The following is a 72089-nucleotide window of genomic DNA, read 5'->3' on the forward strand; positions in this document are numbered from 1 at the left end:
ATAATTATTGATGCTTGCTATATTATATATGCTGTGTTATCAAATTACAGGATACCAGGTTTTATTCACCAACTTGTGATTATTTTATATATATATATATATATATATATATATATATATATTTTTAATAAACTGTATAATACTTTCAATGACAGCGCTTCTTTGTGTTTTTCACCATTGTCTTTGATTTTTTGAGGTTCAGCACCTCAAATTGAGAAGCTGCAGTCAATGTAAAGTATATTTGTCTCATAGCCAATTTTACTAGCGCTCACTTGTTTTATTTATTTTTTCTTGTGTATTTTGGAACTTTTTGCTGATTAGTGAGCAGCTCAGTAGTTACCATGTCAGGATTGAAATGTATTTCTGAACGTCTAGAGAGACGAAGTAAATACACTGTTAATTTTGTGGATAATGTTGATAGATCTGATTTTGAAGGGAATAATGATATGTTCAAATTATTTAACAAAATGGAGTCATTGTGTTTAGCTGAAACCCGTCACTGGTGGGATCAGATCACCCTCCAAAAATATTTGGATAGGGATCTGATTCCAAGAGGTTTGAGAATATTTAAAAACTCCTCATTTAAAGATGATGAACTATTTATGGAGAAATGGAATAATGCTTTAGATGATTGCTCTAAAAACCTTATGAAATTATTAATTAAACACAGGGCGGAAAGGGTCTTAGAAATACAGAAAGAAATTGAACAAGTCCATGGAGATCTAAAGAAATTTTCACAACACCCAAGTTTTGAGATGAGAGATAATAGGATCAACTGCAGAGTGGAAGAATTTGAAAAAGAACTAATTAATAGAAAGGATGAGAAAATGTACCGAGATAAAGAAGACTATGATAGGGATCAGATTCGCACATATAATAGAAAAACAATAGAACCGAACCATGAGATGCCCCATAGGGATTTTTCTGGAACTAGAAATAACAAGAGAGGCCGTTTTAATTCCATAAATAGGGGTTACCGGAAATACAATACTAGTCCATATAGACAACAACAATATAGACAAAGAGACTCATCACAAAGAGGTCATAGACAATATAATAATAGAAGAGACCTCCCACCCAGAGAGATCTCTACACATAACAGATTTGAACCACTTAGTGATAAGATATCTCAAGATTCTGGATCCTCTTCCTCCTTTAGAAGTGATAATAGGAAGTTTTCACCCACTCGACAACAATCACGTTTTTTAGAGAAGTGTCACTACACCAATCACCAAAGATCTCCACAATTGCGAGGAAGGGAGGACTACGAACTAAATTGGAATGGAAAAAGGGGAAGGGAGGAGGTAGAAGAAGAAAGAGAGGATGTAGAGGAGGGAGGTTCAACAAGAATTCCAAACAAGAACGCCAGGAGGAGATGAGCCCCACTGGGGTATTCAATCTTTCTGATAAACCTATATCTGTGGATGAGATGACATTGCTCAAAAAGGGCCTTAAATTTGCCCCATCCGCTAAACCGGATTTGTTTGGTTTGTTTGTTGACCTCAATAGGTTTGTGAGGTCCTTGAGCCGTAAGAGGTATTTTGCCATTAAGGAATTAAATAAAAAAGAACTCACAGGGAACCCCATTGTACTAGATTCCAATGATCAAATCCCTTTGGAAATGTTAGAATCTTTGCTCTCTGAAAATGTGGAAGGTTCTGAAGTACCTCCAACATCAATAAAGATATATGATGTTAATAATAAAGGAATATCTTTTAAAAAACCATCAGAGTTCTATCCTCTCCAATATCAGGGACCATTCGTGGAAAGCTTTTACTCTTCCACCATGGAGGACTTTAGGAAATTATGCCAGAAAGCAGAGTCCAGAGGAACTAAGAGCAAATTTCGTGGGGATAATCTTACCAGGAAGGAGAGATTAGCCCTTAAAAAACTAACAGCAGATACTGATTTGGTGTTTAGACAAGCCGATAAAGGCGGAGGTCTAGTGATACAAAGTAGAAAGGATTATCTTTTTGAAGCTAATAGACAGCTGAATAATATATCCTTTTATAAGAAACTATCATCTGACCCTACCTTGGGTTACCAGAAAGAGTTAAAAACCCTTTTAGATACAGCTCTTGTTGATGGCACTATATCAAAAGATACATGGCACTTTTTATTTTCTCTGCACCCGGTTATCCCCATATATTATCATTTACCCAAGATTCACAAACACATCACAACCCCACCCGGTCGACCTATAATTTCTGGTGTAGGTTCCCTAACCACTAATTTATCTTCTTTTGTTGATGCACATCTCCAAGGTTACGTAACGTCTCTTCAATCCTATCTAAGAGATTCTTCCGACTTTTTGAATAAAATAAATCAAATTGTCTGGAAAGATACTTATAAAATTATAACATGCGATGTGGAAGCACTTTACACCAATATCCCACATGAGAAGGGGATATTGGCTGTGCAACATTATTTACAAAAAGATCCGAATGTTTCTGAGTCATTATGTAATTTTTTATTATCATCTATACAATTCATATTATCACATAATTATTTTTTGTTTGAATCACAATTTTTCCAGCAGTCACTGGGGACAGCCATGGGGACCAAGTTCGCCCCGAGCTTTGCCAACCTCTACATGGGGCGTTTTGAGGAGCGCCACATTTGGGGTGGCGGACACGGGGCGAACTTGGTCTTCTTTGGGCGCTATATAGATGATTTATTTATTATTTGGGATGGGGATTTTACCACAGTCACGGATTTGGTTCAGAATCTTAATAATAATGAATTTAATTTAAAATTCACACACAATGTGAGCGATATCACTCTTAATTTTTTGGACATCACGGTGAAGGTGATTGATAATCAGCTTCATACTGTCACTTTTATTAAGGATGTGGATTGTAATAAGTATCTTCATTTTGATAGTTGCCCTCACAGGAGCTGGAAGGCTAACATACCCAAGGGCCAATTTATGCGAGTTCGCAGGAATTGTTCCAATAATGCGGATTATGCTGTTCAAGCAGAGGCTATGTTTACATCCTTTTTGAAACAAGGGTACCCAAAAGAACTGCTAGAAAAAACATTTACAGAAGTCAGTTTAATGGATAGAAAAGGGCTTCTTGTGTCTAAGAAAGATAAGTCCTCCAATTCTACAACACATAGGAAAACTAATGCTAAACATCCCCTGACCTTTGTGACAAAATACAATTCATCAGCTATGGAGATTAAATGTATCATTAATAGAAATTATAGTCTTTTGAAGTTTGATAAATATTTGAAGAATGATATACAAGAATCTCGGAAAATTGTTTTTAGGAAAGCAGATAGCCTAAAACTTAAATTAGCACCAAGTATGCTGAGACCAGATTCCACTAAAGAGGCGATTACGGGGAATTGGTTGGGGTCAAACCCGAAACCAAAAGGGTTTTTCAGGTGTGGCAAGCCCAGGTGCCATACATGTGATCATGCAGCACATCGATGTAATACCGTCACATCATTTAGCAATAATGAATCATATAAGTTAGAATCTTTTCTCAACTGTCAATCATGTTATGTTATTTATGTCATCTCATGTGGGTGTGGGGTTCAATATGTGGGCCGTACCACGAGAACACTTAATGTTCGGTTTCTGGAACATAGGAGGCTTCTTATTAAAGATAATAGAACACATAGTTTACCTTGTCATTTTGAATTGTGTCCTAAGGGGATTCTCAAGGACATTAAAGTACAAGCTATTGAACAGATCCCCCCATCGACCAGAGGGGGAGATAGATATAATAAGTTGTGCCGCAAGGAGGCCTTTTGGATCTATAAACTTGGAACTATGGTTCCTGTGGGCCTGAACGATACTATCGAGCTCAACAATATTTAATTGTGTAAATAGAGGCTATAGGTAGGCATCCCTGGTGCACTGCTCTTCTCCTTCCTTTTCCACCATTTCCAGAAAAAATTCCTTATCTCTCCCCCATAGTAGACTTCCAAACATAGTTTCGGTTCCATCTCTCCTTTTATTTTCAGGTTATAATATTTAGTAAGTTTAGAACATTGAGGAAGTTCTGAAAAGGACTGGCGAAGACCCAAATATCACCTAGACCCCCCAACATTATACTGGGTTAGGTAGCTCCGCAGTAATTTAATCAGTAGTTCTAATTGGGTGTAGTCTTTATATGTTTTTTCAAGAAAAAATAAATAAAAAATATAAAATAAAAAATTTATGATACTATATACATATGTTTACATATAGGCGTGATATGATTTAATTGGATATTTATATCTAAGGGTTCTTGAAAAATCAATGCAATAATGTTTTTCTACTTTGCTGTTTTTCCTGAAGTTTTAAAAAATCCTTAAAGAATTGTTAGAGGAGCATATTGGCCTTTGAAAGTGTGTCTAAGTTTTAGAATTTATATTATCAGGAATATACATATATATATTCTTTATTATTATAATGACTATTGACACTACCATTCTAATAGAACAAATATATGGTAATTATTTGGCTATGAGACATCTATAGGTATATTTGTGTATTTATATGTTAATTAAATTTTAAGAATTGTTTTGTTATAATTCTCCTGCCTCACTGTCTAGTTTTATTTATTCTAAATATTGTATAATGATTTAAATGGCGAGGTATAAAAACCTTTTATTATTTATATTTTTCTAGATTGTCTTGCTATATGAATAGAAGCTTGCGAACACTCATTATATCAGTTTTTAATTGCTTAATTGTTTATAGACAGCTGTATCAATGATTAGTGAGGCTATGAGTATAAAAATGCCCAAGGATCTGGAGGCGGTACTTCTGATGAAACAGCCCCAGGATTGAGGCTGAGAAACGCGTCAAGCATTCCTCCTAGTATCCCGTCTGGTATCCTGCTTCTTTTAATCACCAGAGACTACAAGCGCGTCTTCGAACGGCTCCAGCTACAGGCACGTCTCTGACGGCTCCCGCTATATCACTGCAAGTGAGCGGTCCTGAGCGTTCAGTTCACCAATACATTCTGCTTTATTTTCACCCCTTCGGTGCCGCAGTAAGCGGTGTGGGCAGCCGGCGCCCACCATTTCAAAGGAATTACCGAATAATTGCAATCAGCAGAGGTTGGGGTAAGCACAATACGAGACTGTCAAAATAGCGTTCCATGCTTAAATGTCATTGTGCTGTGCACGGAATTGTGCTAATTAAAACCGCCTGCTAAAAGCCTTTTCCAAAATACGGAATAAGTATTGGGAGCAGATATTATAAAGTGGACAAAACAAATGTGAACTGTTTATATTCACACCACGGATGGACTTTTAAATCCATAAAATCATCTTATGAGCCTATACGTCTAATTAACCCACATGTGGAGCTCCCAGCAAGGAGCCTTTTATAATTACAAGTGCTATATTACCATCTGAAGCACAGGTGGTTATATCGTTTTAGGGGAATTTGTTAATATGTCCATCATTTGCTGCTACTGATAATTATTGATGCTTGCTATATTATATATGCTGTGTTATCAAATTACAGGATAGCAAGTTTTATTCACCAACTTGTGATTATTATATATATATATATATATTTTTTTAATAAACTGTATAATACTTTCAATGACAGCGCTTCTTTGTGTTTTTCACCATTGAACATAGGTAAGTATGTGTGTATGTAGGTGTGCATGTATGTAATAAAGTTTTACTGTCACGGTGTGTGTGTCCTGTTTTTTTGGGGGTATTTTTTTGTAGTAGTACTACAGGTACCAGCGGGCCCGTTTGTCCACCGCATGCTGGTACTTCTGGTTCTCCAAGTACCAGCTTGCGGGGGAGGCTTGCTGGGACTTTTAGTACAGCTACAAAAAACAGTATTCTTATTTTTTCACATGGCTATCAGCCCCCCATCCGCCGCCCTTGGGTGGCTGGAGGGGGGGTACCCCTTGATTTAAGGGGTCCCCACTCCTCCAGGGTACCCCGGCCAGGGGTGACTAGTTAGTGATTTAAAGCCAGGGCCGCAGGGACCTATATAAAAGTGTCACCCGGCTGTGGCATTGTCTCTCTGACCAGTGGAGCCCGGTGCTGGTACAAAAAATACGGGGGACCCCTACGCTTTTTGTCCTCTGTATTTTTTGCACCAGGACCAGGCGCAGAGCCCGGTGCTGGTTGATCAAATATGGGGGAACCCCTGTCATTTTTTTCCCCATATTTTTTCAACCAGGACCAGCTCAAAGAGCCCGAGGCTGGTTTTGCTTAGGAGGGGAGACCCCACGCATTTTTTTTCTTAAATTTAACCCTTTCACACCCATTCCCACTGATAAACATGCACGGATCTCAGGGATCCGTGCATGCCTATCAGAACACGGTAAAAAAAAGCAGGTATTTTAAAACTGCTTTTTTTTGTGATTTGTATTTTTTCACGGCAGTGTTTGGCTATTGCCGGCAGTGTTTGTGAAATAGAATTTTTAGTAAATTACCAAGTTGTATCAAATAACAGCCGTATTTGAACGATGGTGTATTCATTCATATATTTTTTTCTTTGACTTCAAAAAAAATACGAATGCCCTCATTACTGCCGAGATTTGAGTTTAGTAAATTCCCGAGATGACACTGAAGAAAAAACACAATTTCGGTCAAAATCAGGAGCTTAGTAAATATACCCCTATGTGTCCCTGTGTTCTAGTTTTAAGAGCCTGAAGGGAGAAGTTGTTTATTTGCTGACAATGCCTATTCTATACCTTGAATAAAACACTCTAAAAGGCTAAAGAACACAGTACGCAATTGGCGTATGGAATACCGTATGAGTACGCCCTTAGCGTAGCGGACGCTGTGTCGGGAGCGAGCCGCTCGAGCGACACAAACGCTCGCGAGAATACGCTGTTGGCATCGGGCACACTATAGGTGGGCGACTACCGTAATGCTACGCTATCAGTGCAGCGGACGCTCGAGACCACGAGGAGATCACAAGCGGCGCTGACGCTCACAGTGTTAAACCTTTATAACTATACCATAAACAATGTACTTATACTGTAAACCCTTGTGCAGTGATAAGGTGTAAATGCAACACAGTGTAACCTTGTTAGTTTAAAAGCTGTATGAGCGTATGTGACGCTCAGAGAACCCCTTAGCAATATAATAAACAGTCAAATACCGGTCTAAGGGTCTAATGCCTTTTAAGGAATATGAATGAACGTTCAATTGCAAAAGAATAATACAATACAAGTTATACACTACCAAGATAACATAAAATACCTAACCGGATAACTACACATAAAGTACAATACAGATACAATTACATTTAATGGGGAAGGAGAGAGAGAATGGCTTATAACATTAAAATAAGAGACAATATGGTTGCAGAGAACTTACGCACCAGGGGAAACAATCGCATGCACCTTTCTGGATATCCAGCTCCCGATTATCAGCAATGAGAACCGTTGAAGAGAGTAGAGAGCTGGCCCAGATCGGCTTGTCTTTATATACACTTACACACAGTACAGTACAATGGTCCCTACATTCTTATTGTTCATTGGACACAGGAATTCGTCTTCGCATTATAACAAAAGGTCATAGGTTGGTTCATACAGGTGGGCTGTGACTATTTCAAACTGCTCAGGTGGGAGGGAAACTGGGTTTCCCGCCGCATGGGTAATAAAGTGCAAATATAGTAAATGTCCATAAACTTCTTATGTCCATAACTATACGCACGAGCGAGTAATCCGCTTCAAACCAACACCGGAATATTGCTAATTATATTCTCTTCCGATGGATACTAAACACCACTGTGTAACCCCTGTCTGACCCTTCATATCAAACAAAGAGGAATCTCTCTGTCCCCGAACATGCTATATTAACTAAACTTTCAGATTCTATCAAAGGGACCATAATCTACAAAATACATTATATGATTAAAATATGTTACGATTGAGTCGCCCGCTAGACGAACATAAACCCTACCGTAAATGCGCATGCGGGTGCACGCAACTGAGACTATGCGCACGCACGGGAGGGCTCATGCACACGCAGCAGGCACTCGCATGAGGTGCATATATGGCAGTGTGTAGCGTGATATTTTTCTGACTTTGACATTGCACTACCAGTGTAAGGTATTTGTGACCACTATGTACGTGCTACCTTTCAGTGCTTTGCTAAAAACTTAATCTGTGCTAAAAAAAAAGGGGGGAAATTTTTATTTTCCATTTCACTTACAGTTTTCAAAGGTAACAGGGTGAATAAAGATTTTCAGATATACAGCCTATTCTGAAGTGTCTCAAATGGGTAACAAAAACAGAATTCATGCTAAAAAAAACAAAAGGGGTGATAGCTCTAACACCTCAGGTCAGGAACTTATGTGACCATAGTAAAGCCCCACAGTTGGAGAGTGAAGTGGAGAGCTTATTGAGGAGTAATCCAGATCTTGGGGAAGATTTTACCATGGAAACTTTTTTTTTGGTGTCCCATGATAAGTGATCTTGAAAGCAATGTCCAATTAAAGAACCAGGAGCTAGAAAAGCTTAAGGAAAAATGTGATTTTCTTCAAGAGCAGGTGAACACCTTAATGCAAAAGCTGGAGGAGAAGGAATCTTTTCTGTCTGACTCTCTGACCAGTTTGGGAAGGAGTAGAGAAGAGATTGCCAAGCTCTCAGGCTAGGTGTCAGAGTTGCAGAAAACCTTTGCAAAGGCTAAACCCAGATCTAAAAACTTTGTAGTACATAGCCAATGACTATTAGAGGAAATCTCCTATGACCAGACATGATATGGGAGTCTGGTGCTGGCCAATAAGGCTCGGTCGCAAGACTTGGTGGAGCTTCAGGAGGAGGTTTCTAAGCTAAAACCGTTGGCTATGCCTAGTTTCAGTTCAGGGACAGGTATAGTTACAACAATTGCTGAAGACGTTGTGCCGAATGTTGAGTCAGAGATATTATCAGCCGAAATGGAGATGCCATCTTCGGGGCAATTGACGCCGATGGTGGTGCAGGCTGCGGAGGAATGGTATCATACTGTAGTGGTACCCGGCTATACTGGATTCCCTTTTCCAGCCAGAAGGAACAGGAAAGTGGAGCCAGAGCTGCCAGTGCCTAAGGCCCAGAAGGCTCTCTGCTATGCCTCTAGTAAGGCCATCTGCCTGGAAAGTGGAAATGAGGGCCCTTCCTCAGAGGTAGAGCATTTACAGGCACTAATGTCCATTAAGTTGGAATTGCCATTCCAGAGCATGGAGGAAGCTGCAGCCATTATTGCGCAGCGCACAGAAAACCCACAGGAATTTTTCAAGCCGCAAGAGAGAGCCACATCAGATGGCAGTGTTTTAATGTTAACCCCTAGGACAGCAGTGAGAAGTTCCTCCGAAGCAGGACCACCTCATTCTCTGGAAAAAGAACATTGTAGTATCTTGGGTAGAGTGGAACAAAACCCTGAGTTCAGTAGAACCTGTTCAAGATGGAGCATGGCAGCCACAGTGGCTCACAGAAGATGTGTTTATGGAGACACGAGATGAGAATGTGGAATTCCCGGCTGCTCCTCAGTTGACAGGGAGTGAGGAGGAAGCTGTAATGAAGCTGGGAGAGGTTGACTTGATGTCAAGTGATCATCCACCTCCAAAACAAGAATCCTCTAATCTGCTGGATCTGCGGCAGAATGATGAACCCCAGGAATCTACCTGGACAGATGGCAATTTGATGACTACTCAAGAGCCCATCCTAGAACAGGAAGACTTATCTGAGCTGGAGATTGCTTCTGTTGAGGTGTTGGAAACCCAGGATCCTTCTCCTGTTGATGCAATGTACGTTCAGAAGTTAATCCCTGATGGGACATCACAGGATCAGAAGCCCCCGGTTCTGGACATCCAGTGAACATGTGAGACTTTCTTTGTTGAATCACAGACAAAGACCTTACTTTTGAAGGTGTCTCGCCTATGTGAGCTAGTCATGGCTAAGCTAGTTGCAATACAGGAGTCCACTTCCGAAGTCGTCCAGGAACCTGCTTCTGAAGGAGTGCCCCTCATATATGAGGAGGATAAGGTACAAGATTTCGATCTTGGGGCTGTTGCGCCCCGGCATGATCAACCACGGGAGGCTCAAGATCCAATTGCTGAACTGGGACAGTTCATAAAGAACACACTAAGTAAGGAGCAAGAACCTGTCTCAGAGGAATCAGTGCAGAGTCCCATTTCTGAGGCTGCTCTATCCAGGGAGAGTTCTCTATATGAGACACGAGAGCTGGAAAATTTGAGGGGAGAGTTCCAAAAGCTGGCCCTAAGTAATAGCCAGCTAAAAGAAGTAGTGAAGGAGATTCCTGAACTACGGAGTCGAATAAGAGACCTGGACAAGAGAATCAAAATGGGTTATGTGCCGGTCATAGAACAGCAGGAGTCTGTGACTAGAGTCAAAGATGGGAAATCGGAGGCCGAAGCAGTCACGTTAATGAAGGAAATGTTATCAAAGCTGGAAAGATTGAAGGAAGCACTAAAAGTTCAACAAATGAAAGGACTCTCTGAAACTCGGGACCAATGCATCACTCTGAGGGAAAGGCTGTGGGCAAAATTGGATCATGACCTCAGATAAAATAAAGTCAGGGCAGAGACTATGAGTTACCGGTGCCAAGAGCTTGGCCATAAAAGGTGGAATTGTCCATGTAGGCCATGACCAGTGAGGGCCGGGGTGACTACTAGGACCAGAGTGAACTTAAAAACCTTCCCCAGTCCAGAGTTGGTTAATGACAGGAGTCACAAACACCCAGAAAAGAATGAAGCGACATCTTCAGTAGCCAGTAAATCCAAGCCCGATAAGGGACACATCCCTACAGGTGGAAAGGTGAAGAGAAGAGGAAGTTTAGTGGGCAACAGGAAGTTGTCCATTAAAACAACCATTTTGGCCACTATGCTAAAGTGGAGAGAAAGGGAAGGTGGCACAGTGGAGTCGGTTCCACCAACCTTTAATGGAAATAGATTCCAAGGCCAGCTAAAAGGGCCTCAGACGTGTACTTGGGAGAGGAACTTGGGACCCAGGTGTATGGGCCCAAGTTATGTCCCAAAGATTTGTAAGCCCAAAATAAAAATAAAAGCTGAGGGAAAGGGTATGTGGCAGGAGAGGTACTTTGCCACCTTGAAGCTACACACAGGGTTTTGGGGGTAGGTGGGAAGTGTGGATGGACCAGGTTCCCATCCATTTGGCCCAGACCAGGTCTTATAGGCTTCTTAGCTCAAGAAGCTGCTTCATCAGCCAGCACCTGGGTGCTGGGTTTAAAGCAGAGTCTCTCCCATGAGGCAGGGCTCCTGAAGGCAGATAGTGTCCAGGTGATAGGCCTGCTAAGGACAGTGGGATCCAGAGTGCTGGGCCACTAGTGTCAAGATGCTGGGACCTGAAGGGTTCCTTATTAAGTAAGAGGGAGTGAGGCAGAGCCTAAACTCCCTGGTAGTTTATAGTAAAGACAGTGATCTTTGTTTTATTTATATCTTTGTTTTTGAGCTACCTGAATAAAAGGTATATGTTGTTTTTGCACAAGCCTGGAGTCGGTCGTTGGTGGAATTTTTGTAGCAGAGCACATTCTAGCAAGACTCCTGTTTTATATATATATATATATATATATATATATATGTATATATATAAATGAACAATGAAGGTGGCACGATACACAGTGCTGGGGCTCACTCCTGTAGTGGTCATAAGTTATCACAGTAAGTGATTGGTTTAAAGCTGTCCTTGTGCGTGAAATATTCACTTCTGGACTGAAAGTCTCAAAAAAAACATGCATTATGTCAACAGTACAGTATAACACATCAGAATGTGTTGTCAAAAAATATTGGTAGTATATCTCAGATGGAAACAAAGTACAAAAGTAGCATATATGTTGCCTATTAATGGCTTTTACTATGGGTCGTCTATTCATACAGAAATTGGATGGCCAATGAGAAGGCCTTTGATAATCACAGCAACATATAAGATTAGATAAGCTGTATCTGGTTCTGGCAGTTGTCAAACCAACAGAACTTGGTATTCCCCAATTGGCCTACAGTCCCAGAACTAAAAAGTACCTAATACTGTAACGTTTCCAAGCTGAAATGGGATTGGGCATTTGATAGTGTGGCCTAACCATGGCCCTCATTCTGAGTTGTTCGCTCGCAAGCGGATTTTAGCAGATTTGCTCATGCTAAGCCGCCGCCTACTGGGAGTGAATCTTAGCATCTTAAAATTGCGAACGATGTATTCGCAATATTGCGATTACACACCTCGTAGCAGTTTCTGAGTAGCTTCAGACTTACTCGGCATCTGCGATCAGTTCGGTGCTTGTCGTTCCTGTTTTGACGTCACAAACACACCCAGCGTTCGCCCAGACAATCCTCCGTTTCTCCAGCCACTCCTGCGTTTTTTCCGGAAACGGTAGCGTTTTTTCCCACACGCCCATAAAACGGCCTGTTTCCGCCCAGTAACACCCATTTCCTGTCAATCACATTACGATCACCAGAACAATGAAAAAGCCGTGAGTAAAATTCCTAACTGCATAGCAAATTTACTTGGCGCAGTCGCAGTGCGAACATTGCGCATGCGCATTAAGCGGAAAATCGCTGCGATGCGAAGATTTTTACCGAGCGAACAACTCGGAATGAGGGCCCATATGCAGTGTCAAATGCAGGATTTCTAGAGGGGGTTTCCAAATGCAATCCACAATTTCCCACTCTGTGGAACATTCGAGCAAGTGCAGGAGTCTGTGGTAGAGGTAGGAAAGTCTAGTAACAACCCTGGACATTAATGTAAACATTGGTATTTTTATACACTGGATACTGTATGGAATGCAGTATTAATATTTAATACTATAGATAGTCTATAGTATAGGCTGTATCAAACATTTTTAAATAATATAAATAAGTCGTCAGGAAAAGGTTTACACCTACCATAATACATAAATTAACAAAGAAAATAGAACCAGTACTGCACTTTCTAAGTACACATTCTCCCATGTCATGGTAAGACTCCTGTCTCATCTATTTGGTAGCTAGTCTCTCGTCCAGTGCACAGACTGAGGACTCAAATCCACATACAGTATACCGCACACTTGCTAGAAGAAGCTACTACTACTGGGCATGTGCAGCAGTATTACACTGTCCCTTAAACTGCATGATGTGGCAGCAGCTCTAGGAATCATATTATATACCATTACTGTTGTTCATATAATTTGAGTCACTTGTCAAGAGAAGAGGGGTTTCTGGGCAAACAGACCCCCCCCCCCCCCTCCAGAGTTTGCCTATGGTGGGTACAATGAACATTTTACCAGTGAGAGTACTGAGAAAAAAAGTGTTTTGTAAAGAAACATTTTCAATTATAAATATGTGCAGGAGTACTGAGATTTAATTATTGAGAGTAAATACTAACTAAACAATAATAAAAAAAACAATTCTAGATACTTATATATTTGACTACTACCTCCACAAATTTATGTCACCCTTGGTTCTTGACAAATAAATCACTATCCCAATGTATCCATGCCAACTGCTATGGATCTGTAGCTACAAAGACCCCTTTTAACATCATTAGCCATCGTCCTTATGATAATTAAGATCTCACTACAACATAAGTTTAGAGTGAAGATCACCTCCATGCACAATGGGCAATACTGCTAACATGAATGTCAGGAACCAGCCAATAGAATACTAGTATGTTCTTTATGTATATATAAAATACTGTCACTGACATTGTGTCTCTCTCTCTCCCCCTCTCTCCCTGACACTGTCTCTCTCTCCCTGACACACTCTCTCTCTCTTCCTGACACTGTCTCTTTTCGCTCTCCCTTACACTGTCTCTCTTTCCCTGACACTCTCTCTTTCCCTGACACTGGGGGTCATTCCGAGTTGATCGCTCGCTAGCAGTTTTTAGCAGCCGTGCAAACGCATTGCCGCCGCCCACCGGAGAGTGTATTTTCGCTTTGCAGAAGTGCAAACGCCTGTGCAGCAGAGCGCCTGCAAAAACATTTTGTGCAGAACAAGACCAGCCCTGGACTTACTCGTCGTGTGCATTGATTCTAGCGTTGGTGGGTTGGCTTTTGATGTCACACACCCGCCCAGCGTTCGCCCAGCCATGCCTGCGTTTTCCCTGGCATGCCAGCGTTTTTCCAAACACTCCCTGAAAACGGTCAGTTGACACCCAGAAACACCCCCTTGCTGTCAATCTTCTTGCATTGTGCCATGCGACTGAAAGCTTCGCTAGAACCTGTGCAAAACCACAAAGTACTTTGTACCCGTACGTCGCGCGTGCGCATTGCAGTACATACGCATGCACAGAAATGCCAATTTTTAGCCTGATCGCTGCGCTGCGAACAACGGCAGCTAGCGATCAACTCGGAATGACTCCCACTATCTTTCTCCCCCTGACACAATCTCTCTCCCTGACACTCTCTCTCTCCCTCTCTGTCAGACTCTCTCTCTCCATGATTCTGTCACTATCTCTCTCCCTCTCTCTCACTGACTATGTCTTCTCTCTCTGACACACTCTTTCCCTGACACACACTCTCTTTCTCCCTGACACTGTATCTCTTTATCTCTCTCTTCCTGACCCTGTATCTCTCTCTCCCTGACACTGTCTCTCTCTCCCTACAAAATCTCTCTCTCTGACACTGTGGCTCTCTCTCCCTCCCTCCCTTTCCCCCCCCTTGCACTGCCTCTCTCTCCCTGACTCTCTCTCTCTCTCTCTCTGACACTCTTTTGCTGTCTCCCTGAAACTCTCTCTCTCTCTCCTTGACAATCCCTCTCTCTAACTCCACAATCTTTCACTCTCACTCTCACTCCCTGATATTTTATCTCTCTCAGTCCTTCTTGATTCCTTCCCTCTCTGGCTCCTCCCCTGCCTTTCTGACGCCATCTCTCTTTATTCCCTCTCAACGCTTTTCTCTTTTTGGCATACTCTCTCTTGCGTCTCTGTCTCTTTCTCTCATTCCCTCTTTCTCCATGAACCCCCCTCTCTCACTCTCTCTCTCTCTCTCTCTCTTTCTCTCTCTCCCTGTCCTCTCCTCTCTCACACACACTCTCTGCTTGCTCTTCTATCTCTCTTCCCCTGACACCCTTCTTGTCTATCACTCCCCTCATGCTCTCTCTCCTGTTTCCCTAAGGGGCACTTTAGTGACAATGGCAGGAGGGGGGCTCTCAAGATTTTGCTATGGGTCCCACAAAATTCTAGTTGCACTCCTAGATATTGAAAAAAAGCATACATGGTGTATGACAGGAGAACAGTGTATTATGGCAATAACTAATATTTTCTATATGTGACTATTCCATACTATATTATATGAATGAGCCTTTTAAATGTACTGTAGTTATTTTGCGATTTTGGAAGAAATGCCATAAACCTATTAAAAACCTGTATAATCCTCAGCGTTGGACTGGTTTGTCATTTTGAGTACTACAGTGTATTACACAGTACGCATGTGAGGCACATGCCTAGGGGTAACACTTGCTGGGAGGGCACAGCCGATCCACATGTTTTTCGACAAGTGCCGGTTTTTCTGACAGTCAGTAAAACATCACTGTCATTGAATAGGTCGATTGCAAATTTGACCTATTTCTGTTGAAAAGTGCCGGTTTTTCCAACTGTTGGAAAAACCGGCACCAATTGAATAGACCCCTATGGGGCATATTTAACAATAACAGCAATCTTGGCCAATTAAATACCATTTCTTATTGCAACATATTGGGACATTCTTTGCAGGTGATTTCTTGCACATGACTTTCATTACTACCTTTCTTGTCAATACAGGAGGGCTGGCACATCATGCCAACCCTAGTCACCTCATTCCCATCCCCAGGACCACCATGCTCTATTCAACCACAGTAGAAGTGTCCCACAAACCTTTACTTTAAAGAAATGTGTTAGTGTGGTATGCCTATTCATCTCCCCCCCTTCATCCTCCATCCTCCATCCTCCCCCTCCTTCATACACTCACCAGGCTGCCTGTAGTATGCCTGTGTTCTCAGATGTTTGCTGCTATAAGCTGCTCAGAGCCAGCATAGAGCAATGGTCCTGCAGTACTCCCTTCTGCCTCTGGGTGTCAGCTGCTTAGATGAGTGTTGTCTTCTACTTGGTGCTCTACTTCCCAGCATATCCATATACATGGGTCTGGCACTGCAGTCCACAAAGTGATGGAGCAGAAGGGGCCAGATCAAGCAAAGCCTGCTAACCTGCACATGCTGAGGGGTGGAGCCACACTTATGCAAGCAAGCTGTGCTGAGTACAGCAGCACTGCACTACTTCTGATTCTGCTTTGATCTGTTTGGCAGTGCTGCTGATTGGCATAAAGTTACCAGCTGCAGGATCTGTTTGGTATCTGCTTCACTCTCTCTTATTTACTAAGCTTTGGATGGAGATAAAACCTACGGAGATAAAGCCCCAGCCAATAGGCTCCTAACTGTCATTTCTCAAACCCAGCCTGCGACATGGCAGTTAGGAGCCGATTGGCTGGGACTTTATCTCCGTCGGATTAATCTCCATCCAAGGCTTAGTAAATAGACCCCTTAGTGGCCTATGCAACAGGCACTGACTAGCCTTTGGCCCTCCAGCTGATATTGAACTACACATCCCAGTATGCCCTCCAACAGTTTTAGCATGGCCAAATAGCAAAATTGTAGCAGGGCTTGCTGGTGTGTGTAGTTCAACAACAGCTGGAAGGCCAAAAGTTCCCCAACCCCGGACTAATGGGTCAGTTTAATGCAGGACTAAAAGTGTTAAATGTGGCTGTAGCCCCAGGTACATGTCACCCTGCCACCTGGCCCAGCCGCCACTGCTTGTCAAAAAGTAAACACTTTGCAGTAATTAGGTGATGACAGTGACTATTATGAGACAATTGATTGTATTTTTTCTCAAGTAGTGTAACTCAGGGATACTTTGCATACAGTGCTACATCATTTCTTGTTAAAATAAAACCAAGAAAAATTTTGTTTGCACCAATTACATTAGCAGACCTTTATATGGCAACTGGCCAATAACAAATATATTTAAGTTAACTTTACTTACTGCCGCTCACTAGACCTAATTGAGTTTTCTCAACATACTGTAAGGTTTTCTTACTCACTCCTTTGGATCTTTGACTTAATTAATGACAATACACATTTTACTAATTTGACTGAAATTTTATTGATTAAAAAAATCATTCAGGGAATAAAGAAACAATCAAGACTTCTCCAAAACATGGGCGATCCAATGAGAATGATATTCCCAGAAAATCATAAATATTGGTTTGCAAATATTCAGAAACAGTTTTCTCCTTTGGAAGCAGATTTGCTTAAATTGGAATCCTGTGACTCTGCAAAATAATATGTAACAATATAAATACATTTAAGAACATACTGTAGAATAGGCATTCCCAACCTCGGTCCTATAGGGACACCAACAATGCAGATTTTAGTGATATCCAGGCTTCAGCACATTTAGTGAAATTAAAATAACTGAGTTACTTACTATTTGAGTCTTCTGTGCTCAAGCATGGATATGGGCCCTCATTCCGAGTTGTTCGCTCGGTAAATTTCATCGCATCGCAGCGATTTTCCGCTTAGTGCGCATGCGCAATGTCCGCACTGCGACTGCGCCAAGTAAATTTGCTATGAAGATAGGATTTTTACTCACGGCTTTTTCTTCGCTCCGGCGATCGTAGTGTGATTGACAGGAAATGGGTGTTACTGGGCGGAAACACGGCGTTTTATGGGCGTGTGGATAAAAACGCTACCGTTTCCGGAAAAAACGCGGGAGTGGCTGGAGAAACGGAGAAGTGTCTGGGCGAACGCTGGGTGTGTTTGTGACGTCAAACCAGGAACGACAAGCACTGAACTGATCGCAGATGCCGAGTAAGTCTGAAGCTACTCTGAAACTGCTACGAGGTGTGTAATCGCAATATTGCGAATACATCGTTCGCAATTTTAAGAAGCTAAGATTCACTCCCAGTAGGCGGCGGCTTAGCGTGTGCAATACTGCTAAAATCGCCTTGCGAGCGAACAACTCGGAATGAGGGCCATCACTAATACCTGGACTGTTAATGTGCCTTGAGGACAGAGGTTGGGAATGCCTGTTGCAGAACCTTGAATGCATCAGTAAGTTACCACATAAAGTAGGGTGGCCATAATATCCCTTTAATCTGGGATACCTATGATTTACACAGGTTCTGTGGCTAGCTAAACTCTAGCCTGAATTTCACCTGTGTAGCCAGCCACAAAAGCTGTGTAAATCATATGTGTCCCAGATTAAAGGGATATTATGGTCACCCTACATATAGGGGATTACTTAGGTTTGTTAGCAAAGCAAAAAAGTTAACAATTGGGCAAAACCATATTGCACTGAAGGTGAGGCAGATGTAATATGTGCAGAGAGATTTAGATTTGGGTGTGTTATATTGTTTCTGTGCATATCAAATACTGGTTGCTTAATTTCTACACTGCAATTTAGATTTCAGTTTGAACACACCTCACCCAAATCTAAATCTCTCTGCACATGTTTCATCTGCCCCACTTGCAGTGCAACATGGTTTTGCCGAATTGTAACTTTTTTGGTTTACTAACAAACAAAAAAACAAACAAACAAGACTGCCTTATAATGATAGATGACATTGGTCTACAGGGAGGGGGCATGGCTAAAGTGACGTAAATTATGTCATTTTAGCCCCACCCTCTCCCTACGGACTTGCGAATCACAGAATTTTTCTGAAGGCTCCCGAAGTTCCCTGCAGCATCTCCTCTCTGGGCTTCTCCAGGAGAGAAGAAATTAAATGTCAGTAAGTATGGTTATATATAACCACAAGTGCCACATATGCTAAACGGGTGGTATTCATGTGACCGCCGGTCAGCTGACCGACAGTCACATGACCTCCTCCGTGAGCCCGACGGCTCACTATCCCGATGGTCGGCATGCCGACCAACAGGGACTATTTCCACTCGTGGGTGTCCCCGACACCCATAGAGTGGGAATAGAACCCGTGGCGACCGCAGGTCGCCACAGAGCCCGCAGCGTGGCGAGCGCAGCGTGGCGAGCGCAGCGAGCCCGCAAGGGGCTTGCTGCACTCGCCCCTCCCCACCGGGATCCCGGCATCGGTATGCTGCCGGGATCCCAGCGTCGGTAAGGTGACCGGCGGTCAGGAGACCGCCGGTCACCAGTACTACACCCATGCTAAACAGCTCTGCATACTGTAGATAACTAGTAGAGTTCTATTTTAAGTATATATTCATAGTGTATCCAGGCAATACCTATATCCATGTACTTTTTCTGTATAACTAATATCTATAGGATTTACACTGAGGATAACTGCATGTGTTTGATTGATCCTTGGATTACATATATCTCATTGTCAGTTCACTTTTATGGGGCAATTTGTGTCTGGATCATTTGTGATCATTTGTGTGATATTATACTACAGGTGAACAACAAACCAACGTGCAATTACCAGCTTGTGCCATATGTGTAACATGTATTACAACAATTTGAATACAATGTTTAAGAATTATATTATATATAGTTCATGATGACTTATATGAATGATTTGTCTTGAGAATGCAGACACCTCATTGTCATTACATGTCTGTGAAGCAATTTATATATCTGCATTTTTGGCATGACCTTGTCACTTACTGTAGTTATGTTTTGCACCATATGCATTACCTGCATAAAAATACAATACTGCAGGACATACTAGCCTACTCTCCCACAAGTTGCAGGAGACAAAAAAAAAATTTGAACAGTCCCCTACAGAGGACACCTACAGAGGAGTAGCGGCATCTCCAGCTCCCCACCTGCTTCCTATTGAAGTGGGCAGGATAAGAAGATAGACAGGAGAATCCTGCTGCTGAATGAATGGGACGGGGATAAAAGATCCACCCCCTACCCACAAACTGCAGCATTTAGTGGGAGCAGCCTACGGATGTGCAGTCTGGCTTTGCCCCCCGCAGTGGCTAGATGTGTCTCATCTCCAGGCTACTCCTAGGGATGAGATTTTTAATGTAGACAAGTATGCTACAGCATCACAGTCTATAAATGACACACACTGCATAAATTCTGTCCTAGTCTCTCAGAGATCTAATACACTAAATCTGACTGCTGTCCATAACAAATTAGGTGAATTATCACAAATTTTTCTGCAAAAAGTTACAGATGAACTCATCATCTATCTACTACCAGTGCAGAACATGGGAGTGTGTGTGTGGGGGGTAGTGTTAGAGGGGCATGTACCCCAGCTGCAGGATTTAAGGGGGTGCTGAGGCTATGGTTGTTATGAAGCCTGTTGTCTGAGCTTTGCGTTTGGGCCTGTCTCCCCAGCATCAAGTGCTCACCTCAGACTATAGTGATCCTGACTTCAAGGGGCTTTTGCTAAATATCTCTCAGTACCTCTGCACCAGGCCACCTCCAGCTGCATCAAGTGCCATTCCCTTAAGAATTATGGCACCATTTGTGGAGGAAAAAACATTAGACATGCCCACTTTGATGAGGGACATGCTCCCCAGTAATAGCCAGGATCTCATCTCTCAGGGCAGCAAGTGACACAGCGCAGCCCACCCTACTGGCAAGAGCTCTGCAGGCAGTGAAGGATCCCTAGTGGGTAGTGCTTGAAATAGATTGAGGCGGACTTCCTCAAAGATGTCCACCTTCTCGGACTGCAGCATCAGAGGCCTCTTGTAGGACACCGTTTCATCAGCCAGGTAGGGGGCGTGTGCTCCAACACCCGGATAGTTTTAAAGGCATATATTAAAAAAGAAGCACAAGTGTGTTTACTCACTGCAATCACTGGAAGCTCTCTGGAGCAAACATATCACATGAGACTGCATATGGGGGTATAATATGAATGCTTGTTTATACAATACCACTTATAAATGTGCTAAAATAAATGAAATTAATTGCATTGGTGAAAATCTGAACCCACATTGCATACATGAATTCATTTTTTTTTCCGTTTCATCTTATCTATTTAATTAAAAAATATGATGTATATTATACATTATTTATACAATATACATTTCTTTGATTATTATTATATACTGTTTTTCAATAAATGCATCATTATGAGGTCTTTTTAATTTACACCTACAATTAAGTATGGGGGGAGCCAAATTACTGCCTTACCCCAGGGGACATAAATCCTAGTTTTGGCCCTGTTACAATTGATATTACTACAATTAGATTCATTTTATAGAGCACATTTGTCTATTTTGATGTAAACTTATGTCCTTTTATTTAACCTACAGTATTTTTAGAAATTTTAATCATTAAACTATTAAAATCTAAGTATTATTATTTGTCTAAAAGAGTGTCCCCACAATGATGAGAGTAGCTTTGTCTTCTAATCTGTGACTAATGATTTGGTTTTGCATATGTGTTAAAAAAACATCACAGTGATGCTGCACACCATACTGACATAATATATGGATGAACACAAATGTCTTGATATATGTAAAATGCACAAACTGCACCTGGAACAGAAATATATCATAATAAAATGGTAGACATTTGTTTGTTTGTTTGCAATTTTTTAATTCTTTATTAGGAACTCTATAGAATTGATTTTAAGATATTGTATATTTTTTATTGTTTGCTTCCTAAGTATATTACACAAGGGTAAGGGTGCCTATAGTAAGAGCTATGCAGTTAGACGTGTGCTTGCTTTTGTAAAGTGCATGTGCAGGACTGCAGGTTTGTCAGTGTAATAAATTGAGCCCTGTTCAGTGAATTAAAGGTAAATCACTTGGCAATATGACTTCAATTATACAATAATACAAAAAGAGTTACTGCCAGTGACAGCATTGTTCTTACTGGTGATAGTTTTGCATGGGGAATCCTATGTAATACATAATCATACATATTCACCATATCAGAATGATGATAACAATCAATGTTTTGGTAAATCTATCTCTAAGCTGGTACATGCATGACCACATATACTGCCCCCATAACTGTAAGCTAACCTTTATGATTGGGGGCCACTAATGTCAAGACAACAATGTAATGCAACGTTGACCTGGTGACATGTTTTGGGTAAATTGCAGTGAATAAATAAAGTAGACATATAGGTATGACCAAACGCTTGATCAACTCAGCACTCCAGCAGTAAAGGAACATGTTCATATACCCATCCCATTATAATTATATCTGTGACTCACTTACTATTTACCGACTGGATTTCAAAGTGAAATTCCAAGACCTAGAAGACCTCCATCCTTCTATGGAATAAACATAAAAATATTCTAAGCAACGTAAAAAAAATATATACAATGGTATCACAAAGTGGTTTTCCATTTCATCAGGCTTTATAGAGAGTGTACATCCATGAGAGTCTAAACCATATTTTCTTGGATTATTTTTTTTCTGTAACTAAAATTTAAGAACAATAAGAAAGTGGGTATAATATTGCCTTTATTTATACCAAATCCATGTCTGAGAGGTATGCAACATTTGCTATAGTCCCCTAAAATCATATTGTATGCAACCATTGGGCACTAATGCATGCAAACGATAAAACATGTATAACCAGAAGCCAGCTATGGAGTTACAGCTATCAGATTATTCCTAAATGATCAGATTCATGTGCAGCCAACACATATGGTAATAGTGGTCTCTGATGGCAACAAAGAATACATTGTGTTAGGACAGATCTAGACTTACATATGGGGAATATATGTCACTTTTTTTCCCTGATATCATTTTTATTAATTAACATTTTCACTACTATTTGGGACATTTCCAAAACCACTTTACATTAGTACAGGTTGAGTATTCCATATCCAAATATTCCGAAATACGGAATATACCGAAATACGGACGTTTTTGAACGAGAGTGAGATAGTGAAACCTTTGTTTTTTGATGACTCAATGCACACAAACTTTGTTTAATACACAAAGTTATTAAAAATATTGTATTAAATGACCTTCAGGCTGTGTGTATAAGGTGTATATGAAACATAAATGAATTGTGTGAATGTAGACACACTTTGTTTAATGCACAAAGTTATAAAAAATATTGGCTAAAATTGCCTTCAGGCTGTGTGTATAAGGTGTATATGTAACATAAATACAGTTTGTGCTTAGATTTAGGTCCCATCACCATGATATCTCATTATGGTATGCAATTATTCCAAAATATGGAAAAATCCAATATCTAAAATACGTATGGACCCAAGCATTTTGGATAAGGGATACTCAACCTGTAACACATTTTATTTTGCTAAAGTCAGGTATTTCTGTCTGTATATTGTTCACTGCTATTCATATTACATGTTTAAAATCACTAACAAATACATTTCTATTTTACTGTATATAGTATTTCACTCTTACCTTGTTACAAAGAATGGGGTTTAAAATGCCTCCTAAAAGAGTTCCCACTGTGTCTATCAAAGTTTTCTGAAATAAAATGATCCTATAAGTTTTGCTGAAAAATACATTGTGCAAAATAAATTTACTGTATAAACTAAATTATCCACACCATGCTTCCAAAATGGTAATCTGTAATTTCTCCAATATATGTGTTATGGAAACAAATCTCTGTCCTTTTGCACAATCCAAGGTTAGTTTTAGTATTTAGATTTTTGGTAACTTTTTGTTTGGGGGAGGGGTGGTGGTTACCTATTTACAGCAGCACTTAATAAAAGATACATTTTATGTAGTTTATGGGTCTATACATATTCTGGTAATGGGTGTGTGAAAGTGAAATCATTTTGGCAAAAGTGTTACAGATATCTAATCACATCTGATATCTATTTTTAATTTCTGCGTTTTAGTGTTTTAGATCTTAGTATTTTTATAATATACTGTTCATGAGGTGTTTTGAAATTATCTAATCTCTGGCACAATCTGTAACATATTAATCCCAATGTAAATGAATGTTAATTTTTAATCATTATGAGATATTATTAGCTATGGCATAAATTATATTACAATATATAATAAAGAGGACTATTGCTTCATATAGAAAAACTAAAACCCTTCCTACAGTACATAAAATAATATGTTTATTAAATTGCCTGGTTACTAAATACTAACATCCAGAGATAACATTTCCACTGTTAATGTGGTATTCACAATGATAGTGTAACTCAGGGGTAGGCAACCTGTGCACTCCAGCTGCTGTGGAACTACACATCCCAGCATACCCTGCTACTATTTTGATGTTAGGGCATGCTGGTATGTGTAACTGGAGTACAACAGGTTGCCTATGCCTGGTGTACATCACTAACTGATTTGTAAGTGTAACTGTAATTGGCCCAACTTGCAAATATTATTTTAAATTTGTAAATGTAACCATAATAAATGCACTAGACTGCTGCAATCTTAGGAACTCCATATTTAATAAGACATAATACAAAAAATAACTGACACCATACAGTATTCACGGCTGGTAGTCATGTGACCGCCGGTCGGCTGACCGACAGTCACATGACCTCCTCCGTGAGCCCGACGGCTCACTATCCCGATGGTCGGCATGCCGACCAACAGGGACTATTTCCACTCGTGGGAGTCCACGACACCCATAGAGTGGGAATAGAACCTGTGGCGACCGCAGGTCGCCACAGAGCCCGCAGCGTGGCGAGCGCAGCGAGCCCGCAAGTGGCTTGCTGCACTCACCCCTCCCCGCCGGGATCCCGGCGTCGGTATGCTGCCGGGATCCCGGCGTCGGTAAGGTGACTGGTGGTCAGGAGACTGCCGGTCACCCGTACTACACCCAGTATTCACAAATGTTGAAATTGAATAAAATTGGATGTACAGTTGTCAGTGACCACTTCTAAGATTTATTTTTTAATTTTGATAACATTAGTCTCTAAAATTAGAGAATCCTGTATTTTAAAAATGTGGTATTAAAAGAATTTACAATACTGAGTACAGTTCTGAGAAGTTGCCTCAAAAATTAAGTGTTAAGACCATAACAACAGTTTGCATTTCAAATATTATGTAATTAAAACTTTATAGAGTTATACTGTATCACCAAAAGATTATGTACTTTATTTACATTTATATAGCACACATACAGTATTCCGCAGCACTTACCAACAAAGGATCCAACTTCTTTTCCACAACACCATTAAGTAAGCCTATAGCTTGACCAGACAGACCAGCCTGAACAAATTATATTGTTTCAGTTATACAGTGCAGTAAATCATATTGCAGGCACAGCACATATAGAATCTCAGAAATGTTAAATATGCTCCACATATGTCTTAGGTTTTTCATTAATGCGTTAAAACTAATATTTCTATACTTTATTCCTGCTTAAAAAATGGTCTCAGAAGATATATATTGAACATCAGGGTCATTAGCAAAAAACAGAATATTGTGATAGCATTCAATGCATGAACTGGCAGCTTTTTCAAGATATTGAAAAACCACCAAGTACTGAGCAGTGAAACGCATTGATGTACCTACCTATAGCCACCCACTGGATTGTGCAACTTACCTAAAGAGTCTGAACCAGCTTTCAGATTTGGTAGAGGAAGCAATAGCTTGCTGTGGATTATATGAATTGGACATCCTTGCTTGGATCTCACCATCAGATGACACCACATTCAACTGAGGATTCTATATCTATATTCGGCCCCGGAAGTAGACACAGGTACAGGCACATGCCATGACTTTAAACTAATTATCTATATACAGATGTGGCCATGCTCATCTAACTGCAATGTGGCATGCTGCATCGTGTGCCAGGCTGCAACTATTCACAGTCAGCAATTGCTTCAGCTATATCTGTATATGGACAGCCTTATGGGTGAGATATCTGCTCATATTATTGATATATTAACTTTTGTTGTAATTGTATTTTTTAGTTTATGTTATTCTTATTTTTTTATATTAAACATAATATTATCTTCATCCAAATAATATGCACTTGTTTATAACTATTTAATATTCTGTATAGAGCACTACTTTTCTTGTTGTCCTCTCTCAGTGCCTGCCTGCCTGCTTGTGTGTGGCTGGAGCAAAACAGCAGCCTCGGGGTAGATGAGAATTAAGGGATCCATTGACTGAGAGCCATGACAATTGCACTCTCAGCCAATCATTGATCAGATTAATGATTTTAATCGGCCTTTGAAATTGACACCCAAATACAAAAACCATGAGATCTGATACAGAGAGGATGACCTTTTGCATTGTTTTCAGAACCAAGTCTGGCAGGGAATTTTGAGTCCCGGCCTTGATCCACTCAGATTGGGTAAGTTTGGGTGGTCTCTGATCTCTTAGAATCTAGCCTGCTCATCTCTACTTTATATACATGCATTTGTATATACCAAATCAGGGGATTGAAGAAGCATAGTTAAGTATAATTCTATATTTTAACTTACATCACTTAATGCTATCCAAAATTAACAATTTAGCCTTAAATTGTCCTTATATTTCCATCAGTGTTATTAATTGTAGTTGTAAGGCCACATAAAATGTAGTATCCAGGTGGTGGAAATCGATTCCAAAGAGCACTTGATATGGAACATGGAATGTCCTGTTTCTGCATTGGAGCATGTAGATGGCCCATCCAGTGCACTGCAATGTGTTTACCTAGACTCCGCTCTCAGGAGATGCCTTGAAGAGCAGCTAGTTTTTCAGGGATTTGATTTGCAAGTGTTTGTTGAATATACATTTGAATTTTTTTTTTTTTTGCATCCTTAATGGAGGTGAGTCTCATGTACAGTAATTAACTCATTCAATAAGAAAGATGAGTGGAATTAATTGTTCATACAGTATGTGTACAAAAAAAAGCTCAACATTTGTATTTCAGCATAACACACACAAGAAGACTCAGTTCTGGCTGGATATAGGAATGTGTTTGGATCAATGCATGTGTAACTTGGTGACAGCATGTTCTAGGGGCATAGCAATTTTACATATCAAAACTAAGATTTATCAGAATAGCTTACCGTGTTGAAAGACTCAGTCACACAGCCAGCAGTGGTCTTGAAAATAGAAAACATTAATGTAAGTCTTTAACATGTTGCGTGCATCAATGTTGTCAACAGATTATAAAGTGTAGAAGCATTGTTAAAGCAGATTCACTAAGACGTTATTATACCCAGACTGAATACCAGTGGACGTAGTGTAATTCTTGATGAGAAATAGCGCAATAGAGTGCTGTTATCATAGAGCTTTGCCCCACTAACTTCAGAGGTTACTTTATTGTTGTCATTTAAAAAGAAATGGATTCCATTTGTAATCCATCATCAGTTCCCAGGATGTTAATTGCCAAAAAAGGAAATGTAACACTGTTGTTTAGTTTTTGTATAATAATACCACAGTGTTTGTGACATTGGGTAAACCATTCATTTTAATTATCAATTTTGATTTGTAATTTCTAGTTGTTGTAGGAGGCATGTATCAGTTTTAGACCATCTAGAATGTCCTACATCTAGATAATAACTCATTAGATCAGAGTTACTCAGTCCCATTGACAAGTTCATGTTTTCAATTTTTTCTTAGTTATATATGTTTAAAAACATTATTTTTTTCAAAAAGTGCCTCTTCCTTTTCCCCTAACAGACCTTAAAGTAATCTGTGTGTCCCTTCAATAAATGAAAATAAAAGCAACATCACCATCATATATTGCACTTAGAAAAATGTGCTACATATCAGCTAAACTGACTACTGGATTTATTCAGCATTAAATATATCCAACTTAAATGTATGATATATATGAGCATCAATAGCAAAAGAAAAGTTTAAAAAAAAATACACTTATGATAAATTTTTATCTGTTCACAATAAGGTCAATTATTATCATGAAATTCATTATGCAGAATTATTGGTCTACAGCAGTGTCCAAGCTGTGGCCACTGCACTACATTTACCTGATTTTAGCCTAATAACCATTGTCTTTTGCCATTAAATATACAGGGCCTGATATAGAGGTGGACACTATTTGCATTGCTGCAGCATCTTTGGATGCAGCAGCTATGTGAAAATATGCTATAGGCACAGGAGGCATCTGAAATAAAAGACATCTTCTGCCGGCAATTCAGATCCAAGTGCTGCATCCAATGACACAGTATTGCATCACCATCGGGACCTTTGGTCGCAGTCATGGCCCATCTGAGTTAGTCTAAGCTTATTCAGAATGTGCGATGAAGCTCCTCTGCCGGGACAATGAAATCTGCATAAGACTATTCAGACCCTGACCTCGGCACACACTGCGAAACTGATTCAAGATGTCTCCATTTTGAAAAATGGTTCCCATCACATTGCCCACACGCAAACATGTCTGATATGCTGTGGCTTTGGATAACTATGATAGATCTCGCAGACAGTGATTCACACAGTCACACATCTTAAAACATTGGATTTATGGTAAACCATCAGATTTGCATACAACTCTGAATCATTAACATAGTCAACAAAAGACTCTTTTAACAGAAAAAACCCATCCATCCATCCATCAATCTATCCATCCATCCAGGTCCTTCTCAGCAGTTATTTATTCTCACCCAAACAGCTGAATCTGAGCATGGACTACTGTAGGCAAAGGCTGTCTGTAGCCATAAGTACAGTATACTAACAAGGGGAACAAAAGGATGTGCTGAGTTACATCTTGTTGCGGCATTTGGGCCTCTTTAACACTACTGAATTCCAAGGTGGAGATATGGATGGCTAAATAACAACTGAGAAGGTCCCACAATGTTGCCATTCATTTTATGTATAGCAATATTATTCATTGTGATTGCTGCTGATTTTACTTTTGTTACATTTTTATTTATTATAGATACATTTTTATGCTCATCTCTTATTTTATATGCTTGGTAACACTATTGGTCTAACAGTGCAGAAATATATGTTGATAGCTCCATAAGCTATGCATGTTAGCAATTGGAAGTGCAAATTTCCAGTCCTGTTTCACCCATTTAAAGATCATACATATATATACATATATACACACACACATATATATATATATATATACATATATGCTTTAGCTGGAGGATACCTTTAATAACATTGGGCTTAATTCAGAGTTGATCGCAGCAGCAAATTTGTTAGCAGTTGGGTAAAACCATGTGCACTGCAGGCTGTGCAGATATAACATGTCCAGAGAGAGTTAGATTTGGGTGGGATGTGTTCAAACTGAAATCTACATTGCAGTGTAAAAATAAAGCAGCCAGTATTTACCCTTCACAGAAACAAAATAACCCACCCAAATCTAGCTCTCTCTGCAAATGTTATATCTGCCACACCTGCAGTGCACATCGTTTTGCCCATCTGCTAACAAATTTGCTGCTGCGATCAACTCTGAATTACCATTATTGTTGTTTTTAGCAACACCTTCACAGAATTTTTTGTGGAATATATCTTAAACCATCCACTGAGTAAGAAACAATAGTTTTGTTTTTTGGTCTACTAATTTGGCCTTACAGACCTGAGTGGAATTATTTGTGCAAAATTGACAGAAGTAAGGGCCTAATTCAGACCTGGTCACACGCAGGCAGTTTTTTGCACTGCTGCGACCAGGTAATCACTGCTTACAGGGGAGGGGGTAGGCGCATCGCTGGGGTGTGAACAGCTGTGCAGAGAGCTCCACAAACAAAAGTTTGTGCAGTTTCTGCACAGCCCAGGACTTACTCAGCTGCTGCGACGATCCAGGCCGCTGGTGTCGTCAAGAACCCTCCTCCTGAACGGGTGGACACGCCTTCTTTTTTTCTGTTACTCCCTGGAAACCATGAGTTGCCGCCCAGGAACACCTTCTGCCTTTCAATCTTCTTTCGATCGCCCCTTCAATCGCTTTCGTCATAGAAACCATTGCTGTCCTACGCATTGCGTCCCTCACGCATGCGCTGTTCAGACCCGATCGCACGGCTGCAAAAAATGCAGCATGCTCTTGGATCTGAATGACCCCCTATGCCTCTAGCTTTTACCAAGCACTCCTATCTTTTATGAAAAACAATATTTTTATCTATATATGCTGCCAGATTTTCCTGCTGTATTATTTTAATCTTTAGTATTTATACAAATCTATAATCCAATTATGGCCAGTTTTATCCACCCCTGAAGAAGTCCGTCTGGCTGAAACTTACACTTTTATGTAAATAAATGAATAATTCCTTAAGATCTAATTGTATTACTGTTGGGTGAAGAATATTGTTAAAAGGGTATATCCATTCTTATTGTTATAATTATTATTTTAAGATCTAATAGGATCATCCTGTCATGGGATTTTGGTTACCTATCTTACACTAGCGCCCGCTGTCACTACACTCTTTATCTACCATTTTGGTCCTAGCTAACAAGGGACTGTACTGGAGGTGCAGCTTGAAGTCATTGGCGCAAGATAAAGGCATTGTTTGTGTTATATAATCACATGCTTGTGGCAGCACTCCCCAAACAAACAATAACTGTCCTGGTGCCCTACTTGGTAACTCTTTACACAAGGCACATATATATATATATATATACTAAAGGGAATCCCACACTCTCACCCAACCAAGCAGCAGCTGGGGTGCCAATTCAAAGCCCTACCCTCAGCAGGGGGCCAGACCCATAGTACAGTGCAGTGTTTTCCATCTAGGTGGAAAGGATAGCACCCACCAAATTTTTGCAAATAGTTCAAATACAGGTGGTTTATGGAGATATATGGTTCCAGAAAAAAAACTGGCGAGTGCTCTCCTTTCCACCAAGGAAAAACACTGCAGTATATATATATATATATATATATATATATATATATATAGATATAATCATTTCCGCAGCTAGCTTTGTTTGTTTTTAAACACTGCATTAACTTTTGTTAACACATAGGAGTCAAATTGCTATATGCTATACAGCCACATAAGGCTGCATATAAAGACATGAGTCCAGGGGGAGATCGGTCTGTCAGGTGGGCATGATAAGATGCCATTGCTAGTATTACAATAGCAACTTACCACCTTGCACTTTATTGAATTGACCTCATATCCTTCGTCCGTATCAAACTTTGTAGTTTAAAAAAATGCATTGCACCTACTGTGTTTACTGATATAATATAGAGTAGCTGCTTATCATACAATCTGAAAAGTCTACTGAGAATTAAAGAAAATACTGTATAAATCTGTGATAAATAAATGTAATAAAATTCTTACCAAGACGTTTCCTAGGATTTCAATTTTAGAGCTGGATTTCTTAAACTGTTTCAACAAAATATTTTTTTTTTATAAAAATCAAAGACTCAGAAAGGATGTTAATACATCAATGTTACATAATTTCATGAGATGCAAGTAATATTATTCTCAGGTAACAATATAAAGCATAATGCATACTGTAGTACTGCTAATCATACAGAAATAAGCTGCTGCTATTCTTTTTACAGTAGATGAACTAATTGGGTTGAGGGTTACAATGAGAAGTGATTGACTGCTGTCATATGCATGCTTATGCTTGTAATACTATACAGGTGTTTTTAATGTTAACATTTAGGGGGAATTCAATTAGAGGCAAAAAATTCAAAATTCAAAATGTTTGCCAATTTTTTTTTCCAGGAAATCCGATTTGGTTGCTCAAAAATAAATACATTTTCTTACAAAAACACACAGGTTCAGTGAAACCTATGTGAGTTCACCAGCCACAGCCCAGTTTTCACTCCTGAGGCTGGTGAAACGAAATCCATGATAAGCTGCAGCTTGCACAGGCTTATTGGGGCTAAATGGATATCCCCCATCAAAACAATCAATGATAGCGAGTAATTGAATTTCCCCCTTAATATGATTCTTTGATTTGGCAAAGCTAGTTATAGAGGACTCACAAGAGAGTGAGATGGCAAAAGAGCTAGAGGGGATGTTTGCACAAGTGAACACTTATTTACAGGTGAATTTATGCTACATTACTAAAATAATATAACTACTGTAAAAAAATATATGACTTTAATTCTTATTTCAGTGAATACATTTTGGTACATAGATTAAAGACTTGTGTCACATCTGCTCGGGATGCAGTCAAGATGCCACCGGCCGGAATCCCAACGGTCGAAATACCGACGCCGGAATCCCGACCACCACAATCCCGACATTCTCCCTCCGTGGGTGTCCACGACACCCATAGAGGGAGAATATAATAGTGTGCCGAGTGTAGCGAGGCACCGTGTCCGCAGCGTGGCGAGCGAAGTGAGCCCCGGAAGGGGCTGCGTTCCGCTCACCACCCCTGTCGGGATTGTGTGGTCGGGATTCCGGCGTCGGGATTTCAACCACCGGGATTCCGGCCGGCGGCATTTAGTACTGATCCCATCTCATCTTATTGCAGTCTGAAACCTAATCTTACCTTTCAAATATTTTCCTAAATTTGTTTTTTTTAACGATAAAAAAAGATAATGTCATTAGCAACTCCGCAGAGTGCTTTACCTAGTGTGGAGCAATGGACGGGCAAGCAGAGGTTGGGGTGGTAATCCTCAATGCTGAATCTGCCAGATGCTGCTCCTCCATATCAGTGACTGCCTGTTAGAGTGGTGGTGCACTGTGGCATCACAATCCTAGCATACAGTACAGAGCCGTAACTACATGTGTACCAGGTGTGCCTGGCACACAGCACAGTCGTCCTGAGGGAGCAACGGCCAGCATTCTGTGTCAGTGGCTTTTAATGACTCAAATTGATCCATTACAAGCTGCCTGTCCTGTGTGCGCTGCGCTGGAGGAGAATAGGAGAGGAGCAGCTCCGGATGTAGGGGAGGAGGAGGAGGGAGGGGGACTGGAGCTGCAATTAATAGTGGTGCCACTGCAGCTGTCCCTCTCCTTCGGCATTGGCTGGCCGGCGCTGCTGTGAATGCTGGGATGTGCTTCCCTCATCCCAGCATTAACAGCGGCAGCGGCCAGCCAATCCGGAACGAGAGGGACAGATGCAGTGGCACCACCACCAATTACACTGCGCTGCTGCAGCTCAGGAGTTCATCTCCCTCCTCCTTCTCCCCTGCCCAGGATCTGCCTGACTGCATGTACCGATGAGCCTGAGCCAGCGGGGAGAGATAGTATCTATCTATCTATCTATCTATCTATCTATCTATCTATCTATCTATCTATCTGTCCTTCTGTCTGTCTGTCCATCTATTTATCTTTCTATCTATCTATCTATCTATCTATCTATCTATCTATCTATCTATCTATCTATCTGTCTGTCTGTCTGTCTGTCTGTCTGTCTGTCTAACTGTCTGTCTATCTCTCTATCTATTCTGTCTACCATAATGTGTAAAAAGGGGATGCTGTCTGCCGTAATGTGTAAAAAGGGGATGCTGTCTGCCGTAATGTGTAAAAAGGGGATGCTGTCTGCCGTAATGTGTAAAAAAGGGGGACTGGCTGCCGTAATGTGTAAAAATGGGGACTGGCTGCCAAAATTTGTAAAAAGGGGGACTGACTGCCGTAATGTGTAAAAGGGGCTCTACCTAGTCTAGTGGCGCTACTGTGCGGCGTAATTTGAATAATGGTGACTACTGTGCACCGTAGTATGAATTGGTATTATTTTGTGACCACACCCCTTCCCCATGAAGCCACACCCCCAAATATTTTGCACACACCTATGACGCGCACTGCCCCTATGGCGTGGACTGCCCCTATTTTACATAAGGTGGAGGGAGCACCAATGCCGTTTCTTGCACACAGCGCTAAACTGCCTAGTTACGGCACTGATACAGTATATCAGACTGGAGGGGCAACAGCTAGAAGTGTTTAAGATGACTTATTTGTCCAGTGAGGTTCTGCGGTGTCCACCTCTTTGTTGGTCTCCTCTGCCTAGTTTCTTGCAGCCTACCATTGTGCGCATATGCAATGGCAGCCTGCACATGCACACAGTGCTAACTCCCGTTGGTGATACAGCAAAGCCTGGGAAGCCTTCCCTGAAACTGTAAAGGATTTTCTGGGTCCCTAATGCTGTCAATAGGGATCATACTGCTAGCTCTAATGATGGCATAAGTGGTACAGTCACAAAGAGCCTTAAGGTTAGCCAAATACAGAACTGCATGGAAGTCATAACCTGTTTAGTAAGTGCTAAAGGGGTTATCACTCATTCTTAAAATGATCCCTATATGAGTGACATGATGGCTGATATTTAGTAATGTTGGTGCTCTTGCCTTAGTTCTTCTATTCAGAGTGCTACCAGCATCTATAATATTGGCCGACAGCAGCTCCACTCTGTCTCCTACATGGATGGGTAACAGGTACAACACGCTATAGGACCCAGAAATCTTCCAATCTCTGTTGATACCATCCAGCATCCTGTCACACAGCATTGTGATTGTTGGAGCTCAGACAAAGGGAGGAAATGGAGTGTTGTAACTATAAGGCAATAGGCGTAGGGGATGGGCACTGCATTGCTCACTAGGCCACCAAGGATTGGACTGGATTGTCAACTAGCCCACATGACACTGCTGGACACATGGGGTGAAAAAGGGGATTCTGGTAGAAACATTAAAAATTTAAATGAATTAACAGGTGTGGGTGAAAATGTGGTAATAGGGAGGGATTTATGGTGATATTTTAATTATGCAAGTGATATGCTGAGAAGTCCAACTTTCCAAATCTATCTCATGCACAGAAATACAATACCTGGTTCAATAAAAGTATGACCTGTAACTGATCTGTAAACATGGATGCAATTGCACCTATACAGATGCGCTGCATAACTCTTGCTCTACATAAATGGCCATAATAAATGTAGAGTATGGAACATTTACAATATATTCTCTAAGTAACATAACCATTGTCCAAGCAAAAATTAAAGCAGCTTTCTCTGAAGTATATAGAAAAAATTAAGACACTTTTATTTTTACTGAAGTCATCTTGTTAAATAATGTTTAAATATATTTATCATGTGAAATATTATGATAAAAAGAAACAGTCTTACTTACGCCACATAATGCGTTCTTGATATTGTCAGTAACTTTTGGAATACCTTTCTAAAAGATTAAAAATGAAAAATAACTGAGGCCTTTGGTTATGAAGTGCAGATTATACAATTGAAAGATGTTATATTTATACTTCAATTAATCAATAAACAGAACAAATATCTAACGTGTACCAGAGAATATGATACAACAAGCAACTAATATATGTTATTGGCTGCTTGCTTGCTGCTATTTCCTTTATATAAAAGCAGACCTACTGTGCATTCAGCAATAACCTTCTGAAGGTGAGTCTCCCCTTAGTAAAAAACACTTATAACTAGCACTCCACCCATAGGGGCTGCATACATAGTCTGCAGGCTGTTTTTCCTAACAAGTTATATGCTAAGAATTTAATTTACATTTACAGGGCTTGGAAGCTGCAAGTATATGGTAATCCTGCAATGACATGGATATATAAAGTTGTGTTGCAGGAGAGAGATACTGCTCACTGGGACATATTCATCATCACTTAATTTCTACAAAAGTAGGTGAAAACAAATATTTTCAGAGCATGACTGTGGGAGCATTTGCCATCTACAGATGGCGAGTGCTCCTGCAACCCTGCTGTTTACCTATTGGAAGCAGCCCTGGCTTGCAAAGGGAGATCTTTCTGGATCCCTCCAATTCTGCCACCGGGCGCACTAGTGCTAATCCTGACAAATTTTTCCACAGCAATGAAAGTAGCAGTGAAAAACTTTGTGGAGACAGATGATTTTTGCGTCAGCTGTCTCCGTGCCAGAGCAATGATGAATTGCTCTGGCGCTCACTGTGAGTCAGAATGTTAATTTTCAGAGGGGCCTGATAATTAGCATGATGAATATGCCCCCATGTCCCAGAAATCAGGGGATCTGCTCTTTTTACTCCTTAGTTTTAATTTAAATAATTCCAATCCCTTAAATTTAAATCTTGCTTTTGCATGTGGGTATACAGTATAAGTAGACACATTCAGGGACTGTCTATACTGTATAAACCAAATTATGTTCTCCAAATAGTGTAAATTAACAAATATGATAGTTTTTCCTAGATGCCCCAATAGATATGTTTTACTGAAATACTTGTGTACACAAACAAGTCTTCATTTCTTTACTTGTAAATCACAATACAAACCTTAATGAGATATTTAGTAGTAGGATACCTTATAATCAGCTGCTTTTATTAGTACATTTATTTGAATTTAGGCATGGATTATAATATGTAACAGTTATTTATTCAAATGTTCTAAACAAATATTACATATGGGCCCAATGTAATAGGGTGCGAGTTTTATATGCTGGAAAACAAGCTCCTTCTCACACATTAAAAGATTCAAGTTTGTCCCAAAACTTGGCCCATGTAATAGCCGGGAATCTGCGCGTTCAAGACTATTGCAAAGTGTTAGTGCATGTGGCTTTTTCTCTATGTAACTAGCACCTTGAACTGCGAATTTGATTATAATGTGCGAGTTTGACAGAAGCATACGCAGACCGGTGACATCTGTGCTGGTAAAAGTTAATAAAGAGTTTAATAGAACACGACGTATTGTCCCCCCCAAAGAATAACCAACCCCCGGACTCTCTGAGCTGGTCCTGGTATAAAATATACATGGGAATAGTATTGATAGTTCTGAGTATTATACAGCAGTGTAAGTAACCTATTTGTTCATACTCCAAATCATTATTTTATGTCATTACAATGTAATGTCTTACTTTAAAATACTGTAATACAGACAACACAACGGGCTGGATGTTATGCTGCACGAGTTCGTCGTCCATTGGGGATCCCGTCTGACTTTTTTTAAAGGGGCAATCACATACAAGGCAAAACCGTGCTTTGTAAGTAAATGCCCTTTTAAAAAAAGTCAAGTGTTCGGCCAGCATCCTGCATGGTCATTGAACTTGGGTGGCATTACATCCGGCCCAATATATCCATACCTGTAGTAGATCTTGCACACATGGTGTGTTCAGGGCAGTTACCTGTATGTGAAATATATTCATTTACATGTTTAAATAAACTGTACTGCATATACAAATAATGAATATTTACACACACTCAGTCTTCACCATCTACCTGCCCAGATTGTCCCCAGTGAGAATGGTCACAGCAGCAGAGGATGAGCTGATCTTGTGGGACACATGTCACCTTGTGTGACTGTGATGATAAGACTGCATATAACATAGTAAAGCAGATGTCCCCAGCCCCTCTTTCACAGGGGACTTACCCAGACCAGGTAATCTGAGACCCCTTTAGAAGCCGTGTGGCTGGCATCCACGTGGTTGGCCAGGTAATAATAATAGCTGACTATGATGATACGTAATTCACTATACCACCATCAGTGCTGCAGAGTCCCATCAGATCAATACTGCTGTGATGAGAAGAATGCACTGACACAATACTTGGTAACTGCACTCTCTAACTTGGGTTATTGTTACCGATATCCCCATCATATATAAGACTAATTGACTACAGGCCATTTATCAGGAAATAACAAAGATTTTCTCCATCAGAATTGTCTTAAACATACATTATCTGGCCTGGGGATATTCTTCATGAGTACAGGTCCCACATAGCCATAATCCAGCTCTGGGGCCAGGCACAAGCATAGTGATGACAGATGAGGGAAGGTATAAGTACAGAGGGGAAAGACCAGATAAAATGAGACAAAGTCCAGAAGTAAAATCTAGCAGAAATGACATATTATAGGAAGCCTAGTTAGTAGACAGGAGAGAAATCTACAGGCAGGTAAATGTGTAACCCAACATGAGGAAAACCAGCTATGAGAAGATATATCTACAGTAGAACCAGGAGTGAATACAATGAGAATACTATGTGCACATTAATATGGCAAAGTCTCCAACTGTGCTAAATCTGCAGGACATATGTTTTAGTTTTGGTCCATAAGTCTCAATGTACAATTACACCCTGCCTATTAAATGTATTCTACTAGTAATGAGAAAATGATTTTACTCTTGCTTTCTGAATGCAAGTAAAAAACAGTTATATCATATAAGAAAAGAAAGAAATGAAACTGAATTATACAGCAACAGAAGGTCTTTAGCGTTTCTATAATGAGTACAATGTGTATGGTGCACACGGGCCCCTGGGTCCAGGGGGCCCACACCATACACACTGCTCCCATATTTTAATACCTACATCTCCAGAGTTCTGTATCGAGCGCTGCAGCCACGGTGAAAATCACAGCCAAAGTGGCCACCACACATGTGCAGTAGTGAAATTGGTCTCTGTAACATGGTGGGCGCCATGTTTCCGGAGACCTGTGCATGCGCAGTAGACTCTGGCACAATGCCGGAGACTACTGCACCATGCAGAGGAGGGGGCCCACCCAGAGTCTGCACAGGGGCTCCCTCCTCTGTAGAAACACCCCTGTCTTTAACAATTCATAAGTATTAAAACAAAGCTGTATTATGCTACAACATAATTGTCTCCCAAGTCCCAGACCCATATGGCCATAAATCCAAGCCAATCTGTGCAGACATTTACACAGTACCACTGAGATGCTACATTCTGCAGTGCTTCCAAGTAACTACTGTATTTCTTGTGTCCTTCACACATCCCACACTATATACCCTTTATGTATGGACGATTGCACAGTTTCACACATAGTCATGCTCAAAGTAAATACATATTTCTCTTGTATTCTGTGTGTATGCCAAACTAAAACATACCATTTTACTGACATGTGCATCTTGTACACAGTGTACATTTATAGATTTTAAAGGGGAGTATATAAAATGAATCTCTATATTCAATACACTAACAGGTCCTGCATAGCTCGGTAGCTCAGCCATCCTTATAGTGATAAAAAATAGTTTTATTTAGTACACTGTCTGGTGTACTGATTGGATGGCTGAGTCACCCACCAGCATTATCACATCACTGCAGTAATTGCTGTTTACCTTGGAGAAAGTGTGAATTGCACCAGCAGGGGTGATTTACTAGGGAAAACAAAGTCCCAAATATTGAACACTATTGATCCCAGGGCCAAACGGCCCATCTGGCACTTCTGGCAAATGCCAGGAGGGCCAATGGTCTGGTCCCTCATAGAGAGAACCGGGAAGGCCGTGCACTGCACAGCTTCCAGCTCTCTAACTGTCTCCTCTCAATGCCCACAATGTTTGTCTCTTTTAAATATGGGGGCATGCCATGAGTCCATGCCCCCCGACACACAGCATGCCTCCATGAGCCATTCCCACACTCCCTGCGACGTGTGCACGCCTCTGTGTCATGCACACATGTGCCTTTGGCAAGAGTGCACAAATGCCGTGGCTGAAAACGAGCCCCAGTCCATCCCTGATTGATCCTATCACTTGTGTGAAAAAGATTGACCCTTAAAATATAGGGAATGAAGTAGATAATTCAATAAATAAAGGCTGTAATAGTGTAGCATTGTTATAATGAAAATATTATCTTACCACTTTGCAAAGAAGTTTCAATACACCCCCAAGGTTAAGGCCCCCCTAGAACATATGCAGAAGACAAAACATTCAGCATAAAGCAAAAACTCTAAACAAAGTGAAAAGGTATTTTAAAAATTAAGAAAACATCCAGTATGAAGGAACTACTGTGCATTTATTTTCATTAACTGTTGTATATTTCCCTTACTACAAAATACAGGTTAAGTAAAATCTGCATAGACATGCTTCTGTAAATTGTGATTTACGCAAACCATTATTAGAACTGGAGATACATCTATCCAAAGTGATCGAATACATTTCCCCAATGTTTCTATTTGCATTTACTATAAAAAGAGCCTCTTATTTTAATAGTATGAGTGGTTTAGGAGAATGTCTTATGTTTTGGTTATATATGCACTGAATGTTATACAGGTTGAGTATCCCATATCCAAATATTCCGAAATACAGAATATTCCGAAATACGGACTTTTTTGAGTGAGACTGAGATATTGAAACCTTTGTTTTTTGATGGCTCAGTGTACACAAACTTTGTTTAATACTCAAAGTTATTAAAAATATTGTATTAAATGAACTTCCGACTGTGTGTATAAGGTGTATATGAAACATAAATGAATTCTGTGAATGTACACACACTTTGTTTAATGCACAAATTTATAAAAAATATTGGCTAAAATGACCTTCAGGCTGTGTGTATAAGGTGTATATGAAACATAAATGCATTCTGTGCTTAGATTTAGGTCCCATCACCATAATATCTCGTTATGGTATGCAATTATTCCAAAATACAGAAAAATCCGATATCCAAAATTCCTCTGGTCCAAAGCATTTTGGATAAGGGATACTCAACCTGTAGTTATTTTATCACTTGGTAAGTTTACGTGTTATTTATTTATTTATTTATTTATTAACAGTTTCTTATATAGTGCAGCATATTCCGTTGCGCTTTACAATTAGAACAGCAGTAATAGAACAAAACTGGGTAAAAACAGACAGACATAGAGGTAGGAAGGCCCTGATCGCAAGCTTACAATCTATAGGGATACACAAGGATAGATGCTATCTATAGCATAATGATCCACCAGATTGCTAGGTTCTTAATGGGTTGTATGATGATACCCCGCAATGTTGGCCAAGTGTCAGGAGGGTGTGAGAGTAAAGAAAGACATAATATGTGATATATATATACTGTACAGAGAGGATGTAATTAGATAGGGAAGCACTGAAGATTATGTGGGTGGGTCTGGAAATTGATAGGCTTGTCTGAAGAGGTGAGTTTTCAGGGAACGTTTAAAGGTTTGGAGACTAGAGGCGAGTCTTATTGTGCGTGGGAGGGCATTCCATAGAGTGGGTGAGACCCGGATAAAGTCCTGTAATTTTGAGTGTGAACAAGTAATGCGTGTGGATGAGAGACGTAGATCTTGTGCAGAGCAGAGAGGTCGATTAGGGAGAGGATTGTATAGGATTGTTAGATCTAGTGCACTTATTGCCATCAGGGGAAGGTTGAGCAATAATATGACTAATATCCATAGTTACTAGGAATGCCTAGTTCAGGTTCTAGATTACTGAATGCTCTGTAGTGCTCACACTGCTACCATGCACTGTAAGTCCATCTTGGAGTATAGACAGGCCCGGCGCTACCTGCTCAGCGAAGGGATGCAGTGCAGGGAGGCGCTGAGATGGTTAGGCGCTTCCCCTGCTCTGCATCCCTTCCCTTCTGCGCCGTCCAGTCCCCCCTCCTGCTGCTGCTGCTGCCAGTGCTGTGTCTGTCACTGTTTGACAGGCACTGGCAGCGGGCACCTGCAGCATGAAAAGCCTCCTCCCTCCCCTCACCTCACCTGTGCTGTGTGACAGCGCCGAGTACGGGACATAAGGGGGCGGAGCTACATGGGACGGAAGGGGCGTGGCTAAACGGGACAAAAGGGGGCAGAGCTACACGGACCAGGCTGCTGTACAGAGGGAGACTGGCTTAGGTAAGTGTAGGGTGAGAGAGAAGTGTGTGTGTGTGTGTGTGTGTGTGTGTGTGTGTATGGTGGGTGTGTATGGGTGTGTATATATGTGTGAATTGTGTGTGTGTGTGTGTGGGGGCACTACGTATAATGACACTACTACTGGGGGGGCATTACATGTAAGAATGCTACTACTACTGGGGGGGCATTACGTATAAGGATGCTACTACTACTGGGGGGGGCATTATGTATAAGGACGCTACTACTACTGTGGGGGGCATTACGTATAAGGACGCTACTACTACTGGGGGTGGCATTACGTATAAGGACGCTATTACTACAGGGGTGCACTACATATAAGGACGCTACTACTACTGGGGGTGCATTACATATAAGGACGATACTACTACTGGGATGCACTACGTATAAGGACGCTACTAGTACTGGGGGGGCATTACGTATAAGGATGCTATTACTACAGGGGGGACATTACATGTAGCAACGCTACTACTGGGTGGGCCATTACGTGTAAGGACGCTACTACTACAGGGGCTGGGGGCATTACGTATAAGGACGATACTACTACTGGGGTGCACTACGTATAAGGACACTACTACTACTGGGGGGGGCATTATGTATAAGGACGATACTACTACTGGGGTGCACTACGTATAAGGATGCTACTACTACTGGGGGGGGCATTACGTATAAGGACGATACTACTACTTGGGGGCATTATGTATAAGGACGCTACTATTACTGGGAGGGCATTACGTATAACAATGCTACTACTGGGGGGAGGGCATTACGTATAAGGATGCTACTACTGCGCGGAGCATTATGTATAAGGACGGTACTACTACTGGGGGCGCATTACGTATAAGAACGCTACTACTACTGGGAGGGCATTACATATAAGGACGCTACTACTACTGGGGGGACATTACGTATAAGGACGCTACTACTACTGGGGGTGCACTACGTAAAAGGACGCTACTACTACTGGGGGGCATTACGTATAGGGACGCTACTACTTCTAGGGGGGAATTACGTATAAGGACGCTTCTACTACTGGGGTGCACTACGTATAAGGACGCTACTACTACTGGGGGGTATTACGTATAAGGACGCGTCTACTACTGGGGGGGCATTATGTATAAGGACACTACTACTACGGGGGGGCATTATGTATAAGGATGCTACTACTACTGGGGGGGATTATGTGTAAGGATGCTACTACTACTGGGGGGGCATTATGTATAAGGACGCTACTACTACTGGGGGGGCATTATGTAAAAGGACACTACTACTACTGGGGGGCATTTTGTATAAGGATGCTACTATTACTGGGGTGCATTACATATAAGGACGCTACTACTGCGGGTGGGGCATTACGTATAAGATTAATAAGATTGTGCTACATTGTGGCGTAATTTTAAATGGGGGTACTATTGTGTGGCCATGCCCCTTACTTGTGAGACCACACCCCTTTTCCCGGCGCGCGCCAAAGGAATATGGGAGGGCGCAAATTTATAGTTTGCAGGGGGGCGCCGAACGCCCTAGCACCGGCCCTGAGTATAGAGATGGATTTTATTAAGCTGATTTCAAGTTAAGGGCAAATCCAGCTACTGGGTGCAAAATGTGTCAATGGAACAAAAACATTTTGAATAGAAGGAGGAAAAATATAAAATGCACTGATTCAGCAGGATGAAGGATTATGAAGGATGTTATGAAGGATGGAGGGCAGTGTAATCCTACTGTAAAGTGCAGTGTAATAACAAAGCTATGTCTAATATGTGTGTGCATGCAGTATGTGCTCTGTTTAAAAAAAAAAAACATTAATTTTTCTATGCAATGACACAGATATGTCTGATACTTTGTAAATTAAATTTAAAACCAGTGAAATAATTTTAGCATGATGATAGCAGTGGGATTACTAGGGGGGTGCAGAGGTATCTCCAGCCAAGGGATGACACCAAGTGCTGGCCCCCCCTCAGTGACAGGAGCCGGATACTGCACTGTAACATTACATGCAGCACCCGGCTCCTCCATGACTTAAAGGCAGGTAAGCAATGTAACAAAGCACTGAGGAAGGCAAATCAGATGATTGGTTGCATAAGCATATCTCCCAACTGTCCCGATTTTGGTAGGACAGTCCCATTTTTCACTGTCTGTCCCGCTGTCACACCTGCGAGTCACGGTGTCCCATGGTGGGGGTTCACTTGGGATATCCCACATGTCACTCACTGCTCTGAGCAGAGCAGCAGTTAATAGATGTTGTGTGCATGGACACAGCGTCTATTCCCCAGCAGAGAGAGACAGGTGACATGGCCAGCAGCTCACTAAGTGCTTTTCATGTCTCCATACTGATGGAAACAGGGGAGTGGTTTGTGTTCCTGGCTCTTGCCATGAGGATACACCCCATACCCATGAGGCCACACCTGCTAATTTTAGCCGTGCGCCTTTGGCACTCGAGGATGTCTCTCTTTGCTATTTAGACAAGTTGGGAGGTATGACATAGTGAGAGGAATCAGTAGCAGTAAGAAAGAAGTAATAATGCCACTGTATAGGTTATTAGTATGGCCTCATGTAGAATACTGTGTTCAGTTCTGGAGGCCATATCTCCAAAAGAATATTAACACATTAGACACAGTACAAAGAAGGGCAACTAATATGGTGCAGGGTCTACATCACAAAACTTACCTGGAAAGACTAAAAGATCTTAATGTGTATAGTTTGGAGCAGAGAAGGGAAAGAGAGGACATGATCGAAACTTTCAAATATATCAAGGGTTTTTACAAGGTACAGGAGGAAGAGATTCTTCAAAGGAAAAGAAGTAATAGAACATGAGGACATGCAGGGGAAATGTAAGGAAAACTTACTTCACAGAAAAAGTAGTGGACTAGTGGAATAGCTTCCCATCAGAGGTGGTATAGGCTAATACAGTAGAGCAATTTAAACATGCATGGGATAGTCATAAGGAGATCCTTACAAAGATATAAGGATCAAATAGGATTTGAGTTAACAATATGGTTAAAAAAAGGGGACAGACTAGATGGCTGAGTGGTTCTTACAGTATCTTAACACAATAGAGATATGATAGTTAAAATCTGATTGGTTGCTATGGGCAATACCTCCACTTTCATCTTTAGAAGCTTTAGGAAATCCACCCCCTAAATAAGGAATTGGGAGCAGGTTTTGACTGGAGATTTTATGTAAGTAGTACATTCAATAGTGGGAGACAACATATCAATCTAGGTAGACCATGTTAAGGAAATGCATTTAGTGATGAAGTAGCAGCACAACAGCATTACAGTTATTCAGGACTATATGTTAGAGCTAGAAACAAAGCTGCTTCATAAATAAACACTTTTTATTTGTACCTCGCATATAAAGTACAAATTCTTGGTATGAGCTGGGAATTTGCCTTTTGCAGAAACACTTGGCTATGAAGATTAAAGTTCCATATCAAAACAGGAGAAGCTGCCTTAGGCTTTAGACATCTGGGCTTTTCTGGAAGCTACAAGAAAACTTTGATGTGTGTTTCTAGTGCAGAGCTAATGTCTCCAAAAGTGATGGGACAGTGCTTTCCATACAAAGTGAAAGGATTTGTCTGTCACAACTAATAAGTGGTGTTTTAATCAAACCTGTGTACTAACCCTAAACTCATTTATTATACAGTATGTCACAATAATGCCATGATTCAAATACTACATGACAGCAACATGATTGTGACAGTTTGCAAATCAATTCAATGTACAGTATGTAATGTTAATATCTATATTTACAAGATGGAAGAAAAATAATTAAAACAGTAAATATACTGTAACTTACCAATAAATTATTTACTGCTGATGTTAGTTTGTCCACATCATCAATGTTACTAGAGAGTAGGTCTTCCTAGAATCACATTGAAACATGTATAGATTTACTTACTGAATGAGTCCTAAATGAATTTATCTGAGAATATACAATGAATTATATAAGTTTTACTATTTATTTTTGATACCCTTTTGCCAAATAACAGAACATGGCTTACTTAGTCATCATAATAATAGAAAGCTCTAATTATTATAGCAATGTGTGTATTCAGATTGTTTTATTCAGTGCAAATGAAGTAAAAATATTCTCTTTGAGCTTAAATATCAGAATCAGCACATCGGCCTCACCATTCACCATTTATCACCAGTCATTGGATTACACCATTAATGTAAAATAAACACGGTTCATCTACAGGGCCAGATTAACAATGTGGCGGATGGAGCTACAGCTCCAGGCCTCCACATAAAAATAGGTCCATCATTATGGCAGCATGATGATCACTAGCCACCAGCTGGCCACATAGTCAGCCATAAATCATAACTATTAAGATTGCATTTATATTTTATGCAATTTTCTATATTTTTACATATTTAGCAAGACATTACAGCTGATAGTGTAGACTGTAGAGGGTGTACACGCCCACATAGCTCTGGCCACACCCACACAGTACTAATCACACCTCCCCGGTTTCTCACATTAGGCCCTTGAATATTTTCAGCCCCAGGCCCATGTGGCCCTTAATCCGACCCTGTTCCTCTGCATGAGCTGGAAAGATAAAGTCTTTTTAAAAGGATAAAGCTTTTCAGATAACTACAGATTACAGTAGGAACACCCTCTACTAGTGGTACATTCTGTAACCCGAGTATTACTGAAATATCTCTGTGTATCTGTAAAAAGCAGTAACATTTTATATGTTACCCAGGAAGCACAAAATGCACTATCCGCTTTATGACCTCATCCTTGTAGCTGCATAAATACCACTCACTATGTCAGAGTATACTGAGTATTATATACATCTTCTCTTTAGTACTTTTAAATAACACATAAAAAAAATGACTGAAATAATGTCCAATTCAAGACTCATGTACTTAGCAGGATGTTTAGCATGATAAAGTCTGACATAGTGGTAAGATCATTTTAATTTTATGAAGTATTGGATGCTTTTATAATGCATGTAAATGTGTTCATACATTCGGTCTTATTCAGGTTTGTTAGTAAACCAAAAAAGCACACTAATGGACAAAACCATGTTGCACTGCAGGTGGGGCAGATGTAACGTGCACAGAGTGTTAAATTTGGGTTGGATATTAGAAATGAAATCTTAATTGCAGTGTAAAATAAAGCAGTCAGTATTTACCCTGCAAAGAAACAATATAACCCACCCAAATCTAAATCTCTCTGCACATGTTACATCTACCCCACCTGCAGTGAAGCATGGCTCTGTCCATTTGCCAGCTTTTTTGGCTTGCTAACAAACCTGAATAATCCCCATAGTTATTACATTATCTATAAAAGCATTGGAGTAAAACTTGTACATTGTGTTTTGTCAGATTACATGAAATGTGGCTATATCAGTCAGAGTTGTGCCATTAAACTAAACGCACTCATTTGATTTACTTTAAACTATTTTGCTGGTGACTGATCACTACAATGTACAAGCTATAGTAATTAGGGTGAGAAACTGCTTCCGCCTGATGTGTCTCTAGCTGTGAGTAGATCATTACAGTCCTATTTAGTACATCCTGCATTATTATTGTGACGTGGATGTGCTAATATCCCCTACACTCACAAAGCATAAATTAGGGTGAGCATATTATACCTTTTATCTGGGACGCTCATGGATTACACAGGTTCTGTAGTTGGCTGACTTCAAGCCTACATTTCAGCTGGTTTTAATCAGCCACAGATCCTGTGTAATCCGTGAGCGTCCCAGGTAAAAGGGATAATATGGTCACCCTACATAAATGAATAATTTCACTGAAATTTACTAACATTCTCTAGATAAGATAAGAGATATGAACCTTCCAGGCAAAGAGCTGGAAGCAAAGGGATGGCTTATGCTATCATTACTCTGCCTCTGGGGTCGGACGTGGCAAGTCTAATGTGCATACACAGCCGCCAGGCTACTCATGTGTCAGTGGGGAGAGCAACTACTGCTCTGGCTACTAGGGGCTAATGCCACCTGCATATATTGTTATCTACTGGGATCAAACCTTGTAATTCTTCTTGCAATATGTCAAGTCCCATAGAAACTATGGTACTGTTTGTACCAGTGAAAATAGTGGAACAGCAAACCTCCCAAATGTCCTGATTTTCACAGGACAGTCCCTTTTTTTGAGACAGTACCTGCTGTGCCCCACACCCACCCGATACACATTAAATGGGTGCTAGAAATTTGCATATACTGTCTAACCAGAAAATATTTTTTTGTAATAAAGATACTCCTCAAATATAGCAATAAATCCAATTATAAGGTGTAATTTTGTACTTTGGGAAAAAATGCTGCACTGCAGGGTGGGGGCATTTATAATGTGCAGAAAGAATCACTGCAGTGTAGGAACAGAATTATCCAGTATATAGGTGCTATATGCTAAAGCTGGCAGCATTTATCCTGCATGGAACCAAACAAGAAAAACCCTTTACACCACTTCCAATGTTTTGTTAGGGTTCAAACTTATAAACTTTAGCTGCATTTGTTTCAAACTCTGCATAAGGTCCTCAGTACCATGGTGCAACACATTCTACTACATCTGTAAACATGAAAACTTTCTGTGTGTATATTGCTGCTCTTCTAATATTAATCCAAGGCAAACTGAAAAATGCATTATATATATTTCACATAAATAGTCCTACACACTAGCAGTACTTTTCTAAATAGAACTAGAATTTCCATATTTGAACATTAGAGGGTTTTTTTTTAAATTCAGTTGATCTCCATTTTAAAATAACATAACATATTACAAATGACTAAATAGGAGATGGGAAGCAGCTGGTGATGAATAACAGCATAATCTGTCATTTATAAAGAATACAGCTCAGGGGCAAGTGCAGGATCTTAGGTGGTGGGGGATTTCCTGTGTAAAATGTTAAGTAGAACAGGTGAATAATTTGACTAAATAGTTCATAATGTGCATATAGCGTCTGATTCTGATTTGGAAGCAAGGCAGAAAAAGCATGTAAGTTTGTATCTGGAACAAACCATTTTGCTATTCAAATATACATTTATATTTTTTCTGTGCAGGGTAAATACTGCCTGCTTTTGCATGTAGCCCAGAAATGTTAGACAGCTTTATTTTTATACTGCAATTTACATTTCAGTTTGGACATACCCCACCCAAATTTAAATCTCTCTAAGTCGGAACATGCTACATCTGCCCCACCTGCAGTGCAACATGGTTTTGCCAAGTTTGCTTTTTTTTTGGCTTCAACATCTGAATAACCCCCATAATGTACATATAATGTGTTGTGTGTGAGAGTGGGAGCGAGAGTGAGAGAGAGAGAGAGAGAGACAGACAGAGAGACAGATTAGCATAGTGTACAAATTATATTTGGACAATATTTAGTGACCAAACCAGCCATAGGATTTCAAACCCTTCTGCTAAACACACCAGGGAGCTGTATACATGTAATTTTTGTATGTACAGTACACTTACCAATATCAGTTCTGTACCCAAAAGAATATTAACATCACAACCAACACATGCCTGTGAATTGATCAGAAATGATAAGTAAAATATACTTTCACAATAAATATCATTACATATTTTATTACTTTACATCTCTGTCTTCTGAAAATTCTGCTCAATAATGTAATATTAAATACAGTAAGTCAGCAATATATGCAGCATCCCAGAACCATTCTTCTCCATTATTTCAGTATAAATATGTAGCTGTACAGCATTCTTTTAAAATAATTGTCTTTGTTTATACACAAAATAGAAGACACTTTTAAAATATGGAAATAAAATAAAGGCATATGCGAACCAATTATACAAAATGACCACTCTTGACTTGACCTCACTTTTCATCAATATTATATTCTCATTGTTATATTAAATTCACAAATATAATAGACACAAATTATGAGGACCAGCAGCGGGTACTGCTTGTCTATCGATGTCTAAACTATTGCTGCATTATATCAAAGCAGCCATCAATGTTTGGCTACTACGGTTATTCAGACCACAGCATATACACGCCACCACCAGTCTTCCATCACAATATGTGTACCTCTCCTAATAATGGTAAAATCATCAACCACAAACCATCAATGGTTGCTACTGTAACTATTGATGATAGATGGGGATCCCTAAGTGATTCTCATTCTATAACTTGCGGACAAAAATTGGTACCAATACAATATATCTGTCAAAACAATGTTTCCTTAACCACTAATCTGAACTAATTAACCATAGTCTCTCTTCATATACTATGTAAAATGTTTGTTCAGCAATCCCTTTGCAAGTTGCAACTGCAACATTGTTATGATTCTAAAAGACACTTAGAAGAAAACAGATTGTTCAGAATCTAAGGAAGATTTGTAACATATTTGTATAGTAGAACCTTAATAGGTGTTTTAAATTATCTTTCAAATAACAATTAAAAAATGTAAAATGAATTCTTCTATTGATCTTCTCATCCCCACTGAAGTATTTACAATGGGTGCAATACTCACCTCTCCGGAGTTCACCGCTGGCTGCAGCATCTCTAAGTAAATCTCCGGTAAATGGGGTGGTGACATTTGTTCTGGAGATTTGCACATGTACAGTAAGGAAATCTCTGGGAAAATGGCCACCACACCATATTCCTGGAGATCTGCACATGCACACTAGTCTCTGTGGCAGTGCTAGGATCCCCTGGTGACCCTAGTGCCCAGTGTCTACAGCCCTGCCGACACAACTTACTGAATCTATACACTCTTACAGTAGCAGGTAAGGACGCATTAAGAGAGAAGGGGCCTGTGTGCAGTCTCCATCTGGACACCCTACTCTCTAACCAGCAGCACCCTAGTGAGGACTAGTAGACTTTTCCTATTGTGCATGCACAAAACACCACGAAAATGGCCATTGTGCCATTTTCCCTATGATTTTTGCAGCTCTGCCACTGACGATGTGGGACTCCAGAAAATTGGGTATAAAATAAATGGGTGCAAAGTGTGCAGTGTGGGCCCCACGTGGACACATGAGCCCATGAACACTTTATACCCTGCACCCATTATAGATATGCCACTAGTAGCAGGAATATAATCAGTCCCTATCAGTCTCAGATGCCATAAGTATCCTCCATTAGACTAGTCCACAAAATGCTAAAGCACACTGGGACTTAGGGCCTAATTCAGACCTGATCGCTGTTGTGCAAATTCGCTAGGCGGCAATTATCGATGGACTGTGCATGTGTATGCATCGTAATGCACATACGCGAAGCCAACCTGTGAAAGAATTCAGCATCTTTTTTGATTGCTAGGCGTACACAGGTTTTATTGACAGGAAGTGGATGTTTGGGGACGGTAACTGGACGTTTTCTGAGAGTGTCAGGAAGAACGCAGGCATGCCCAAGCATTTTCAGGGAGGGTGTGTGACATCAGCTCCTGCCCCGATCAGCCTGTTTCTTTCACACTGTAGGAGTAGGTCCTGGGATACACACAGACTGGATTTGCAGCTGACCGGCGTATGCAATGTTTATCACCCGACATACGCAGACTTGCATGGGGCGGATTTTGACTCTGTCTGGGTGGTGACTGATTGCAAACCTCTGCAAATTTGCAGAGGAGCGATCAGGTCTGGTTAGAATGAAAATCTGGTAATGCATGAGAGCAAATGACAATTGACCATTTGGTCCCAAATGACAATTGACCATTTGGTCCCAAACACTGGAAAACAGACAAAAATGGTCAATCAGACAAATTGGTTAAATCCAGTTGATTTAACCAAACTGTCTGAAGGACCATTTTTGTCAGTTTTATGTAATTTTAGGAGCAAATTTTCAATTGTCATTTGCATCTATACATTACCAGATTTTTATTCCAACCAGCCAGATCCCACAATAAAGCTTTAGGTGTATGGCCAGCTTTAGAGTCTTACACAAAATATTTCTGTGATTTTCCATAAAACTGTGTTTTAAATGCCTGATTGTTCTGCCGGCATAATATTTAGGACAATCACAATGTTGCAAATAGATCACAAATTCAGAGTCAACACTTTTTTAAACTTACTATTACCTAGCTGATTACTCCTACATAGGAAGTCACACAAGCAGTTCTGCTCAAAATGGGATTACATTACACATAGTTTTTTCCATTTTTAAAGAAACCAAGGGGCCTTTATGGAAGCTAGATTTCCACATAACATGCATCCTATTCACATAACTGATGTGATAAAAGTACAATGCATACACAGGCAGGGGTGCCAAGAGGTAGGGGTGTGTACTAATTACCCGGGCTCCAGGTCTGATGGAGGGGCCCACTGGGGGCCCAGGTCCCCATCCCTTACCTGGAAAAAGCAGCTGCAGATCTTCTCCTCAGCCCATCACATGCTGCAGTGTGGGTAGGGAGGTGCTCAAAATACACATTTTTCTGTATTTTTTTTCTATGGGTGCATGGCTTTGCCTGCTTTGATTAGGCTATATATATATATATATATATATATATATATATATATAAACCCTAAGTGCCAGGGACACTATAAGCAACTTTGTATGCAGCTATGATGTGAATAAGATGCTAATTTCAAGAAACAATGTGAACGTCTGGGATTTGCATGGTGGAGATTGTAAGTGGTGCCAAATGACCCAAAAGGGATTTGTAATTAAGAATACATTTATACATATGGAATGAACCTACTCTAATCATACACCGAGTATTGTCATTATCCAGCTGCACATCCGTTGTGAGATTTGCAGTTCGCCCATGGTAAAATGCCACAACTGTGAATGTTCTACTGTCCCATGTGGCCTGAAACTTCATAGTCACTTTTTTCCTTCCACTATATTGCACGGGTTATTACAGCCAAAATGTTATGCACACAAAATGTCTATATGCTGAATGGAACTCCTCTACTTTGTATATATATATATATATATATATATATATATATATGTGTATGTATATACATATATATATATATATATATATCTTACCCACTGAGCTATATAACATGTTGTACAGCTTAATGGGGCAGTTTGAAATACCACATTGGTCACAGGAAACCATGTGGTCTCACAATAATTATATCAATGAGTACTGTCTTGAGTGTTTGGAGCCTCATACATTATTTATCTGCAGCGTATGTTCTGCACCTATCAGTGACTGACCTGTCAGCTGCTGTCAGATGTACAGTAGATTACACTGAAGCCGTACTTCTAACATTGTCACTGGGCAAATTGGGAAAATATTTTTGTTGAAAATTGCTGTTTCTCAATGGGGAATATCTAGAGCATGATAAAGTGATTAAATGCCTCCACAGTAACCCTCCTTCATGATAAAATCCATTGTATTACCACATGTACCAATCAAATTATTATTCATGTTAATAAATGTATGCAGAAACATTTACTTACAAGTTCAGCTTTCAGCGCAAAATACAATTTTTTAAATTCTTGGAAATCGAAAGCTTGACCCTGTAAAAATATGAATAATAACGTAAGTAAAAAAAATGCTTAAGTAGGACTTTATGTTTGTTGCATTAATATGCAAAGGGGTATGTATACACATACTGTGTGTGTATATACACACATACAGTACACACATTTAATTGTAATAGAAACTGCAAATATCTTAAAGTACCAGTGTGAATGGTCCTTGATAAAGATTCATTTTGCTTCTATTTCAAGTTACAGGGATAGGTATAGAGAATTTCATTCACTTTCATTCCATTCTATAATTTTGGCTAATGGCGTATTTTGTGTTTTGTGATCAAATCTGTTTCGCCCTGCTTTTCTAGTCATGGATAATTTGCATCCATAAAAGAAAAACAAAAAATATATATACACACACACACACACACACACACACACACACACACACACACACACACACACACACACACACACACACACACACATATAATACTGCTGACAAAGTCAAAACTAATTAGCATATCATGTGCAATGTTGCACCTAAATCGTAAACTATGGCTATAGAGCAGTGGTTCTCTTGCTTAGTTCCTCAAGGTACCTTAACTGTCCAGATTATACAGCAATCCATGCTTGTTCCCAGATGGGATACTCAGACTGACTGGGGTATAATTAAAACATCACTGCTTAAGCATCTTTAAAATCTGGACTGTAAGTGTACCCTGAGGACTAATTTTGAGAATCACAGCTCTAAAGCAATAAAGTGCTTGTTAATTACAAGTTTAAACTTGTCATTATGGAAATTCCTTATTTTCACTCTTCCTATTCTGTATAAAAAAAGAGATTTGGTCTCATCCAAAAATAGGTGTCTTAATTTTTCAATGGGGCATACTGGCAGGAATGCAAGTGCTTCATGGTTGTGAATTTTGTTTTTGTGTTCATCTGTATTTATCACTGATAATGTAAAACATAGAAATGAGCTTATTTACAGTACCGCATTTTCAGGACATGCACAGAGGAAGTTTTGAAGTGCTGTAACCAGTTTTCCAGTTTTCTATTGAAAAATACAACAATAAATAAAACATAAGCTAGTACATTATATTTAGAAAAAGATCACATGTGACGATATAAAAGGAAAATAAAGATAGAAAATAAATGAGATGGAAAGGAGGATCTACTGGAAAGCATGAAAAGACATAAATAATGTGCATGAGATGAATGGGGGCAGATGATAAATGCAAGAAGGGAGGGAGGGTGAGAAGAGGGAATAAAGACTGAAGCAATGTATATATTTCATGTAAATACAATACTACTTACTACAAATGTAATTGACAAGCATGCTGATTTATCCCCAGGTTTCTCTACACACTTTGGATCAGGAACGGAATCAGCACCTAATATGTTATACAGTAATTAAACAGATAATAATATTTACAGAGGGTAAAAGACAAACATTAAAAAAATAAATCAGTCATAAACTTACAGATGATGTTTTATTCCTATTACATACTTACCTGCCCCCTGAGAGAGGGTTACACCAACCAGCATAAACACTGTGATGAGCATCATGTTGTACACCTGAGATCAGCACACAGTGTATATGGCAGCCAGTAAAAGGCTTCTGCTTTTATACTATTAAAAGTCGCTGACTTCAAAAACATGAGCATGTCATCATCTGCTGGAATGTGTCCAAACCAATGGTGTACTTAATGTACAGAAATACTGCTCTAAATCTTGCTGGCAGTAACTAAACATTCCTTGTGTGCCAACATTTCTCCATTCAGGGATAAATGCAAACATCAATAAGGTAAAGGTAATTCCTTACATTCACATTACACATACATGTGTCACTTGTTGAACCACAAGTGCCAGCATGCCTGGACATCAAGTACACATTGTCTAAATATTTAAGTAATTTATTAAATAAAAACACCCAACACAGCCATTGTTTTCTCATTTATTACTTACAAAATATCAGTGTATTGGAAGCGCATCATGTTCAGACTTCAACATCTCCAGCTTTGACTTCCAGCTTTCATGTACTTCCAGGTGAGTGGAGCCATTCATTTACTTGTAAATACTGCCTTTAAATAAATTTAATGGAGCCAGAGCATCATTGGTGACAGTGTGATTAGAGCTACAGAACTAGCGCATGGTGAATGGGATCTCTCCCCCGTGCACTGGATACACAGATATCACATGCAGCGTCAGGGAGAGGCTGGCTCATGCTGGCTGGTGTGACAGCTGGTGGTCATTGAGCAGCCATCTTAGAGGAGAGATGGTGGCTGGAGGCTGTAAGCAAGAGAAGGGGTTTTACCAGAGACAGCGCCGTTCTCCGTAACTGAAGATAGCCGCATCAACAGTCGTAATAGAGAAACAAGAAAGGATAACAGCTGCTACTGACGCACAGATGGTCAGCCCTTGAATCACTGGAGAGGCCTGTAGAAAATTACCCTGAACAGACCATGTGTTTTAGTTATCCATTATTCCAGATGTCACAATAACCAACCTTGTACACTAGGGTGCAGAAAGACGTGTAGTTATTAAATAGGAGCTGGCTGCCATGTACACAAAGAGAGACTTCTACATAGCTTAAAAGATTGGATGCTGCAGACAGGAGCAGCCTAGACACTGATCTACTTGAGTAATAGTTAATTACAGTGTGAATTAGCTGCTTGTTGCTCAAGATAAATAGTTGGTGCACATATAAAACAGCTTATTACTATTAATTGACAGCTGCAGCTCATGGACTAGTGAAATAGGCACAGCCGGATTAAGTGGGTCCATTACAAAAGCTATACCTAATAAAGCAAATGGCTGTCAGTGACCACGTTATGTAAAGGAACAAAGTTATAGACCAGAGGTTCTCAAACTCGGTCCTCGGGGGCACACACAGTGCATGTTTTGCAGGTCTCCTCACAGAATCGCAAGTGAAATAATTAGCTCCACCTGTGGACCTTTTAAAATGTGTCAGTGAGTAATTAATACACCTGTGCACCTGCTGGGTTACCTGCAAAACATGCACTGTGTGTGCCCCCGAGGACCGAGTTTGAGAACCTCTGTTATAGACCATCCAGTAAACCTATTTATGGGCTATTGCCTGTAGATATACAAAGCTCGAGGATCTCTAGGAGTCAGTCAGCAAGATACTAAAATCATCAAAGGCTATAATTGCTGCCCAACCGACGGAGAATTGTTACAATGTAAATTTAATGTCTACAGAAGGGAAAATCAGTAAACTGCCTGGATAGACAGAGTCAGCGGTATTCAATATTCTTTAAGCTCTTGTTAACTTTATCCAAATCAGAATTCACACTGTTTCTTAGGAAATAGACTATTTGGAATAAGTCCACTCAGAACTCTTTCTATAACTTATAGAGGTAATACGGGCCCCAATTGTATATGATTATTCTAAATATAATAATTATTATACATTGTAATGTTAATGCGATAAGTCTGTCAAGAGCATCTATGTCTGTCTGTTCTAAATGATTCATTCTGGGATGCTAATCTAAATTGTTGTTGAGAGTAATAATCATTTAAACATCTTTGCACCAGAGGAAGCGTCACTGAAGTGTTTCAGTGATATAAATTAAATCCTTTGCAGAAGATGGTATAATTTATGACTGAGCGTATCAGAACTGAATTGTATTGTGTTAAATGTTGTAGTGAAAACTTATATATAAAAGAAAAAGCGCTCAAATCTAATGAACATACATTTATGTACACATGTCAGCAACACAGTGTGCTAATAATTCATATACCACTTTTAATACTAAAAGTACACAAATATTAAAATCACATAATCCACAGGATAACAGTCACAAGTGGGTATAGGTATATATCAATCACAAATGGGTGCAAAAATTGTGTCCTTGTGCCCCCTTCTATGGTCTGTTCCTATGGGTTAAATATAAATGTCCTGTGTAGAAGTGGTGCCAGGCCTGGATAAACTCAATTGGCCAATGACATTGTCCAAATACGTGGGTATAGTTACCGGTCCTGAGGTATTTGCCAGGGTGAGATCCAATTAGCGTTGGTCCGAAGGAGTATCAGCAGATCTAAGTGCAATATTTATGGTTCCGGTATGAATGGTCGACCATGTTATGGTCGACAGTCATTAGGTCGACCACTATTGGTCAACATTGACATGGTCGACATGGACACATGGTCGACACATGAAAATGGTCGACACATGAAAGGTCGACACATGAAAAGGTCGACATGAGTTTTTTAACTTTTTTTGGTGTCGTTTTTTGCGTAAAGTGACTGGGAACCCCAATTAGTGCTCTGCGTCCCCTCGCATGGCTCACTTTACTCACCATGCTTCGGGCATGGTGCCTTTGCTTCGCTCGGCACAGATTACCGTTCCAATCGTAGTCCACGTGGATCGTAAAGTATGGAAAAGTTCCCCAAAAGAAAAAAAAGTTAAAAAACTCATGTCGACCTTTTCATGTGTCGACCTTTCATGTGTTGACCATTTTCATGTGGCGACCATGTGTCCATATCGACCTTGTCAATGTCGACCAATAGTGGTCGACCTAATGACTGTCGACCATAACATGGTCGACCATGTGAACGGATACCAATATTTATAGAGTCCCTTCAACCATAAATGTTTGGACCACACACAGATGAAAAGTCCACAGGAATTTTGTCCAAATGAACAGGCAACACAATCTTGCTGCCCACTGACCGGAAGGGGGGACATCTAGTTAGAACTTAGTTTTATAGGATTTCATGATACTTGCCTAGGTGGGTGTCACACAAGGCAGACTGTGTAAGGGCTCAGAATCACAGAGACAACCTTAATAAAAACACAGATATAAATTCATATAATAAAGTACAACAATGAAAAAAGGTAAAAACAAATCTCATATGAGCTAAATGACAGAAGTGTATGATAGCTCTATAAATAAACAGATTGCATAAAACTAGGGATTCCCTGGAAGTCCCAAAGGGCTAAGCAATAAGTACATATATTTATTATAGTTACCACTATTGCTGGTATTAGGTGGAGACTCTCAGGATAGTTCAGTTAGTCTCTGACACCTTAATCCATATTGTGTAGCCCGTGATGAAGGCATAAATGTGTGTCCTCCAGCTACAGTATATAATCACAGTAGCAGGGTGCCAATGTTGTTACTGTATATGTGGCTCACTGTAGTTGATAAACTGTTGAACAACTTTACCAACAAGAGGGCTGCTCCACATGACCAGTAACACAGCAGCTTCTCCCATGGGCCTTTGCAGGGCCGCCATCAAGGGCATGCCCTGTGTACACTTGACCGAGGCCTGGCCACTCTGACAGAGAGTGGAGGGCCTGGGCTGTTCAAACATCCCGCTGTCGCTATTCCCGATGGTGGATGCTGCTGGTGGGACTGACCGTGGATGCTGAGGCTGGCAACGGCGAGTCTTGGGCTACTCCCCTCCACCCGCCGCAGATCTCTGCTGGTGGGACTGACCGCGGCTGTTGAAGCTGTCATTGGAGGGCTGCAGGCTACGTCCCTCTGCCCGCTGCCGCCTACCGCAGATCCGCGCCACCCGCCACCTATCACAAAAGGCAGCTTGCTGTTTGATAAAGTTTGTTGGAGCCGCGCGGCACGGCATGATGTCACGCCAGTCAGTGAAGAGAAGAGGAGCCGTAGCTCAGGACAGGAGCAGCAGACACAGACAGAGTAGGAGAGAGGACGCTTAGGAGGACGGATTTGTAAGTATATAATATATGTGTTTGTGACTTTGTGTGACTGTTGTCAGTCTAAGAAGGGGGCCCGGTGCTTGCTATCTTACAAAGGAAAGGACTGGAGGTGGACACACAGGGCCTCTATGACACACTGGCATACATACTCTATAATCAAATTCATCCACTGATGTCTGATCACAATTTTCTAATCGTTGATTTCACTTTATAGAAGGTCAAAGGTGCACAACTCATTATAATTTGGTGTCAGAAGCCTTACTGTGGGGACTTAATATGGTGCAAGGGGTATAAGATGGTTTTGCTTCATGTTGATATAGAATTTTTTTTAAAGAATACTGTATATATTTATTTTTATTTAACTTTTTTTGCCTGGGGAGGGGAGGGGGGTCCCTGCCTATTTTGTCATTCCGGTGCCACACAATTTCTGGTGGCAGTCCTGGGCCTTTGCAAAGCTCAGGAGTCACACTTCACTGGTCCGCATCCAGCAGGCTGCACTGCAGCCATCAAGTCCAGCTGTGAACAGAAAGGAACCAAAAAAAAAGAGATGGCCACGGCTGCTGGTACCTAATATCTTTAGAGAATTAAGTAAGTCAACTGTCAGTCTATAATATGAGTGATGAAGGAGTAGTGTTGCGCTGGTAGAGAGGTACTGGGTGAGGGGTGCTGTACTGGGTGTGGGATGCTGTGCTGGATATCAATGCTCTGATGGGGTTGGGGTTATTATTATTATTATTATTATTATTATAACAATTTATTTTTAAGGCACCACAAATGTTTTGCAACGCTTTACATACAACACACTTAGAACGGGTGTAGTACGGGTGACCGGCGGTCTCCTGACCGCCGGTCACCTTACCGACGCCAGGATCCCGGCAGCATACCGACGCCGGGATCTCGGGGGGGAGGGGCGAGTGCAGCAAGCCCCTTGCGGGCTCGCTGCGCTCGCCACACTGCGGGCTCGGTGGCGACCTGCGGTCGCCACAGGTTCTATTCCCACTCTATGGGTGTCGTGGACACCAACGAGTGGAAATAGTCCCTGTTGGTTGGCATGCCGACCATCGGGATAGTGAGCCGCCGGGCTCACGGAGGAGGTCATGTGACTGTCGGTCAGCCGACCGGCGGTCACATGACTACCACCCCTTAGAACAATAGAGGGTATACAGAACCAGAGATTGGATGTGGGAAGTGAAGGAGAGGGAGGAGTCAAGAGTGATACCAAGGCAGCAGAGTTGGGGAACGGGGAAAATGATAGTGTTGTCAACAGTGATAGAAATATTGGGGGAGTGGACTCTAGATGGGGAAAGATGATGAGTTTGTTTTTGTCCAAGTTGAGCTGCAGGCAGCATTCAGACATCCAGGAGGAGATGGCAGAGAGGAAGCTGGATACCCAAGAGAGTACAGAGGGAGAGAGATCAGGAGAGGAGAGCTATAGTTGTGTATTATCATCTGCATAGAGATAGTATTGGAGGCGGAAGGAGCATATGAGTGCACCCAGGGAAGAGGTGTACATGGAGTAGAGAAGGTGGAGCCAGAGGCAGACACTGAGAGTGAGTGGTTAGCAAGGTATGAGGTGAATCAGGCAAGGACAGTGCTAGAGAGGCCAATTAACTGGAGGGTGTGGAGGAGGAGAGGATGATCCACAGTGTCAAAGGCCACAGAGAGATCCAGGAGGATGAGCAGAGATTAGTTACCCCTGGATTTGGCCAAAAGCAGGTCATTGTCGACTTTGACCAGAGCAGTTTCAATGGAGTGGAGTGGGCGAAAGCCAGTTTGAAGAGGATCAAGGATAGAGTGGTCAGAGTGGTAGTGGTGAGATGGCTGAATACTATCTGGTGGGATGGCTGAATAGCAGGGTTCTGTGCAGTGAGGGGAGAGAGGTGCTGTGAGCATGGAGAATTGTGCTGTAAGTGAAGAATGTGCCCTGTAGAATGCCTTCTGATGTGGGGGTATAAGGGCCTGTCCCCTAAAATCTGTCCCTTTTTTTCTTTTGTTACAGCAGTGTGCATTGAGGGGAGAGCATCAGGTGCTGTGCTGTAAGATGAGAATATGCCCTATAGAATGCCTTCTTTAGATACAGCAGTGTGTTGTGAGGTGTGCTTTGAGGGGAGAGGATGGGTTTGTGCTGCGAGGTGGGCAGTAAGGGTAGAAGTAAGTGTGATTGTGAGGTGAACAGTGAAGGGGAAATATGTGATGCTAGGTGGTGGGCAGTAACGGAGTCAGTGTGTGTGCTTTTTGTATCCGCATATAAACACTAAGCATGGGGGTGGAATTATCTGCTGGGGGCACCAGCCAAAACCTTGCCTAAGCCCTACGGCACCAAATTGGCTCGGTCTCGCTCTGCCTAAAAGTCTTTAAAATGTCCTCCAATACTTGAAATGAGACCTTATCATTAATAAAACATATGTAACAAAAAATTGTGTCTGCAGGTATACATCTTATACAATCTTTTCGATGGGTTGCAGAATATATGTTTGTTTTTAATGTTATATTACACCTATCATTATCAGTGCCATTTCTACCTGCGGGCGAGCCGTGTGATCACAAGGGGTGCCCACTGTAACACCTGCTGTTTGCTATTATCTGCTCCCCCTCCTCCCACCCATAGTACTCTGGGCAGAGCTTCACAAAATGAATCAGTTGCATTGTCACATCATGATGCAACTATGTAATTTCATGAAACTCTACCCAGTGAGCGGAGCACTATGGCCGGGAGGAGGGGGAGCAGGTAATAGAAGGGAGCCACTGGTGTAACTAAAGCCCTCACCACTTGGCGGCGCCAGGCTTGAGGCGCTTAGTGGTGGCACCAACAAGCATGACATCCAGAGCATGAAACCCCTAGCAACAAGCATTAAACACCCCTGGTAATGAGCATAACACCCAGAGCATGAAACGCCTGGCAACATAAATTATACACCAGGCCACAAGCATGACACCCAGAGCATGAAACAACTGGCAATGAGCATTACAACTCTGACAATGAGCACGACACCCAGAGCATTAAACCTCAGTCAACAAGCATGGAACCCAGAGCATGAAACCCCTGGCAATGGACAGATAATTTAAAAGTTATTAGAAGGCTTAGCAGCCATAGTTTAAGGCATAATGTATCACGGGCATCGCGGTGTGTGGCATAATATAGTACAGGAGGAATAATATGGTGCAAGGGACATTACTGTGTGGTGCTCAATATGGTAGAATTTTTTTCTTTCCTGTGGTGGCCAAGGTCTGCTGATGCAGGGTCGAAAACTGGTGTGTAAGGTAGTCTTTTCCTGCAAGACTATGCCCCTTTTATGGAGACCACACCCATTTTAGTGAGGGCATGCACAAAATTGCTTTTCTATGTCTATGGGGCAGGGCATATTTTAGAATTTCTTTGGGGGCGCATTTGAGAATGACTATGGAGGATACACATTTTTTTACTGTTCATACTGGGAGCCAAAGTATTTAGAAATGGCCCTGATCCTGATATCCAGTATATGATATACATTCATACTTTTTATATTGAAAAATCTTGCAAGGTAAAAATAAAACAAAAATAAACCAGGCGCTGACTCCTCCGGGAATGCGAAAAACCTATAAATTAATATTTAGGATCTTTAGTATACTGCAGCTTCAAAAAAGGAGATCACTGCGTCTCCATAATCAAAAAGAAGAAAAAAGAACTAATGAAGCGCTGTAATACTAGAAACTAACGTAAAATTGATATTTATTAAACATACATTTGCCCACCATATCACATACCAATTACAGATAAAACAAACACACACACAGCTGGTGTCACTTAATACATTAAAATATTCCTATAAAACACCACACTGGAGCATTGGTCATTAATTTGTTATTATGTCTGGCACTTTATAGGTATCAAATAATTAATTCAGAAATTGCCAAAAATTAGTTCTTTGCCCCATATAACCAAACAATCAATCTATATGTCCAATGTTCAAACAATTTTAATTCTGTAAAAGGTAATTTATCCCAAGAGCATGATTAGTTCTTTCCAATTCATTCAAGTTAAATTTAAGAATGGTGCTTAGGCTTATACTTTATTGCTAAACAATCAATCAAATCCTTCTAATATAAGGCACTCAAAATCAACATCCATTAGTTATTTCAGCTATATCAATTTGTTAGAAAAGCCTAAGAATCTTGTCAGGTTATTAGTAGTGATGAGCGGGTTCGGTTCCTCGAGATCCGAACCCCCCCCCCCGAACTTCACCCATTTTACACGGTTACGAGGCAGACTCGGATCTTCCCGCCTTGCTCGGTTAACCCGAGCGCGCCCGAACGTCATCATCCCGCTGTCGGATTCTCACGAGATTCGTATTCTATATAAGGAGCCGCGCATCGCCGCCATTTTCACTCGTGCATTGGAGATGATAGGGAAAGGACGTGCAGCGTTCTCTCAGTTTCTGTGTTCAGTGTGCTGCAAATATCTGTGCTCAGTGTGCTGCAAATATCTGTGCTCAGTGTGCTTGCATATATCTGTGCTCAGTGTGCTGAAAATATCTACATTCTCTTCCTGAAAAATGCTCCATATCTGTGCTTCATTGTAGTATATAGTAGGAGGACAGTGCAGAATTTTGCTGACCACCAGTATTATATAGCAGTACGGTACAGTAGTATACTGCTCTACCTACCTCTGTGTCGTCAAGTATACTATCCATCCATACTGTGGAGCATTTTAGGTGTGCACAGTATATATAGTAGGAGGAAAGTGCAGAATTTTGCTGACCACCAGTATATAATATATAGCAGTACGGTACAGTAGTCCACTGCTCTACCTACCTCTGTGTCATCAAGTATACTATCCATCCATACCTGTGGTGCATTTTACTTGTGCACAGTATATATAGTAGGAGGACAGTGCAGAATTTTGCTGACCACCAGTATATAATATATAGCATTATGGTACAGTAGGCCACTACTCTACCTACCTCTGTGTCGTCAAGTATACTATCCATCCATACCTGTGGTGCATTTTATTTGCGCGCAGTATATATAGTAGGAGGACAGTGCAGAATATTGCTGACCACCAGTATACAATATATAGTAGTACGGTACAGTAGGCCACTGCTCTACCTACCTCTGCGTCGTCAAGTATACTATCCATTAAAACCTGTGGTGCATTTTAGTTGTGCGCAGTATATATAGTAGGAGGACAGTGCAGAATTTTGCTGACCACCAGAATATAATATATAGCAGTAAGGTACAGTAGTCCACTGCTATACCTACCTCTGTGTCGTCAAGTATACCATCCATCCATACCTGTGGTGCATTTTAGTTGTGCACAGTATATATAGTAGGAGGACAGTGCAGAATTTTGCTGACCACCAGTATATAATATATAGCAGTACGGTACAGTAAGCCCTCTACTCTACCTACCTCTGTGTCATCAAGTATACTATCCATCCATACCTGTGGTGCATTAAAGTTTTGCGCAGTATATATAGTAGGAGGACAGTGCAGAATTTTGCTGACCACCAGTATATAATATATAGCAGTACGGTACAGTAGGCCACTGCTCTACCTACCTCTGTGTCATCAAGTATACTATCCATCCATACCTGTGGTGCATTTTACTTGTGCACAGTATATATAGTAGGAGGACAGTGCAGAATTTTGCTGACCACCAGTATATAATATATAGCAGTACGGTACAGTAGGCCACTGCTCTACCTACCTCTGTGTCATCAAGTATACTATCCATCCATACCTGTGGTGCATTTTAGTTGTGCGCAGTATATATAGTAGGAGGACAGTGCAGAATTTTGCTGACCACCAGTATATAATATATAGCAGTACGGGACAGTAGGCCATTGCTATTGATATATTACTGGCATATAATTCCACACATTAAAAAATGGAGAACAAAAATATGGAGGGTAAAATAGGGAAAGATCAAGATCCACTTCCACCTCGTGCTGAAGCTGCTGCCACTAGTCATGGCCGAGACGATGAAATGCCATCAACGTCGTCTGCCAAGGCCGATGCCCAATGTCATAGTAGAGAGCATGTAAAATCCAAAAAACAAAAGTTCAGTAAAATGACCCAAAAATCAAAATTAAAAGCGTCTGATGAGAAGTGTAAACTTGCCAATATGCCATTTACGACACGGAGTGGCAAGGAACGGCTGAGGCCCTTGCCTATGTTCATGGCTAGTGGTTCAGATTCACATGAGGATGGAAGCACTCATCCTCTCGCTAGAAAAATGAAAAGACTTAAGCTGGCAAAAGCACAGCAAAGAACTGTGCGTTCTTCTAAATCACAAATCCCCAAGGAGAGTCCAATTGTGTCGGTTGCAATGCCTGACCTTCCCAACACTGGACGGGAAGAGGTGGCGCCTTCCACCATTTGCACGCCCCCTGCAAGTGCTGGAAGGAGCACCCGCAGTCCAGTTCCTGATAGTCAAATTGAAGATGTCACTGTTGAAGTACACCAGGATGAGGATATGGGTGTTGCTAGCGCTGAAGAGGAAATTGACAAGGAGGATACTGAAGGTGAGGTGGTTTGTTTAAGTCAGGCACCCGGGGAGACACCTGTTGTCCGTGGGATGAATATGGCCATTGACATGCCTGGTCAAATTACAAAAAAAATCACCTCGTCGGTGTGGAATTATTTTAACAGAAATGCGGACAACATTTGTCAAGCCGCGTGTTGCCTTTGTCAAGCTGTAATAAGTAGGGGTAAGGACGTTAACCACCTAGGAATATCCTCCCTTATATGTCACCTGGAGCACATTCATCAGAAGTCATTGACAAGTTCAAAAACTTTGGGTGACAGCGGAAGCAGTCCACTGACAACTAAATCCCTTCCTCTTGTAACCAAGCTCCTGCAAACCACACCACCAACTCTCTCAGTGTCAATTTCCTCCTGAGACAGGAAAGCCAATAGTCCTGCAGGCCATGTCACTGTCAAGTCTGACAAGTCCTCTCTTGCCTGGGATTCCTCCGATGCATCGAGTGTAATGCCTACTGCTGCTGGCGCTGCTGTTGTTGCTGCTGGGAGTCGATCGTCATCCCAGAGGGGAAGTCGGTAGACCACTTGTACTACTTCCAGTAAGCAATTGACTGTCCAACAGTCCTTTGCGAGGAAGATGAAATATCACAGCAGTCATCCTGCTGCAAAGCAGATAACTCAGGCCTTGGCAGCCTGGGTGGTGTTAAACGTGTGTCCGGTATCCACCGTTAATTCACAGGGAATTAGAGAATTTATTGAGTTAGTGTGCCCCCGGTACCAAATACTATCTAGGTTCCACTTCTCTAGACAGGCAATACCGAGAATGTACACAGACCTCAGAAAAAGAGTCACCAGTGTTCTAAAAAATGCAGTTGTACCCAATGTCCACTTTACCACGGACATGTGGACAAGTGGAGCAGAGCAGACTCAGGACTATATGACTGTGACAGCCCACTGGGTAAATGTACTGCCTCCCGCAGCAAGAACAGCAGCGGCGGCACCAGTAGCAGCATCTCGCAAATGCCAACTCGTTCCTAGGCAGGCTACGCTTTGTATCACCGCTTTCCATAAGAGGCACACAGCTGACAACCTCTTACAGAAACTGAGGAACATCATCGCAGAATGGCTTACCTCAATTGGACTCTCCTGGGGATTTGTGACATTGGACAACGCCACCAAAATTGTGCGTGCATTACATGTGGGCAAATTCCAGCACGTCCCATGTTTTGCACATACATTGAATTTGGTGGTGCAGAATTATTTAAAAAACGACAGGGGTATGCAAGAGATGCTGTCGGTGGCCCGAAGAATTGCGGGCCACTTTTGGCATTCAGCCACCGCGTGCCGAAGACTGGAGTACCAGCAAACACTCCTGAACCTGCCCTGCCATCATCTGAAGCAAGAGGTGGTAACGAGGTGGAATTCAACCCTCTATATGCTTCAGAGGATGGAGGAGCAGCAAAAGGCCATTCAAGCCTATACAGCTACCTACGATATAGGTAAAAGAGGGGGAATGCACCGGACTCAAGCTCAGTGGAGAATGATTTCAACGTTGTGCAAGGTTCTGCAACCCTTTGAACTTGCCACACGTGAAGTCAGTTCAGACACTACCAGCCTGAGTCAGGTCATTCCCCTCATCAGGCTTTTGCAGAAGAAGCTGGAGAGATTGAAGAAGGAGATAAAACAGAGCAATTCCGCTAGGCATGTGGGACTTGTGGATGGAGCCCTTAATTCACTTAACCAGTATTCACGGGTGGTCAATCTGTTAAAATCAGAGCACTACATTTTGGCCACCGTGCTCGATCCTAGATTTAAAACCTACATTGTATCTCTCTTTCCGGCAGACACAAGTCTGCAGAGGTTGAAAGACCTGCTGGTGAGACACTTGTCAAGCCATGCGGAATGTGACCCGTCAACAACTCCTCCTTCACATTCTCCCACAACTGGGGCTGCAAGGAAAAGGCTAAGAATTCCAAGCCCACCTGCTGGCGGTGATGCAGGGCAGTCTGGAGCGAGTGTTGACATCTGGTCCGGACTGAAGGAACTGCCAACGATTACTGACATGTCGTCTACTGTCACTGCATATGATTCTGTCACCATTGAAAGAATGGTGGAGGATTATATGAGTGACCGCATCCAAGTAGGCACGTCAGACAGTCCGTACGTATACTGGCAGGAAAAAGAGGCAATTTTGAGGCCCTTGCAGAAACTGGCTTTATTTTACCTAAGTTGCCCCCCTCCAGTGTGTACTCCGAAAGAGTGTTTAGTGCAGCCGCTCACCTTGTCAGCAATCGGCATACGAGGTTACTTCCAGAAAATATTGAGAAGATGATGTTCATCAAAATTAATTATAATCAATTCCTCCGTGGAGACATTCACCAGCAATTGCCTCCAGAAAGTACACAGGGACCTGAGATGGTGGATTCCAGTGGGGACGAATTAATAATCTGTGAGGAGGGGGATGTACACAGTGAAAGGGGTGAGGAATCGGAGGATGAGGAGGAGGTGGACATCTTGCCTCTGTAGAGCCAGTTTGTGCAAGGAGAGATTGATTGCTTCTTTTTTGGTGGGGGACCAAACCAACCAGTCATTTCAGTCACAGTCGTGTGGCAGAGCTGTTGCTGAAATGATGGGTTTGTTAAAGTGTGCATGTCCTGTTTACACAACATAAGGGTGGGTGGGAGGGCCCAAGGACAATTCCATCTTGCACCTCTTTTTTCTTTCATTTATCTTTGCATCATGTGCTGTTTGGGGACAATTTTTTGAAGAGCCATCCTGTCTGACACTGCAGTGCCACTCCTAGATGGGCCAGGTGTTTGCGTCGGCCACTTGGGTCGCTTAGCTTAGCCATCCAGCGACCTTGGTGCACCTCTTTTTTTCTTTGCATCATGTGATGTTTGGGGACTATTTTTTAAATCGGCCATCCTGTCTGACACTGCAGTGCCACTCCTAGATGAGCCAGGTGTTTGTGTTGGCCACTTGGGTCACTTAGCTTAGTCATCCAGCGACCTCGGTGCAAATTTTAGGACTAAAACTAATATTGTGAGGTGTGAGGTGTTCAGAACAGACTGGAAATGAGTGGAAATTATGGTTATTGAGGTTAATAATACTATGGGATCAAAATGACCCCCAAATTCTATGATTTAAGCTGTTTTTGAGGGGGTTTTGTAAAAAAAAAATGAATCCAAAACACACCCGAATCCGACAAAAAAATTTTCAGGGAGGTTTTGCCAAAACGCATCCGAATACAAAACACGGCCGCAGAACCGAATCCAAAACCAAAACACAAAACCCGAAAAATTTCCGGTGCACATCACTAGTTATTAGCCCAGCTGTAACATACATTTAGTCCGTTAGATTAGTAAATCACAGTCTCTTGATTAAGCGCAAAGCAGCCCAAGCTGGTGAGTTAGTGTAAACCTTTTTCCAGAGCTTAGAATCATGCAAACACCACAGGGTTTAAATGATAGAGTGGAGCTAAATAATATTCATTAATAGTGGTCAATCTTTAATGGATTAGATCCATTTTTGTGGAGATATCTGTTCCGTAGTTCTGTATTACTTCTGTATTATTAATAAAGTGCCAGACCTAATAACCAATTAATGACCAATGCTCCAGTGTGGTGTTTTATAGGAATATTTTAATGTATTAAGTGACACCGGCCGTGTGTGTGTTTGTTTTATCTGTAATTGGTATGTGATATGGTGGGGAAATGTATGTTTAATAAATATCAATTTTAAGTAAGTTTCTAGTATTACAGCGCTTCATTAGTTCTTTTTAAATCTTGCAAGGGAATGAATTTAGGAGTTATTCATTGTTGATTCATTTCTGCACTTCTAAATTTTCATGGACAGACATTTCCATTAATGTTATATGCTGTTCAGCATTGTTGAGATTTCACAAAGCATTAATAGTTTATTAAAATGTTAAAAATAGAGATAAGCGGGTTTGGTTCCCGGAGAACTGAACACCCCCGAATTTCACTACCCGAGCCCGGATCCGAGTCAGGCTCTGGTTTTCTCGCCTGCCTCAGAAACCAGAACAAGGCAAAATGTCATCATCCCGCTGTTGGATTCTCTTGGGGTTTGGATTTCATTTAAGGAGCCACGCATCGCCGCCATTTTCACTCCGGCATTGAAGAGTGTAGAGAGAGGTAATGTCTCTGTCCTCAGTGTCCTGCATCAGTTCAATGGTAGTGTATTGTGCTGCATCAGTCCAGTCACAGTGGTGGGGTCCTCTGCTGCCATATGTCCAGTGCTGCTGTATAAGTCCAGTCCAGTGGTGCTGTGTTGTGCTGCATCAGTCCAGTCACAGTGGTGGTGTCCTCTGCTGCCATATGTCCAGTGTTGCTGTATAAGTCCAGTCCAGTGGTGCTTTGTTGTGCTGCATCAGTCCAGTGGTGGTGTCTTGTGCTGCATCAGTCCAGTCACAGTGGTGGTGTCCTCTGCTGCAATATGTCCAGTGCTGCTGTATAAGTCCAGTCCAATGGTGCTTTGTTGTGCTGCATCAGTTCAGTGGTGGTGTATTGTGCTGCATCAGTCCAGTCACAGTGGTGGTGTCCTCTGCTGCCATATGTCCAGTGCTGCTGTGTAAATCAAGTCCAGTGGTGCTGTGTTGTGCTGCATAAGTCCAGTGATGGTGTCCCTGTGCTGCCGTATATGTCCAGTGGTACTGCCGTATATATCCAGTGATACTGCTGTATATGTCCAGCATTACTGCAGCATAAATCCAGTGATACTGTTGTGTATGTCCAGTGGTACTGCTATAAAATTCCAGTGGTACTGGCATATAAATCCAGTCCAGTGATACTGCCGTATACAGTATGTCCAGTGATACTGCCGTATATGTCCAGTGGTACTGTTGTATAATTCCAGTGGTACTGACGTATAATTCCAGTGATACTGGCATATAATTCCAGCGGTACTGGTGTATAAATCCAGTCCAGTGATACTGCCATATATGTCCCGTGGTACTGCCATATAATTCCGTTGATACTGCAATATGTGTCCAGTGGTCATCCCATATAAATCAAGTGGTACTGGTGTATAAATACAGTCCAGTGATACTGCCATATATGTCCAGTAGCAATGTCATATAAATCCAGTGGTACTGGCATATAATTCCAGTGGTACTGGCATAAAATTTCAGTAGTACTGATGTGTAATTCCAGTGGTACTGCTGTATATGGCCATGGGTACTGCCGTATAATTCCAGTGGTACTGACGTATAATTGCTGTGATATTGCTGTATAATTCCAGTGGTGCTGCCATATAAGTCCAGTCCAGTGGTGCTGCCATATAATTCAGTGGTGCTATCCTATGCTATATATTTTTTTACTCCAAATAAAGGGGTTATTGATATTTAATACAAATAATTTTCACAGGGTTTGCCTGCTTTCTCCTGTACTGCATATTGTTATATAACTCCAGAAAAATAATGCAGAACAAAAATATGGAGGATATAAAAGGAAAAGATCAAGAACCACTTCCTCCTAGTGCTGAAGATGCTGTCACTAGTCATAGCATAGATGATAAAATACCATCAACATCGTCTGCCATGCCAAGGCCGATGCCCAATGTGATAGTAGAGGGGAAGTAAAATCCAAAAAGCCAAACTTCATAAAAAGACCCCAAAAAAAAAAAAAAAATTGTCTGAGGAGAAACTTAAACTTGCCAATATGGCATTTTTGACATGGAGTGAAAAAGAATGGTTAAGGCCCTGGCCTATCTTCATGACTAGTTGTTCAGCTTCACATGATGATGTAAGCCCTCATCCTCCCAATAGAAAAATGATGAGTTAAACTGCAAAAGCACAGCAAAGAATTGTGCATTCTAAGATGGTATCACAAATCCCCAAGGAGAGTCCAAGTGTGTCGGCGGTTGCGATGCCTGAACTTCCAAACACTGCATGGGAAGAGGTGACTCCTTCTACCATTTGCATGCCCTCTGCAAGTGCTGGAAGTAGCACCCAAAGTCCAGTTTCTGTTATTCAAATTGAGGATGTCACTTAAGTACACCAGAATGAGGATATAGGTGTTGCTGGCACTGTGGAGGAAGTTGACTATGAGGATTCTGATGGTGATGTGGTTTGTTTAAATCTTGCACTGGGGGAGACAGCTGTTGTCCATGGGATAAATAAGCCCATTGTGATGCCTGGGCAAAATACTAAAAAAGCCACCTCTTCGGGATGGAATTATTTCTCCAAAAATCCAGACAACAGGTGTCAAGCTGTGTGTTGCCTCTGTCAATCTGTAATAAGTAGGAGTAAGGACGTTAACCACCTAGGAACATCCTCCCTTATACGTCATCTGCAACACATTCATCAGAAGTCAGTGTCAAGTTGTGAAACTTTGGGTAAGAGCGTAAGCAGTCCACTGACACCTAAATCTCTTCTTCCTCTTGTACCCAAGCTCCTCCAAGCCACACCACCAACACCCTCAACATCAACTTCCTCCTCAGTCAGGAACGTTAGTAGTCCTGCAGGCCATGTCCCTGGCAAGACTGAGAAGTACTCTCCTCCCCGGGATTCCTCCAGAGGATCCTTGAGTGGTACGCCTACGGCTGCTGTTGCTGCTGCTGCTGTTGTTGCTGCTGGTAGTCAATCATCATCCCAGAGGGGAAGTTGGAAGAACAGTTGTACTACTTCCAGTAAGCAATTGATTGTCCAACAGTCCTTTGTGAGGAAGATTAAATATGACAGCAGTCATCCTGTAGCAAAGCGGATAACTGAGGCTTTGACAGCTATGTTGGTGTTAGACATGCGTCCGGTATCCACCATTAGTTCAGTGGGACTTAGAGATTTGATGGAGGTACTGTCCCCCTGGTACCAAATCCCATCTAGCTTCCACTTCACTAGGCAGGCGATACTGAGAATGTACAAAGATGTCAGAAAAATGTTTTCAGTGTCCTAAAAAAATGCAGTTGTACCCACTGTCCACTTAACCCTAGATAAATGGAACAGGGCAGACTAAGTACTATATGATTGTGACAGCCCCCTGGGTATGTCCTCCCACAGCAGCAAAAACAGTAGTGGAACCAGTAGCAGCATCTCACAAACACCAACTCATTCCTTGGCAGGCTCTGCAATGTATCACCACTTTCCATAAGAGGTACACTGCAGACAACCTCTTGCGTAAACTGAGGGACATCATCACACATTGGCTTACCCCAATTTGACTTTCCTGCGGAATAGTGATATCGGACAATGCCACCAATATTGCACGTCCTTTATATCTGGGCAAATTCCAGCACGTCCCATGTTTTGCACATACAATAAGTTTTGTGGTGCAGAATTTTTTGAAAAATGACAGGGGAGTCCAGGAGATGCTGTCTGTCACCTGAAAAATGTTGTGCCACTTTCGACATTCTGCCACTGTGTGCCAAAGACTGGAGCGCCAGCAAACACCCCTGAACTGGCCCTGCCATCACCTGAATCAAGAGGTGGTA

At 41.2% G+C, this 72089-nt stretch overlaps 1 protein-coding gene across 1 annotated transcript; it reads right to left on the reverse strand.

Annotated features, from left to right (window-relative positions):
• Positions 1-17100: 17100 nt before the first annotated feature.
• Positions 17101-54064, reverse strand: LOC134956793 (uncharacterized). The gene is made up of 15 exons (XM_063938742.1): positions 53998-54064; positions 53801-53877; positions 53478-53537; positions 52469-52528; positions 48568-48618; positions 44927-44992; positions 39144-39188; positions 36645-36686; positions 34699-34746; positions 30956-31000; positions 26777-26812; positions 24915-24983; positions 23208-23273; positions 22041-22096; positions 17101-17208 (listed from the first exon to the last, which is right to left on the reverse strand). Exons 1-14 carry the CDS (start codon positions 54050-54052, stop codon positions 22058-22060), a joined length of 759 nt encoding a protein of 252 aa, XP_063794812.1. The 5' UTR covers positions 54053-54064; the 3' UTR covers positions 17101-17208; positions 22041-22057.
• Positions 54065-72089: the final 18025 nt, after the last annotated feature.

This window comes from Pseudophryne corroboree, chromosome 9 (genome assembly GCF_028390025.1).
Source record: "Pseudophryne corroboree isolate aPseCor3 chromosome 9, aPseCor3.hap2, whole genome shotgun sequence".
NCBI classification, from domain to species: domain Eukaryota; kingdom Metazoa; phylum Chordata; class Amphibia; order Anura; family Myobatrachidae; genus Pseudophryne; species Pseudophryne corroboree.

What these genes read in the sequence shown, in the direction of transcription:
- LOC134956793 (XM_063938742.1), bottom strand. Translation starts at nt 54,052, where the DNA reads ATGATGCTCATCACAGTGTTTATGCTGGTTGGTGTAACCCTCTCTCAG. An exon ending in GTGCATGTCCTGAAAATGCG is followed by an intron (nt 52,529 to 53,477) that starts GTACTGTAAATA and finishes ATATTTTTACAG; the next exon opens with GGTCAAGCTTTCGATTTCCA. An exon ending in AAATCCTAGGAAACGTCTTG is followed by an intron (nt 26,813 to 30,955) that starts GTAAGAATTTTA and finishes TCTATTTTCAAG; the next exon opens with ACCACTGCTGGCTGTGTGAC.